A 68,059-nucleotide genomic window follows, 5' to 3' on the forward strand; every position below is an offset into this window, starting at 1 on the left:
TAGTAGAGAGAATACTACAGACACAGTGGAATCATTGAACAAAATCTGAAATGTATTGATGCAATACAATCAAATCACACCATAGGTTTCTTTGAATCCATGCAAAAATAATTAGCTACAAAAACGAACAAAACTACAGTAAAATGTCAACTGCAGTGTTCCTCACCTGGCTTAGTGTAAAAAGCAAAACAAAGGATTGATTACTGTACTTCTAAATTTCCATCAGCCCTGTGTTCAGGTTCAGGTTCTCACAACCATTTTTCACAAGAGGCATCTTGAAACTGAACATACCTGAACATACTCAGTCATCAGCTGCTTCACTCTGTCTGCATTTCTTTCAAAAGGCACACTATACTCTGTGCTACACATTGGTATGCAGTATACAGTCATTTGACAATTGAGAGTAGCCTAATGTTTAGTGCATGCTGAAGACTTGCCGCTTCTCAGTACGGACATTTCTGATGATTGAGGCCACAGTTGATCCTGAGTTGATTCTGAGGTTTGATTGAATCATTGTAGCTGCCTCAGTCATGGTCATGCCATGATTTACAACATGTTCTACAACTATTTCTCGGATTTCACTGGACACTATTTGCTGTTGCTGCCGCTGTCTGGTCCGTGGCCTTGTCCTCTACCACGTTCCCCCAACACCTCTCAAATGAGGCCCATGGCTGCCTCTCTGGTGAGGCCTAAGCCCTCCTCTATGACGAGGCCCACGACCACCTCTCAGAAGGGGTGCATGTCCCCTTCCATTCCTTTGACCACCACGTCTTCCTCCTCCCACTGCTTGACCTCTATTGTGACCTGGATGACCTGCCGGCTCCATGTTATCACTGTGTTGCTCGGGTGGATAGCACTCATTTCACTCGATACTCGTACCACAATGTGAAATCAATCATCAATAACCAGTTGGCAGTATTGGAATAGCAATTACAAGGGCCTGCATACATACAGTAATGTCAAATCTGATGTGGAAGAACAATCATCTTCAACCAGGTTGGAGCGTTAGTTGCAATGCCTTTAATACACGCAGCGTGGAGAGGAACAGTGACTCAAGAAGATCCCAAAGTCGCTCTGCCTTCATTTTAACAGTCAGAGCTTTTATACACAAAAATCAAAGAGCTGGTTATAATCAGAAAGTCATTACTATGTTATCTTAAAAGTTAGCTAAGCAGAATTTATATCATTATAGGACAGAGTTCATAGATCAACACATGGATTAGGGAGCAGGCACTTCAATCATACTGTTTGACATTGTCTCCAAGATTCTCATCGTAAATAACAAGCAGAAATCAAACTACCTTCTGGCTTGACCTTATCTTTCTTAAGTATACAAGAGAGAAAAACAGGTATTAGAGAAAGAATTTCTAACTTTCCTTCCACACTGAAAACATGGTGTGGAAAAGTGCTACATGATGATGAATGATGATGAAATATTACATCCATAGATAATGTAGTTCAACTGGCTCATGCTCCTCGGTTATTGGTGTCAATGGATCTCATTATCCTGAAACTTTCATGATCGAAACATGGAATACTGTTCGTCAGTTTCCATAAAACTATGAATTAAGAGTAATGCAACAGTCACTTATCATTTTGAGCAGCTGTATCAATTGATAGTTAGATCTTTGTAATGAAATGAATAGACAGTGATCTCAGATGTAATGTGTGAATTGCATTTTGAAATGGTAATACTTTGACGTTAAGTTGTATCATTTTAGTTCAATGAACAAATGATCTGAGGTTGATGTGTATTGTATCCAAGCAATTGAAAAATGTGCATTTTGATCATCGGGTGTGAGTTTAGTGTCTAGAGTTTTGAAAAATGACATCAAGGTTCTGAAATGAGTGCCAAAGTGATTGTAAAAAAGTGTAATATCAGGGGACAGTGGCTGTTACTGATCTGGCCTTCCGTGGCCTCTGTATTAATGTAACAGGTCACATTGTATGTGTACACTGATACTTGATAGTATAATATAGTACAAGTAAAAAACATACATAGGTATCATAGAAGTATTTTGCAGAAATGATTAAGGATACTTATCAAAATGGAGAGGAAATGCTAAATCCAGTCTCCCCAGGCTGAGCTTCTATTGCTACACCTGCTAAGTGGCTGCTGGCCCCACTATATGGATAGAGCCACACCAAGTACAAGAGTCTCCCCATTGCTATTTATATCTCCCTATCCAGTCTTCTATACGTGTCAGGTATACAAGTGTGTGTGTGTGTGTGTGTGTGTGTGTGTGTGTCTGTCTGTCTGTCTGTCTGTCTGTGAAAGTGTGTGTGTGTGTGTGTGTGTGTGTGAAAGTGTGTGTGAGTGTCTGTCTGTCTGTCTGTCATGTAACTTGCACATCTGTTAGGGCACCATTAATGCAGAGATGTACACATATTGTTTATTTTCCATATATATGTATGTATGTATGTATGTATGCATGTCCAATTGCTTTGACAATACAAATGCACTGAATTGAGACAGAGAGAGAGAGAGAGAGAGAGAGAGAGAGAGAGGTGCTAAGGCACATTTGTAACATAAATTAGGGAACATTTGAAACATGCTTAGGGAACATTCATAAGAACATAAGAACATAAGAAAGTTTACAAACGAGAGGAGGCCATTCGACCCATCATGCTCGTTTGGTGTCCATTAATATCTAAGTGATCCATGGATCCTATCCAGTCTATTTTTAAATGTTCCCAAACTTTCAGCTTCTACCACTTTCCATCTTGAATGCCTTGAAGCCCAATTTCCATTTGTTGTCCCCTGGTGCGTGTGTCCCTGCTGATCTGGAAAAGCTCCTCTGGTTTGAGGAACCTTTCATGATTTTGAAGACTTGGATCAAGTCCCCACGTAATCTCCTCTGTTCCAGGGTGAAAAGGTTCAGTTCCCTCAGTCTCTCCGAGTAGGACTTTCCCTTCAGACCTGGAATAAGTCTGGTTGCTCTCCTCTGAACTGTCTCTAAAGCAGCAATATCCTTCTTGAAGTGTGGTGCCCAGAACTGTACACAGTATTCCAGATGAGGTCTAGCGCATTGTACAGTCTTAACATTACTTAAATTCTACACTTTTGACGATATACCCTAGCATTCTGTATGCCTTTTGTATTGCTTCCCCACATTGTTTGGATGGAGAAAGTGAATCCACATAGATTCCTAGGTCTTTCTCATGCATTACTTCATCTAGATCTGTACCTCCCATAGTGTAATTATAGTGGACATTTTTGTTTTACTGCATGTATTACCTTGCACTTGTCCACATTGAATTTCATTTGCCAGGTGTCAGCCCACAACTGAATTTATCTAAGTTCCTCTGAATAGCATGTGCTGCCAAGATTGTATCTGCTAAGCCACCTATTTTAGTATCATCTGCAAATTTGACAAGGTTGCTAAGTATCCCAGAGTCCAGATCATTAATATAGATTAGAAAAAGCAAAGGCCCTAGTACTGATCCCTGTGGAACTCCACTAACAACCTCACTCCAGTTAGAAGTGACTCCTCTAATCTGTTTCCTATACATCAACCAGTTCATAATCCATCTACTTACATGACCCTGAATGCCTACAGCTTCCAATTTGAGGATCAGTCTTTGGTGTGGAACCTTATCAAAAGCTTTTTGGAAATCTAAGTATATCATATCATATGCTTTCACGTGATCTACAGCTGCAGTTGCATGTTCAAAAAAATGTATTAAGTTAGTAAGACATGATCTGCCTCGTCTAAACCCATGTTGACTATCTCCAAGAATATGGTTTTCATTGAGATGCTCCTCTATTTTCTGTCTAATCATTTTTTCCAACATTTTACAGGTGATGCAGGTGAGACTGATTGGTCTGTAATTTCCTGGCTCAGTTTTGTCCCCTTTCTTGTGGATTGGTATGAAATTTGCTGTCTTCCAGTCAGTGGGAACATCCCCTGTTCTAAGTGTCATTTGAAATAATCGAGTTAACGGCCTATACATAATTTCCCTCATTTCTTTAAGTACTGTTGGAAATATCCCATCTGGCCCAGGTGATTTGTTTGATTTTAATTCTGCTAGTCCCTTTAGTACCTCCTCCTCATTTATCCTGATCTCTCTTAGGGTTTGACTGGATTGATTGTCAACCTGTGGCATGTCATCTGTTTTTTCTTTTGTAAAAACCTCTGTGAAATACTCATTTAGAATATTTGCCACATCTTGTTCATTTTCCAAGATACCTCCATTTTTGCCCTTTATCTGTTTCACCTCCTCCTTAATTGACCGCTTGCTGTTGTAATTTTGAAAAAAGCTCATTGCATTGGTTGTAGCTCCAAGAGCTATGTTTCTTTCTATTTCCCTCTTTGCTTTCCTGATCCCTTTCTTAAGATCTCTTTGCAGCTCAACATATTCTATGTATTTTGTTTCATCACCATCCCTTTTGTATGTGCTATACAACATTTTCTTCCTCTTTATATTTTTTTGCATGCCTCTGGTTTGTATGTATGTATGTATGTATGTATGTATGTATGTATGTATGTGTGGAAGGAAAGTTAGAAATTCTTTTCTCACAACTGTTTTTCTCTCTTGTATACTTAAGAAAGATAAGGTCAAGCTAGAAGGTCAGGAGGCCATAAGGTAGTTTGATTTCTCTTTGTTATTTACAATGAGAACCTTGGAGACAATGTCAAACAGAATGACCTACGTGCCTGTTCACTAATACCATGTATAGACCTATGAACTCTGTTCGATAATGATATATGTTCTGCTTAGTTAGCCTTTAAGATAACATAGTAATGACTTTCTAGCATGTATGTATGCATGTATATATATATATATATATATATATATATATGTATGAATGTATGTATGTCCAATTGCTTTTGACAATACAAATGAATTGAGAGGGAGAGAGAGAGAGAGAGAGAGAGACAGACAGACAGACTGACAAACAGAAAAACAGACACACACACAAACACACACACACACAGAGCCAGCCAGCCCGCCAGCCAGCCAGCCAGCCAGCCAGCTCAGCGATGACATCACGAGCCTCTCTCAGCTGACTGCTATGACATCACAGAGCACGTACATTCCGTTGCTTGCCGTCTGTCAACCACTCAGTCACTGCCAGCCAGACTGGCTGGCTGGCTGGATGTGGGGGCTGCTTGCTGCTGCTGCGTACCTTAGCAAGCTTATTTGCTTGACCGGCCTTCCTACTCCTCTGCCCACATGCCCACCTATGCCTCTACTCCAAGATACTTATACAATAGAAAAACTATGGTAATAATAATATAGCCCAAGACAAAAAATATTAATCTTTCTAGACTGTATTAAAGTTCAGCACTTCGGAAAAATAGAATTATTTTGTATTTCAATAAAACAAAAATTATTACTGGTATCCACACACCCAACCAATGTAAATGTCACGGACGGTGTTAATTAGCTCCTTAATCACCATTACTTATTATATTTATATTTCACTTCACTTTATGCAATATGGCTTGTGTATTTTGTTTGGTTCTATATTGCCATTATTTTGTGTGTTGATTATCTTTCACTTTATTGTTTAATTTGTTATTCACTTAGTATTATTTTGATTGTTTGCACGCGTGCCTTATTATTTTTGTTTCTTCTTTCTTTCACAACTCACCTGGGTCCACCTGCACTCTTCACACGCGTCCCCACTTAATCACCCTGCCCTGGGAGAGGAGAGGATTATCTGCTGTAGTCCACTTTCCAATGTGGGAGGTCTCTGCGGCTCATATCTCATTCAATTATTTATTCATTTATCCTACATCAAGTTTATTTATTTTCCCACGTTTCATTCAATCACCATCAGAAGCTCTCTGTGCTAAAAGTGGCAGCACATTTGTCTCACACACATCAAACTCACCTTTTCCTGCTTCCCAAGCCTTATCAACTTACTCAGACCCTCGTCAACTTACTCAAACCCTCTTCAACTTTGGTTAACATTGCTCTGCATTCTAACAGCTATTCTTTCTCCTATTCTTAATTTCTTACAAGAAATGTATTCAGGTTTTTTTATCAATATGTTTTATTTATATTTATACAGATGTCACTCCATTATTCGTTTATTGAAGTCATATATGTACCTAACAAAATATTAGCCAATAGGCCATTGATCTCAATAATGATTCCCATAATCCTAGGACACCTTCTCTTTTACTCTTCCTTTCCATTCTTACTTTTCTCCTGTAAAGCATTTTATATTACTTGAGCTTACTTATTCTATAGTTGTAATCTTATACTTCTGCGGTATCTTACCCTTTTCCTACATCACTCATCTTAAAACCATGGTCTACTTTGACTTTCATTTCAGGTATTATATGCTAGGCACCAATAACCAAACATTTTCTGAAAGACTGTAACATGTCACCAGACTGTTTACATTCTCCTGCTTTCACAGGCTGTCAGGGCTGCACCAGGCTCTCTTCTAGCCTTTCGTTTCCTTGAATTTGACTTTTGACAGAGCTTGTCCATAACATGATGTTTAACAAACAAATTCTGGTTCTTCTTGTGGAGACACCATGACTATTTATGTATTACTATTATTATCCATCTGTTTATTCAATGTATATTTTGGATTACTTTTCTTATAATAGTCTTTCTTTCTGATTTCTGATGCTTGAGGCACTCTGTATAGAGCCAAAGATCCTCATGAATATGATAAATCTGTTGTTACATTTTTAAATATAATTCTAAAATGATTGCCAAAACATAGACATTTACCTTATATCACCTTCAAACTATACATATTCATAAACACACAAAGCACATACACATTGATATCTAAAGATAATTCAGATATCCGATCTGTGGCATGTTTTATTGACCCTGCAGTGTCTCAAACAGCCCTTATAACTTATTATTTAAGCTTATGATTATTTAGAATAAAATGTCAAATAATCCCACTCGATTATTTCATTATTTCACTATCTCAGTTTTCTTGATCCATTGTGAAAAAGTTCTGTTATTTCCTCCTCATCTGTAGAGGCTACATTAGCCCACTCCCCGGTCTGATATTCTCGTAGTAACTGTATCCAAATGTTGGGCGGACATTTAGCCTTCACAATGATGTGTACATCGTGCGGGTGAAGGAGGTGAATAACCATCTTTTCATCTAGAATATCCCAAAAAGTTGTGTTACCCTGGTTTGGTTTTAATTTTGGGAGGGACACCCATATCATTTCTTTTTCTCCTGGGGAGAAGGGGACATGGGTTTTAGTCGTATAGACTATTGATTGACCTTCCTCTTTACTCTGTCTAGTTTTGACTTGCATGGGTGCAGCTGGGACCGTTTTCAGAGCGGTCAGATCTGGATACAATGTATTATTATAACCAAAATCAGTGATTGATTTATATTCCGGATTATATGGGGGAGGAGCGCTAGCAAAACCTCCTTTTTCATATTCCCATGCTTTGCGATCTAAATCATCCCAATCGGGCCTGTCGTCCTCGGAGTGATCTGTGTCGCGACGCGCTGCTAACACGGCAGCACATCGCGCACCTACACCTTCACCTTTTCTGACCACTTTTCTTGCCCTTCTAATTTGCCTTGTAGTTCTATTAATTCTATCGTATTTTTCACAACTTCTTCTCTCAATTCACATTACTGTTTATGATGATCTTCCATTTCTGTTATTTTCTTTTCTTGATTCTCACCAACCTGACACAATATCACAATTCCTTTCTCTGTCTTATCTGGTTGTTGTTGCTTCCACCAGTCCCGGTGCTCCTTCGGAGACCAGTCTTTCTCCCAACTTCCTTCCAACATTTTCTTCTCTACATTCTGTTTTTTTATTTCTCAAAAAACCAATAATGCTGGTGTCACTCACTGTGACGATTTATCTGAAATATTACATTATTATATATTATTTTATGTATATATATTATAATAAAAACAAACACTCCAGTAAGGTACGGACACCCGTACATGACACTGGCTAAGGTAAGGGAACCCATAAACAACCATAAGCACCCCCGGACCTAGGACAGACTGTAACTTGCTAACTTGCTAACTTGCTAACTTGCTAACTGTTTTGTTTGCTTCACATCGTTTGCTGCTAGTTGCATGCCAAACGAGTTCGTTCTGTCCAAAATATAAGCTTTTTTCTTCTAATAAACTCAATAAAAATACAGTGCACTAGCAACTATTTCCCTTTCAAAAGTTGTAGTCCCGTTTCAGTTAAAACAAAATGTGTTCTTCAAACAAAGAAAATACTTGTGTTTCTTTTCCCTCTTTACCTGCTCTTATCACAAAGCTTCTCAACACAATCTCAGGTGCAGGTGCACTCTGCGCTATCCTTTGCCCGAGCTTTGTCCAGGAAAACTCACTGTAGCCATCTTAGTTCAACACGGGCTCTCCTTACCTGCGAGTCACACGGGTCCAGTTCACTTTGCAAGTGAACAGTCTCTTCTCAGAAACAATAAGGAAACTTGGAAAGAAACACAATCCCAGGTCGGTGTTAAAAAAAAGTTCTTTGTTTTCATATTAAAAGAAAACATTTGTATTTTCTCTGCACACTTCACAGCTCCAATTAGCACACTCAACTAATCCCTGCCCCCCTCAGAACCGTCACTAAAGAAAGGTACTCACAGTCATTTTAAATATGACATCCTGTAGTGTTTCATTTCAAAATATGATCTTATTATCACTTGAACCAAATAAATCCTTTGACCCACTAATACCAAATTACAGTTATGGGGGCCACAGATGTGATTTGAAAATACGATCTTCCATGTCTTTCTGTTGTGTTTTGACCTGGGGATCTGTAATTGTCCAAGTGGCTACTGCACATGTACTTATTTAATATTAAATGTGTTATTTAATTAGGCTTGGTTCTGGTGAGCATGTACAAGACGTCAGCTTTTTAAATAACTGTGTGTATTGGATCATACACATTTTAGAAATACTCTCTCAAACTTCCCGCATTGGTACCTCACCAGGGAGGTAGAAAACAGCAATAGCATTGAAAAAGTGTGATTGTAGTTCTGCTCTTCTGCAATATATTTCTACAATATCTTTAACATCTTCTTTAACATTGTTTTAAAGGCTGGGACCAATATGGTGGAATATCTCCAACACACGGACATTGAGAGACTCGACCCCTTTGTGCTGCTGCTCAGAGACCAACTCTCAGTTGTCTCTGAGTAGGCTATGGATCAACTTCCTTTCCTAATATGAAGGAGACCATGGATACAAAACCTATGAAAAACAGGTGATTATTGTTATTCTTCTCATTATAAACTACTTAATACATCTCTCCCATAAAGTACAACAGGATAGTGGTGACGTCATTCAGGATTGGATTGCCATTGGTCAAAAGCCCTCTGAGAGAAATTGTGTGGCGACACTCCACACTCTTAGAAGAAATTGTTCTGCACAGAACCATAAAGGGTTCCTCGAGTAATCGCTCTGGTGGATCCCTTTATGGTTCTATGTAGAACCCCTTCAAAGGGGTTACATGAAGAACCCCCAAACATAGCGTTCTACACAGAACCATTCGTTTTAAAATGTTATATATAGAACCCATTCAAAAGGGGGACACGTGCTATACCTGAATTTGTTTTCCAAATACAATCTTTAAAAAATGTATGAGTTCATATATACAAACACACATACACAACGTAGAAATCGCACTACTAGTGAAGTAACTTCATTTACATTATATGCCACAACTCCTCAATTTGGAACGCAAAAACAAGACATCTGATGTAAAAGTGTAAACTAATTACGAACAGCACTTTTGATTTTTATCTTCAATTCAGGGGCTACTTATTCGAACAGTAAACTGTATTCTCTCTTCAGAGTGACTGGAATGTTTTTGCCTACATTCAACTTAAATATGAAAGTTTCCAAAAACGGCATAGTTTTCTTTAAGGCTATTCAATGCCAAACACAAAATTCTCTCTGCTTTCAGTGCTTGTCCTTCAGCACAATTACACAGGTTCATGATGTTCTCATTTCAATACATTGTTTTCTTATTTAAACTATTTGACTTTGAGCTTACATTGAGAATAAAATCACTTTTGCAAGTAAAACCTGGCCAAGAAAGGAAGCAGCACTACAATAAAACAATACACAGAATACAAAGCAGTTCCTTCAAAAGTGAAAGTGATAAAGAGTGATGTCTGTCAGTAAATTACGTTGAGATACATATTGGTTATTTTGAATTAGGAGTCCAACTTCAATAACTTCTATTAACAAGCCAAAATACAGATCAGAATTACGGGTAATTGAAAATAATATGTAGCGCCTAGGTAAGCTTGGATGTGTTCAGAGAAACACTAAAAACGGACCTTCCTCACACCCGTCTTGTTGAGGTGGACGTGGTCATACAGGTGATGTGGCTGGATGTCTCAGTGGTGTGCCAGGTGGACGTTGGGGAGGAGGGCACATCTTCGGGACACTTCTGCGTTGATGGCCTGGATGATGTGCAGGGGCACGTCTGTGCGGGGCAGCAGTGTGGAGATGGAAATTTTGGCAGTTGGGAATTCCTCTGTGGCTTTCGTTGCTACCTGTCTCAGGGCTGAGGCCACATCGCCCCTGCGGGCACTCAGGTCGTTAGTGCCGGTGTGGATGAGGATGTGTTTGACTTGGCAAAGCCTCCTCTTGGAGAGCAGCTCCAGGGCTCTCTGTGCTGTGGAGCACCAAAGCTTTTTCACTTTTCGCCCAGGGAAGAGGCGCCTCTCAACCAGGAACTTCCCATTGGATTCGCTCAGAATGACCACCTCTGCGTTGACCTGCCACTCCGGGTTTGCGTCGGGAGTGGTGGGGGCAGCGGGTGTGTTTTGGGGGAGTGGCGTTTCAGGGGGTTGTGTATTAGTGGCAGGTCTGGTGATAGTGGGTGTGTCAGGAGTGGTGGGGAGTGTGGGTGGATCAGTGGGTGCGTCAGGGGTTGGAGGTGTTGTGGGGTCAGTGCAGTGCAGTCTCTGTGCTCCAGTGATGTGTAGCTCCTCTCTTAGCTCCTCCAGCTGGCTCTGCAGGCTCCTCAGCTAGCTGTGCTGGGGTGTCCAGGTCAGCTCCTCCCTCGCTCTGCGCAGCTCCGTCCTCAGGGTTTGGCTCTGCTCCTCCAGGTCTCTCACTGCTGCTCTCAGCTCATGGATCTCAGCCTTGTGCTGCATCTTTAGTCTGTGCATCTCATCCCGGAGCTGATCACACAAGGAGGTCTGGGCCAGGGTGCTCAAGGTCTGCTCCCTGAACTCCGCAAACTCCAGCTCCAGCACTGATAGGCATTCCTTTAGTGTTTTAATGTTGCTAGAGAGTTTTGGGGAGACAGGGGGGCAGTCTGTGGGAGATGGGGCACTGTCTGGCTCCGTGTGGCTGGGGGCAGACTGCAGGGTGGCCGGCTCTGGCTCTTGTTTCTCTACCTCAGTCTGCTGCTTTGAGGTGTGGAAGCCGAGAGCTAATTGGTCCAGGCTGCTCTCGCTGCCCTGCACCATGATGGTCCCGTTGTGGTATACATTAAAAGTGAGCATCACACTGTCTGTGTCTTTCTCTACCAGCACTGAGATCTGCCTGCCTCTGCTAATGCCCCTCTTGTTGTTATTGGGGTATGTCTGGCACAGGGTTTTGTGAAAGGCGGTGTAGAACAGTAGATTGTTCTTGACCCTGTTTTCTCCTTTACCGGTGTAGTCTAGGATGAGGGTCTCAGGAGATGCTCTCATCACAGCTTGTTTGTAGTCCTTCTTAGCCTGTGCAGAGCGAATGTCTTCAGGGTATCGGATTTCAAAAGGCAGCTCTGCAGTCAGACTGCTGTTCGATAGATTTCTATCAGTCTCAGTGGCAGTTGGGCTCTCTCCTACTGTCACTCTATTCAAATCGGAGCTCTGCATTTTCATTGGCTGAGTCAACTACTGAGAATGCTTATTTATTTTATTAATACATATTTTTTTGTTTAATTATTTGTCTCTTACCTCCAATTCTTGTCTTCAGCTTTTCTTTTCTGACTTTTCTTCCTGAACTGTCTCTCTGCTTTCTTCTTTTTGTGTTTCTCTTAAAATTATTATTTTTTGAATACTTTTTCTTCTGGATTTCTATTCCATGTCTTCTGTGTATGTTTATAGTGCTATATATTCATTTGTAAATCACAAATTAAATCCGCTTATGTATAAAAACAAATGTTTTTTAGGAGCTCATATTCCTCTCTCTCTCTCTCTCTCTCTCTCTCTCTCTCTCTCTCTCTCTCTCCCTCTCTCTCTCTCTCTCTCTCTCTCTCTCTCAATTCATTTCATTTGTATTGTCAAAGCAATTGGACATACATACACATACATACATATACACTCACCTAAAGGATTATTAGGAACACCTGTTCAATTTCTCATTAATGCAATTATCTAATCAACCAATCACATGGCAGTTGCTTCAATGCATTTAGGGGTGTGGTCCTGGTCAAGACAATCTCCTGAACTCCAAACTGAATGTCTGAATGGGAATGAAAGGTGATTTAAGCAATTTTGAGCTTGGCATGGTTGTTGGTGCCAGACGGGCCGGTCTGAGTATTTCACAATCTGCTCAGTTACTGGGATTTTCACGCACAACCATTTCTAGGGTTTACAAAGAATGGTGTGAAAAGGGAAAAACATCCAGTATGCGGCAGTCCTGTGGGCGAAAATGCCTTGTTGATGCAAGAGGTCAGAGGAGAATGGGCCGACTGATTCAAGCTGATAGAAGAGCAACTTTGACTGAAATAACCACTAGTTACAAACGAGGTATGCAGCAAAGCATTTGTGAAGCCACAACACGTACAACCTTGAGGCGGATGGGCTACAACAGCAGAAGACCCCACCGGGTACCACTCATCTCCACTACAAATAGGAAAAAGAGGTGAGACATTCAGATGGTAGAGTCAGAATTTGGCGTAAACAGAATGAGAACATGGATCCATCATGTCTTGTTACCACTGTGCAGGCTGGTGGTGGTGGTGTAATGGTGTGGGGGATGTCTTCTTGGCACACTTTAGGCCCCTTAGTACCAATTGGGCATCGTTTAAATGCTACGGCCTACCTGAGCATTGTTTCTGACCATGTCCATCCCTTTTTGACCACCATGTACCCATCCTCTGATGGCTACTTCCAGCAGGATAATGCACCATGTCACAAAGGTCGAATCATTTCAAATTGGTTTCTTGAACATGACAATGAGTTCACTGTACTAAACTGGCCCCCACAGTCACCAGATCTCAACCCAATGGAGCATCTTTGGGATGTGGTGGAACGGGAGCTTCGTGCCCTGGATGTGCATCCCACAAATCTCCATCAACTGCAAGATGCTATCCTATCAATATGGGCCAACATTTCTAAAGAATGCTTTCAGCACCTTGTTGAAGCAATGCCACGTAGAATTAAAGCAGTTCTGAAGGCGAAAGGGGGTCAAACACAGTATTAGTATGGTGTTCCTAATAATCCTTTAGGTGAGTTCATCGTAGCTCTTAATACTCTCTTTCTGTCTGGAGGAGATATAATTGAAGAATTGTACACGTACCCGGCTACTTTCAAAACCCATTACTGCACTGATATTTTTCCCTCCATTTTTCTTTTTCTTTTTTTTTTTTTTTTTTTTTTTGCTGGAAGTTCCGTCAATACCCGCCAGCCTTTAAGAGACATCATGCAGCCAGGCCTCTTGGCTTGCGGCCACATTGTCCTGAAAGCGCCCGATCTCGTCAGATCTCGGAAGCTAAACGGGGCAGGGCCTGATCAGTACTTGGATGGGAGACCTCCAGGAAATACCTGGTGCTGCAAGCTTTTAACGTCTCCTGGGAAACTTCATCGTAGCTCTTAATACTCTCTATCTGTCTGGAGGTGTTATAATTGAGGAATTGTACATGTACCCAGCTACTTTCAACAGCCTTTGCTGCACTGGTATTTTTCCCTCTATTTTTCTTTTTTTTTTTGCTGGCAGTTCCGTCAATACCCGCCAGCCTTTTAGAGACATCATGCAGCCAGGCGTCTCGGCTTGCGGCCACACCATCCTGAACGCGCCCGATCTCGTCAGATCTCAGAAGCTAAACGGGGCAGGACCTGGTCAGTACTTGAATGTGAGACCTCCTGGAAATACCTGGTGCTGCAAGCTTTTACAACTCCTGGGTAACTTCATCGTAGCTCTTAATACTCTCTATCTGTCTGGAAGAGATATAATTGAAGTATTGTACACGTACCCAGCTACTTTCAACACCCTTTGCTGCACTGGTATTTCTCCCTCCATTTCTCTTTTTTTTTTTTGCTGGCAGTTCCGTCAATACCCGCCAGCCTTTAAGAGACATCATGCAGCCAGGATCTCGGCTTGCGGCCACACCATCCTGAACGCGCCCGATCTCGTCAGATCTCGGAAACTGAATGGGGCAGGGCCTGGTCAGTACTTGGATGGGAGACCTCCTGGAAATACCTGGTGCTGCAAGCTTTTACGTCTCCTGGGTAACTTTATCGTAGCTCTTAATTCTCTCTTTCTGTCTGGAGGAGATATAATTGAAGAATTGTACACGTACCCGGCTACTTTCAACACCCTTTGCTGCACTGATATTTTTCCCTCCCTTTTTCTATTTTTTTATTTTTTTTTTTTGCTGGAAGTTCCGTCAATACTTGCCAGCCTTTAAGAGACATCATGCAGCCAGGCCTCTCGGCTTGCGGCCACACCGTCCTGAACGCGCCTGATCTTATCATATCTCGGAAGCTAAACGGGGCAGGGTCTGGTCAGTACTTGGTTGGGTGACCTCCTGGAAATACCAGGTGCTGCAAGCTTTTTACGTCTCCTGGGTAACTTCATCGTAGCTCTTAATACTCTCTTTCAGTCTGGAGGAGATATTATTGAAGAATTGTACACGTACCCGGCTACTTTCAACAGCCTTTGCTGCACTGATATTTTTCCCTCCATTTTTCTTTTTTTTTTTTGCTGGAAGTTCGTCAATATCCGCCAACCTTTAAGAGACATCATGCAGCCAGGCCTCTCGGCTTGTGGCCACACCGTCCTGAACGCGCCCGATCTCGTCAGATCTCGGAAGCTAAACGGGGCAGGACCTGTTCAGTACTTGAATGTGAGACCTCCTGGAAATACCTGGTGCTGCAAGCTTTTACGTCTCCTGGGTAACTTTATCGTAGCTCTTAATTCTCTCTTTCTGTCTGGAGGAGATATAATTGAAGAATTGTACACGTACCCGGCTACTTTCAACACCCTTTGCTGCACTGATATTTTTCCCTCCCTTTTTCTATTTTTTTTTTTTTTTTTTTTTGCTGGAAGTTCCGTCAATACCCGCCAACCTTTAAGAGACATCATGCAGCCCGGCCTCTTGGCTTGCAGCCACACCGTCCTGAACGCCCCCGATCTCATCAGATCTTGGAATTTAAACGGGGCAGGGCCTGGTCAGTACTTGGATGGGTGACCTCCTGGAAATGCCAGGTGCTGCAAGCTTTTTACGTCTCCTGGGTAACTTCATCGTAGCTCTTAATACTCTCTTTCTGTCTGGAGGAGATATAATTGAAGAATTGTACACGTACCCGGCTACTTTCAAAACCCATTACTGCACTGATATTTTTATCTCCATTTTTCTTTTTCTTTTTTTTTTTTTTTTTTTTTTTTTGCTGGAAGTTCCGTCAATACCCGCCAGCCATTAAGAGACATCATGCAGCCAGGCCTCTCGGCTTGCGGCCACACCATCCTGAATGCGCACGATCTCGTCAGATCTCGGAAGCTAAATGGGGCAGGGCCTGGTCAGTACTTGGATGGGTGACCTCCTGGAAATACCAGGTGCTGCAAGCTTTATACGTCTCCTGGGTAACATCATCGTAGCTCTTTATACTCTCTTTCTGTCTGGAGGAGATATAATTGAAGAATTGTACACGTACCCGGCTACTATCAAAACCCTTTGCTGCACTGATTTGTTTCTCTCCATTTTTCTTTTTTCTTATTTTTTTTGCTGGAAGTTCCATCAATACCCGCCAGCCTTTAAGAGACATCATGCAGCCAGGCCTCTTTGTTTGCGGCCACACCGTCCTGAACGTGCCCGATTTCGTCAGATCTCGGAAGCTGAACGGGGCAGGGCCTGATCAGTACTTGGATGGGAGACCTCCTGGAAATACCAGGTGCTGCAAGCTTCTTACGTCTCCTGGGTAACTTCATCATAGCTCTTAATACTCTCTTTCTGTCTGGAGGAGATATAATTGAAGAATTGTACACGTACCCGGCTACTTTCAACTCCCTTTGCTGCACTGATATTTTTCCCTCCATTTTTCTTTTTTCTTCTTTATTTTGCTGGAAGTTCTGTCAATATCCTCCAGCCTTTAAGAGACATCATGCAGCCAGGCATCTTGGCTTGTGGCCACACCATCCTGAATGCGCACGATCTCGTCAGATCTCGGAAGCTAAACGGGGCAGGGCCTGGTCAGTACTTAGATGGGAGACCTCCTGGAGATACCAGGTGCTGCAAGCTTTTTACATCACTTGGGTAACTTCATCGTAGCTCTTAATACTCGCTTTCTGTCTGGAGGAGATATAATTGAAGTATTGTACACGTACCCAGCTACATTTAACACCCTTTGCTGCACTGATATTTTTCCCTCCATTTTTCTTATTTCTTTTTTTTTTGCTGGAACTTCCGTCAATACCCGCCAGCCTTTAAGAGACTTCATACATCCAGGCCTCTTGGCTTGCGGCCACACCGTCCTGAACGCGCCCGATCTCGTCAGATCTCGGAAGCTGAACGGGGCAGGGCCTGGTCAGTATTTGGATGGGTGACCTCCTGGAAATACCAGGTGCTGCAAGCTTTTTTCGTTACTTGGGTAACTTCATCGTAGCTCTTAATACTCTCTTTCTGTCTGGAGGAGATATAATTGAAGTATTGTACACGTACCCGGCTACATTCAACACCCTTTCCTGCACTGATATTTTTCCCTCCATTTTTCTATTTTTTTTTTAAAAAAATTTCTTGGATGTTCCGTCAATACCCGCCAGCCTTTTAGAGACATCATGCAGCCAGGCCTCTAGGTTTGCAGCCACACCGTCCTGAACGCGCCCGATCTCATCAGATCTCGGAAGCTAAACGGGGCAAGACCTGGTCAGTACTTGGATGGGAGACCTTCTGGAAATACCTGGTGCTGCAAGCTTTTTAGTCTCCTGAGTAACTTCATTGTAGCTCTTAATACTCTCTTTCTGTCTGGAGGTGTTATAATTGAGGATTTGTACACGTACCCGGCTACTTTCAACACCATTTGCTGCACTGGTATTTTTCCCTCCATTTTTCTTTTTTTTGCTGGAAGTTCCGTCAATACCCGCCAGCCTTTAAGAGACATCATGCAGCCAGGCTTTTTGGCTTGCGGCCACACCGTCCTGAACGCGCCCGATCTTGTCAGATCTAGGAAGCAAAACGTGGCAGGACCTGGTCAGTATTTGGATTGGTGACCTCCTGGAAAAACTAGGTACTGCAAACTTTTTACGTCTCCTGGGTAACTTCATCGTAGCTCTTAATACTCTCTTTCTGTCAGGAGAAGATACAATTGAAGAAATGTACACGTACCCGGCAACTTTCAACACCCTTTGCTGCACTGATATTTTTCCCTCCATTTTTCTTTTTTCTTTTTTTTTTTGCTGGAAGGTCCGTCAAAACCCGCCCGCCTTTAAGAGACATCATGCTGCCAGGCGTCTCGGCTTGCGGCCACGCCGTCCTGAACGCGACTGATCTCATCAGATCTCGGAAGCTATACAGGGCAGGGCCTGGTCAGTACTTGGATGGGTGACCTCCTGGAAATACCAGGTGCTGCAAGCTTTATACGTCTCCTGGGTAACATCATCGTAGATCTTAATACTCTCTTTCTGTCTGGAGGAGATATAATTGAAGAAATGTACACGTACCCGGCTACTTTCAACACCCTTTGCTGAACTGATATTTTTCCCTCCATTTTTCTTTTTTTATTTGCTGGAAGTTCCGTCAACACCCGTCAGCCTTTAAGAGACATCATGCAGCCAGGCCTCTCGGCTTGCGGCTACACCGTCCTGGACGCACCCCGTCTCGTCAGATCTCGGAAGCTAAACGGGGCATGGCCTGGTCAGTACTTGGATGGGAGATCTCCTAGAAATACCAGGTGCTGCAAGCTTTTTACGTCTCCTGGGTAACTTCATCGTAGCTCTTAATACTCTCTTTCTGTCTGGAGGAGATATAATTGAAGAATTGTACACGTTCCCGGCTACTTTCAACACCCTTTCCTGCACTGTTATTTTTCCCTCCATTTTTTTATTTTTTTATTTTTTATTTTTTGCTGGAAATTCCGTCAACACCCGTCAGCCTTTAAGAGACATCATGCAGCCAGGCATTTCGGCTTGCGGCCACACCGTCCTGAACGTGCCCGGTCTCGTCAGACCTTGGAAACTAAACGGGCCAGGGCCTGGTTAGTACTTGGATGGGTGACCTCCAGGAAATACCAGGTGATGCAAGCTTTTTACGTCTCCTGGGTATCTTCATCGTAGCTCTTAATACTCTTTATCTGTCTGGAGGAGATATAATTGAAGTATTGTACACTTTGTCTTAGGGACAGTCTGGCTAGCAGTGACTGAGTGGTTGACAGACGACAAGCAACGGAATGTACGTGCTCTGTGATGTCATAGCAGTCAGCTGAGAGAGGCTCGTGATGTCATCGCTGAGCTGTCTGTCTGTCTGTCTGTCTCTCTCTCTCTCTCTTTCTCTCTCTCTCTCTCTCTCTCTCTTCCTCTCAATTCAATTCATTTGTATTGTCAAAGCAATTGGACATACATACATATATATATATATATATATATATACATACATACATACATCCATACATGCTAGAAAGTCATTACTATGTTATCTTAAAGGCTAACTAAGCAGAACATATATCATTATAGAACAGAGTTCATAGGTCAACACATGGTTTTATGGAACAGGCACGTAGGTCATACCGTTTGACAATGTCTCCAAGGTTCTCATCGTAAATAACAAACAGAAATCAAACTATCTTCTGGGCTGACCTTCTAGCTTGACCGTATCTTTCTTAAGTATACAAGAGAGAAAAACAGGTGTAAGAAAATAATTTCTAATTTTCCTTCTACACATATATACATACATACATACATATGTAGCGTTATGTTGGGTGTATTTGGATAAGAGCATTTGGGCTCTGAGCTGAAGCACTGATCTAAAGAAGACCTCTCCCCCCCCAAAGTTATCAGATTTCCTTAGCTCATCAGCTTGGAACTGGTTTGCATCAAAGTGACAGTTTTGGGGAGGATGGCACCGAGAAGAGGCCAAATAGTTTGGAATTCTGCTATGAGATGTCTGGAGAAAGGGGCCTGTAGGTGATAAAAACTCTTTGAAGTGGATGAGAGCCGAAATCCCGACATAGAGCTACGAACCCAGGCCAACCGGCATTTCCAAAAGATGGCATGGATTGACATCAGTCATAAATAAAGCCTCCCTCCAATAGGACACTGGGGGCTGAAACCGAAATCCAATCTCAAGAACTCAGGGACCAATCACCTACTGATCTGACAGACTATAAGGAACAGCGGACAGTCTTTCTCTCTCTCTCTCTCTCACCTGAACCAGAAACTCGCTGCCACAGCTCAACCTGTAGCTCTGTTGCCAGAACCGGAATCAGAAACCAACCAAGTCTTTGCCGGCAACAGAAGAGTTAAACTATGAGAAGGAGATTGAGCGAAGAATTATTTTAAAGGACTTTATTAAATAAATAACTTCACAGACCCACCTGATCAGTGGAGTTTTACAGCTGGACAATTGACTAAGTCGACTGAATACGAAAGTGTCAGTCACTTAAATAGCTATTTGAGTCTTAAGAAACTTGACCCTTGGAACAAACAGGGCCCTGCTTTCCTCAAAGACTTCGTCTTCAAGTAACTACGGTGGAACCATGCTTACAAAGAAGATTTTGTGCACAACCTTGGAGCCTTCAAACCAATGGAAAATCTGTTTGGAAACGACTCTACATTCCCGAAACCCCAACTTCCAGGTGCATCGACTGAGTGGAAGTTCTTGGACAAAGCCGAACCGGACTGCCTTTGTTCCAAACCACACGGACCTCGTGCCGTGTGCTGTTATCTGAGCCCGAAGCCAGAGAGGCCTCTCTGCGACGAAGTTCACATAAGTTTAACAGTTTGGAGTTTGTGATTCATGACATTTGAGAAATCAATTAGAAATGTTAATCTGTGATTCATAACTCTAGAATGTGTAATATCATTTAGTTTTCTTAAATATAAATGTGAGTTGCATTAAACTGTTTTGTTGATAATTTTAGAAATAAAATCTGTCAACGCCGAGAAATATCTTCTCATTCCTGTTTAACTGTTTAGTCTGAAATTGACACAAGTTAATAGACATTAGATTATTGGTGGCCCTGCCTATCCTTAATCATTGAATAATAATCAGTTAAGGGAAATTGTGGTAACAAATAGGATCTTTCTCGGCACCTAAACGTAAATGAGACTGATATATATATAACGAGAAGTTACCTGACATAAATACTAACCTGCGTAGTTATTTAATGTCTGACTAATAATACTAACGAGAGACTCACCTTCGTCTTACTAACCGGTATTGTAGTCAATGTGTTTATAACCTTTTTTGTTTAACGATTTGTTAAACGGAATGTACGTGCTCTGTGATGTCATAGCAGTAAGCTGAGAGAGGCTCGTCATGTCATCGCTGAGCTGGCTGGCTGGCTCTCTGTGTGTGTGTGTGTGTGTGTGTGTGTGTCTCTCTGTCTGTCTGTCTGTCTGTCTCTCTCTCTCTCTCTTACTCTCTCTCTCTCCCTCTCAATTCAATTCATTTGTATTGTCAAAGCAATTGGACATGCATACATACATACATATATATGGAAAATAAACAATATGTGTACATCTCTTTCTGCATTAGTGGTGCCCTCACAGATGTGCAAGTTACATGACAGACAGACAGACAGACACACACACACTTTCACACACAGACAGACAGACACAGACACACACAGAAACACACACACATACTTTGACAGACAGACAGACAGACACACGCATATTATGGGTCTTTGTTGGGTAGTGAAATGGGTAGCATCAGTCGCAGTGTGGGTAATGTCAGGGAGCCAATCATAGTCCCCGTTATTTGCATATTCTGGGAAAAGCAACTAAACACGTTTAGTCATGTATTTGTCCATAGTTTACACATGAGATGAAAGAGACAGTATGACGTATTGAGCACCTGGGATTCCTCATGTGTATGTGAGGGGCAGAGGAACCGGATCCCAAGTGTGCGTCCCAGGTGCTATAGGTTTCAAAGCATGCAGGGGAATAGGCACCCCACCCTGACACTTAAAGAAGACTGGATAGGGAGATATAAATAGCAATGGGGAGACTCTTGTACTTGGTGTGGCTCTATCCATATAGTGGGGCCAGCAGGTGCAGCAATAGAAGCTCAGCCTGGGGAGACTGGATTTAGCATTTCCTCTCCATTTTGATAACTATCCATAATCATTTCTGCAAAATACTTCTATGATACCTATGTATGTTTTTTACTTGTACTATATTATACTATCAAGTATCAGTGTACACATACAATGTGACCTGTTACATTAATACAGAGGCCACGGAAGGCCAGATCACTAATAGCCACTGTCCCCTGATATTACACTTTTTTACAATCACTTTGGCACTCATTTCAGAACCTTGATGTCATTTTTCAAAACTCTAGACACTAAACTCACACCCGATGATCAAAATGCACATTTTTCAAAACTCTAACACTTTTTTACAATTGCTTGGATACAATACACATCAACCTCAGATCATTTGTTCATTGAACTAAAATGACACAACTTAACATCAAAGTATTACCATTTCAAAATGCAATTCACACATTACATCTGAGATCACTGTCTATTCATTTCATTACAAAGATCTAACTATCAATTGATACAGCTGCTCAAAATGATAAGTGACTGTTGCATTACTCTTAATGCATAATTTTATGGAAACTGACAAACAATATTCCATGTTTCGATCATGAAAGTTTCAGGATAATGAGATCCATTGACATCAATAAACGAGGAGCATGAACCAGTTGGACTACATTATCTATGGATGTAATATTTCATCATCATTCATCATCATGTAGCACTTTTCCACACCATGTTTGCAGTGTGGAAGGAAAGTTAGAAATTCTTTCTCTAATACCTGTTTTTCACTCTTGTATACTTAAGAAAGATAAGGTCAAGCTAGAAGGTCAGGCCAGAAGGTAGTTTGATTTCTGTTTGTTATTTACGATGAGAATCTTGGAGACAATGTCAAACAGTATGATTGAAGTGCCTGCTCCCTAATCCATGTGTTGATCTATGAACTCTGTCCTATAATGATATAAATTCTGCTTAGCTAACTTTTAAGATAACATAGTAATGACTTTCTGATTATAACCAGCTCTTTGATTTTTGTGTATAAAAGCTCTGACTGTTAAAATGAAGGCAGAGCGACTTTGGGATCTACTTGAGTCACTGTTCCTCTCCACGCTGCGTGTATTAAAGGCATTGCAACTAACGCTCCAACCTGGTTGAAGATGATTGTTCTTCCACATCAGATTTGACATAACTGTATGTATGCAGGCCCTTGTAATTGCTTTTCCAATACTGCCAACTGGTTATTGATGATTGATTTCACATTGTGGTACGAGTATCGAGTGAATTGAGTGCTATCCACCCCAGCAACACAGTGATAACATGGAGCCGGCAAGTCATCCAGGTCACAATAGAGGTCAAGCAGTGGGAGGAGGAAGACGTGGTGGTCAAAGGAATGGAAGGGGACATGCACCCCTTCTGAGAGGTGGTCGTGGGCCTCGTCATAGAGGAGGGCTTAGGCCTCACCAGAGAGGCAGCCATGGGCCTCATTTGAGAGGTGTTGGGGGAACGTGGTAGAGGACAAGGCCACGGACCAGACAGCGGCAGCAACAGCAAATAGTGTCCAGTGAAATCCGAGAAATAGTTGTAGAGCATGTTGTAAATCATGGCATGACCATGACTGAGGCAGCTACAATGATTCAATCAAACCTCAGAATCAACTCAGGATCAACTGTGGCCTCAATCATCAGAAATTTCCGTACTGAGAAGCGGCAAGTCTTCAGCATGCACTAAACATTAGGCTACTCTCAATTGTCAAATGACTGTATACTGCATACCAATGTGTAGCACAGAGTATAGTGTGCCTTTTGAAAGAAATGCAGACAGAGTGAAGCAGCTGATGACTGAGTATGTTCAGGTATGTTCAGTTTCAAGATGCCTCTTGTGAAAAATGGTTGTGAGAACCTGAACCTGAACACAGGGCTGATGGAAATTCAGAAGTACAGTAATCAATCCTTTGTTTTACACTAAGCCAGGTGAGGAACACTGCAGTTGACATTTTACTGTAGTTTTGTTCTTTTTTGTAGCTAATTATTGTTGCATGGATTCAAAGAAACCTATGGTGTGATTTGATTGTATTGCATCAATACATTTCAGATTTTGTTCAATGATTCCACTGTGTCTGTAGTATTCTCTCTACTAGTCCTTTTACAGTGATGTATTTATGTGTAGTACCATAATGAAACATGTATCACATATTTTGTACTACAATATTTAATGATTGTACGAACAACTACACAGTGAAACTATCGGTATCTTCTGTGTGGGTGATCTAAATAAATGTTACTATGGTATTTCATGATAAATGAATTATTTGAACCAACAAGTCTGCAAGTGCAAGGTTTCTTTAAAGATATGAATGCACAATGCAATGTTTTGAACATTGGACAGCCTGTGTTACAAGTGATGACCGTTTTGAGTTTTGTGTCTAGAGTTTTGAAAAATGACATCAAGGTTCTGAAATTAGTGACAAAGTGATTGTAAAAAACTGTATATTCATCCTATTTAATGTGCTCTTTTAAAATGTACTTTTCTTTTTTATGTTGCCATTTCTGTTCTACCAATGTTTCAGTTGTTAGCCAAAGATTGACAGAGTACATCTCATACACACAGGCCAGACAGCAAGGATTTCTTTTTGAAATTCAATTACAAATGCTGCATGAACTCATCAATACGATTAGAGCTCCTGAAAGCAATATAACTAACTCACTCTACAGCATCTCATTAGCAGTGAAAAGAAACCAAGAAAGTTGGGACAGTCGACTGTTTACCACTATGTAACATCACCTTTTCTTTTAATAACACTTATTAAGCACTTGGGCACTGAAGACACCACTTGGTTAAGTTTAGCAAGTGGGATTTCCCCCCATTCATCCATTATGCATTTCCTCAGCTGCGCAACTGCACAGGGCCTTCGTTGTCTTAATTTGCACTTCATAGTGCGCCACACATTCTCAATTCGGAGACAGGTCAGGACTGCAGGCAGGCCATGCTAGCACCCGCACTCTCTGCCTACGCAACCATGCGCTTGTAATCTGGGCAGAATGTGGTTTGGCGTTATCCTGCTGAAAAATGCAGGGATGTCCCTGGAAAAGACGATGTCTGGATGGCAGCATATGTTGCTCCAAAATGTGTACATCTCTTTCTGCAAAAATGGTGCCCTCACAGATGTGCGAGTTACATGACAGACAGACACTCATACACACTGTCACACCCACACACACACACACACTTTCACAGACAGACACACGCACACACACTCACTTTCACACAGAGACAGACACACAAACACAGAGACAGACACACACACACTCACTTTCACACAGAGACACACAAACACATACACTTTCACACAGACACACACACACATACATACATACATACATACATATATAAGGAAAAGAAACAATACATTTAAAAATCACAAAAAGATGTAATAAAGTACAGAAAATCTAAATGTAATAAAATGTGATCTTTAACACACAAATATGTATGGCTGGTCGGATGCGTCTTGGACTCGGGTTCCTCTTCATTACGTATAATGCTTTTGCCTTTTGCTATAGCTTTCCGTGGAGGGGATCGTGGGTGAGTTTGTACCATTCTTGGGAGGCTCTGCCTTGTTGGGGCGGAGCTGTGATCCAGGTGAACAGCAGATCGGACATAGGTGGGCATGTGGGCGGAGGAGGAAGGCCGGTCAAGCAAATAAGCTTGCTAAGGTACGCAGCAGCAGCAAGCAGCCCCACCATCCAGTCAGCCAGCCAGTCTGGCTGGCAGTGACTGAGTGGTTGACAGACGGCAAGCAACGGAATGTACGTGCTCTGTGATGTCATAGGAGTCACCTGAGAGAGATGTTTGTGATGTCATCGCTGAGCTGGCTGGCTCTGTGTGTCTTGCTGGCTGTGTGTGTGTGTGTGAGAGAGAGAGAGACTTTTTGACTTTTATCAGACTTCATTGCCTGTTTGCAACACGCAATAATTCATACAAAAGAAAATAAATAAATAAATAAAAAATAGTGTTCCCCTTTGTTTGTCTCCCCCCAACAAGCATTAACTCCGCCACTGATCTGTACACTTTTAAAGAAAGCAACCCAATACACACAACAAAACAACCATCAAATACTAAACCCTATAAATGAATTACATAATAAAAACCAACTCCCCGTCATACAATTCACAAAGGGCATCATTAATACACCAGACCTGTTCAAAACTCTCCAAATCATTCATCAGCCTGTAATAGTTAAACTCTAGTCTGACTCTGCACTTGACCAGCATGGCAAACACTCTCACTGCATCCTCACTGCCCTCCCCACACACTCTGTTCTTCCTAGTCTTATAGACGGCCATTTTAGCCTGGCCCAGCAAGAAGTTTACCAGCTGGTCCACATGTTTGGTCTTTCTGGTGTATCGCGCCCCTAAAATAAAAACCTTTGTGTTAAAAATCAGGTTAAGATCAGTAAAAAGACGAGTTAAAAGACTAAAAATGGGTGACAACCGAGAGCAAGTGCTGAAACAGTGAAACACGGTCTCTCTCTGAGCACAGAATGGGCAGGCGTCGGACACAGCAGGGTTAAGAACAGTAATAAAAGAATTGACAGCAATAATGGTGTGTAACACCCTCCACTGCAGATTGCCAGCTCTCTTATTGAGGGGGGCTTGTACAGGCTTCTCCAGGCGGGCGCAGTGTCTTCCCCCAGCCCCAGCCTGTAAAGTAATTTTAGGAATCACAAAGAAACAGTTGAAAGTGCTAAATAAGTATTTTGATGCACCATATTAATTTAGGAAATTTACATGTTGTTTTTCATCAGCTTCTGTATCTGATGGCTCCACATCACTGGCTGGATTGACAGCAACGACACTCTAAAAAAAGAAGTGTTAAGTTTGAGCATTCAGGACTTGTTTTGAAGATCCTGAATATCACTGGTCCACAATTTATCTGTGAAACTATGGGTTAATCTCCATATACAAAATACTTTTCACACACACTTTAAATTTACAACTAAATTTACATGTTGATGTCTTTCGTCAGCTTCTGTATTTGATGGCTCAATATAACTGGTTGCATTAACAGCAACGGCACACTACAAGAAAATAACATTATATTTAAACATTCAGGACTGGTTTAGCATCACCTCGAATATCCCTAGCCCTTGAGGTCGATTGTTATTGTGGTCTTCAAGACCAGTGCTTCTCAACCTTAGTCCTGGAGGAGGCCCACTGTCTGCTGATTTTCATTACAACAACATTGTAGGTTATATCAGTGACTGTGGTCCTAAAGTACCCCTAAGCCTGCTGTTTTTTTTCCAGTTGAGCTCTTAATTACCTAATTGGCTTAACTGAAGCCATTTAACCCTTTTCCCAGGTCTTTGGTTGTTGATGAGTTACAAAGAGCTGGATTGTGGCCCGCCATGACTGGAAGTGAAGAACACTCACTCTAGGCCTTTAACTTAATGTTCATATGTAGGGGCCTATCCATCTGATTTGTTTTTGCACATTTATTAACAGAAAAATTGATGGTACGTGAAATCATCTGAGCTGAAAAACATAATGTTCCACCAATAATAAAATAAATGTATTAATTAAAATTATAGAGATAATAGAATGTTCACAGATTATTAGTTCAGAAAATAAAATATTTTTTTATATCTTAAATAGAATTAACACTCAAATCAGTTGTAGGGTAAACAAGGTCTATTTTTTGGATTGATTTTATAATTATACATGTATGGCTGCATGAAGCTTACCTGAGAATCTGATATTTTAGTAACTTTGTTGCTTCTTGTTGGGTAGTCCACGTTTGCCGCCGTTCTTTTTCTGTAAATGTAAATCAAAAGGCAATAATTACATACTGTAATTAAAATACAAAAAGTATAAACATTGTATTATTATTTTTGTATCCTGTTTCTCCATCTCGATGCTGATCTTTTTGGAATTGCATATCTAGGTTTACTTAAATACTGTTTATAAGATTGTAAACTCATCATCCAAATTTCTTCATTTGCCAAACTTTATGTAGTGCGCTTGCAGTTTCAGAAGAAGAAAAAAAACTGTAACAGATGGGATATGTAGTACTTTATACTCGAGTGGTCTATGCGATTACACCCTGTTGGTGTTATTAAGAACGCCGAGTACCAGAATGCAGAGCGGGACTGTTTTTTGTGCCGTGACTTGTCGGGGGAAAAACGGACGAGAAGGTGAAGGTAGTATGGCGGTGATGCACGCGTTGGTGAAGTGGGAAAGCGGGGTCGACAAAGACTCTTACAGCGTGATTCCCACTGCTTGCTTTCGCAATTTTGATTTATTCAGCATTGCTGATGATGACGAAGAGACGACTCGAAACTTCAGAGCAGAGTGGAGAGACACGAACAAACCTCCAAAAGGTGGATGGCCTGTCCATGAAGCGCAGATCATTATGACTGGTAACAATGTTTATTTAAAAAAAAAAACATTAAAGTCTTTACATGCTATTTGATATATACAATCACAGTATATTTGAAATGAATGTTTAAGTTATTAATGTGTTGTACGTCTAACATACTCTTATAACATGGTAGGTGGTGGTGAGGGCGCTAAAAACTCGTCATACTTGACTGGCATTTGTAAGAACGATTTATTGTGTGTTGTGCTTTACAATAAAATCCCCCAAATCACAAAATAAATTAAACCAGATATAATTTAACTTCAGTTTTGATTCAGTGTTGGCTGTTCATCTTAATTTGTATGGTCAAAGCACAGTATTTTTATGACAAATAAATATAATCCCCAAATATCTGTGGACATAATGCAGGGTTTTATTTATTTTATTTTTATTTTAGGAAAAGAAGGCGAACTAAGAAGAAAACTTAATGACCTAACAAAAATGCCCTGTCCTAAAATGAAGAGAGTACCTAAACCAAACAAAAAACTTCAAATTTCAGATGATAGTGACCTTGATGAACCACAGTTACCGGTGAGATAATTACTGCAAATATTAAATAAATGTATTGCAGGATTGTTTTTTTTTAATCATATTCATATATATATATATATATATATATATATTTTCATTTTAAACTCTTTTCCTCTCTGAATACAGCACAAAATAAGAAAGAAAACCGATGGAGCTTCAAGAATTAGATCCCGTCATATTCTACAGACATTTAAAGAGTCCAGTGAAGTTGAGCTACAGCAAAACGTTAAGCAGCTCGAAAAGGAAAACACAAGACTTAAAAATGAAAACCAATGTCTTCGAAACCGTATGGTTGATGGTAAGTTTTTTTATTTATAGCAAATAATTCCTTACCTTGATAAATGTTATTCTTCAGTAATTTAGATTCCAGAGTAATGTATTATAGTTGATCATACTGAAGTAATCTAGAACCACAATACAGACTCTTAATGTGCACTGTCTAATAGTTTAATAATACTGATTATTAAATAAAGTTTTTCAACATAACTTCATAATCCTACATTAATGACTATATGCATTACATTAGACCTGGAAATTCTTGTATTTTATCTTTTTTATTTTTTTCGTAGCTAATGTTAATGACCCACAAAAAGGTCAGTTTGCCAATAACATAGAGCAAGTCTCTCAAGTATAATTGCAGGCATTGATGGTTTTGTTTTCACTTTGCATTAAATATATTACTAGAAATGATTATCATTTAATACTAAGGTTTTTTTCTCCAGAGATTCCAGACCTTTTGGACAATCTGAAAAAAATTGTAACAAAAGCCACATTTATCAGCAATGAAGACAAAAGTGTGTCACCATCAAGTGGTTCTGACAGCCCCACAGCAAATTGTTCTGAATCTGACAAAGAATCACCAAAACAGGTATAACACTCTTGGTCTACAATATTACAAAGACAAGGTAAAAATATATATATTGAAAACAAATATTGGTTGTAAACAATCTAATGATGCTACATTATCAGTTATATTCATAGTTATAGTTGATAATAAGAATGTAATTGAATTATGGGTGTCACAGATTCACTGACTTTATTATGTCTGTAAATTAATAAACTTAGAATTGAGACATACTGTGGTCTTTAATAACACATTTCTGTAACAAAATCACAGCCTTACTGATAATGTATTCCACTTAACATAATATAAGAATAGTTTGGGGATAAACTTGTTTTTTATTTACCATTGTCTTTTAGGTGGAAATATTCCCAGGCACTGGAGTTTACATTGACAAACTGTCCTGGATCCTTGCAGAGAGGTGCAGCACGAATACGTCATATGCAAGAACCCTGACGGTTGCTGTCTTTGACTTTCCAACATTACTAAAGAGCAATCTTCGTGGTGGTGGCAGCAAGAGAGATCCAACTTCGGAGACATTAAGATCCTCATTGATGTTATTGAGGATCATATACAGCTGCCTTCGGAAGGACACGACGTGTTTCAGTTGCGGGGCTTTGCAGCCCAGCGGGACCCTCTTAATGCCGGACATCAGCTGCCCGAGCCGGTGCGGATGAACGGAGGGACGTTAGACAGCGTTACCTTCCGGGCAGGAGCAGCGAGCGGCAACACCGGGGTGAAAGTGTCGTCTAACACTGTGCCATTAGCCACTAGCTGATTGAGCAGATCAGTGGTTTTTAAGAAGATAACAATGGCAGCAGACTTGATATTTTCACACCCTGCTACCTCCCCAACCGCTAACACACACTGCTCTAGGGGGCAGAACTGCACCGGAGCGATCTTGACTCCATGGCGTCGGGTCAGTTTTTCAAAAGACGCATTCAGGGGGTCCGACCCCCCGACCCGGGAAGAACTACCGGTACTCCCCCCTCCCCTCCCCTGTTCCCCCACAATAAGAAAAGCACTGAAAACAGAAGACAAAATAAACAAACTGAAAAAAGTAAAGCAACAAAAAAACGCAGCCAAAGGACAGAGCTCTCAGCAGCACTCCCGCTCACTGCAGACCCCTCCCACACACTCCCAGCTGAGAGAGAGAGAGAGAGAGAGAGAGAGAGAGAGAGAGAGAGAGAGTGTTAGTGTCTGTCTGTCTCTCTCTCTCTGTAGATGCATCATAGGGAACATATGTAACAATCTCTCTTTTTGTTTACCAAAAATGAGAATGAACGTATTTCAAGTGGGTGTTGCCTTGGTTGGAAACGTTTTAAGATTATTTATGAAGTGTAAAGTGGATTTGTCTCAGTTCTCCGTAGTTTTCAATGTATGTGCCATTCAGTAGCGTTCATGTTACAGATGTGCCCTATGCAGTGGTAGGGTCAATAAAATGTCAGTAAAACTTTATTTTAGCAATTATGGAGGGGAAGAACTGCAAATAGAGGGTCCCCACTAATTATCTAACTTACCAACAACGTTTCAAATTAGGTCTTGCGAAGCTGCCAAATAATGCTGTATAATCGTATGTGTCTTCATACACCGGCTGCTATAGTCTGATAGCTTTGATTATATATATATATTTTCTCGTGAACCACAAATGCTATTTGCTTGATTTTTACAGAGTATGTTATAAATACCATTCTTATGAAGCCTGACAAATTGTATGCTGTAATTATGAATATTTTCAAATCATTTGTTTGTTTTTCCTAACATGTTACAAATGTTCCCTATGTGAAAGATGCATTATATCTTAATAACGTCTAAACAATTAAAGATATACAGATTATTATTTTCGGTAAAGTTATAACACATTGCTATTAACTATGTGTGTCAGTAAAAGTTTAAAAAATCCTAACAATTTTTTATTGATCCTGCAAAATAAGTGTTTAGGGAACATTTGTAACATAGTTAGGGTTAGCCACTGGGTAAGGGTTACATCTTCAGCAGTAAGTTTATTCATGTTAATTATTCTCATCAATGTTAAAGAACAATAAGTTATATCATGTGTGTCGATAAAATGCTGATATTCCATAACGTTTGCTTGTGTATTCTGCAAAACACATATTTAGGGAACATTTGTAACATTAGGGTTACGATTTGCCATAGACGCGGAATGAGTTTGATTGTGATGTTAAATGGGGTTTAAAGACGCAGTCGCCTCGGTGCTGATTACTATTGCTGTGTTTCTCCACTTCTACTCCATGCTTGGGAACGCCCACATCCAGTGACGTCAAAACCGGTGGAAAAGCGGGCCGGTTCAAAAAAGATCAGCTGGATCCCAGGCCGAGCAGCAGCTCCGGCTCCAGCACCGGCACCATGTCGCTGGAAAAGCGCTAAGTGAGCTCACAGTGAGCTCAGTGTAATGTCTGCTCTGGTGAGCTCACAGTGTGACCTAGTCGTGAGTTCACGTCTTCACTGGGTAGTCCATGACAACTTAATTGACTCAATTCTTGGGCTTAATTGGTCAAAATGACCATTGGTTGAAGGTACTCAGGGACTGATGTGTAGAGAGACTTATTAAACCTGCAGGATTGTGGTTTTCCCAGAACAGAATTAACCAGTGTAGCGTTATGTTGGGTGTATTCTGATAAGAGCATTTTAGCTCTGAGCTGAAGCACTGATCTAAAGAAGACCTCTCCCCCCCAAATTTATCAGATTTCCTTAACTCATCAGCATGTGAACTGGTTTACATCAAAGTGACAGTCTTGGGAGGATGGCACCGAGAATGGGCCAAATAGCTTGGAATCCCTGCTGTGAGATGTCTGGGGAAGGGGGCCTGTGAGGAAATAAAAACTCTTTGAAATGGACGAGAGCCGAAATCCCGACACAGAGCTACGAACCCGTGCCAACCGGCATTTCCAAAAGATGGCATGGATTGACATCAGTCATACATCAAGCCCCCCTCCAATAGGACACTGGGGGCTGAAGCCGAAATCCAATCTCACAAACTAAAGAACCAATCACCTATTGATCTGACAGGCGTATAAAGGGTAACGCACGGCATCTCTCTCTCTCTCTCACCTAAACCAGTAACTCGCTGCCACAGCTCAACTTGTATCTCTGTTGCCAGAACCGGAACCAGAAACCAACTAAGTCTTTACCAGCAACAGAAGGGTTAAACTGGGAGAAGGAGATTGAGCCGTACGAAGAATTCTTTTAAAGGACTTTATTAAATAAAGAACTTTACAGACTGCGCTGCCCGCCTGTGCCCAGCCATCCAGCTGGACAATTGACTAAGTCGACTGAATACGAAAGTCATTTAAATAGCTATTTGAGTCTTAAGAAACTTGACCCTTGGAACGAACAGGGCCCTGCTTTCCTCAAAGACTTTGTCTTCAAGTAACTACGGTGGAACCCTGCTTACAAAGAAGATTTTGTGCACAACCTTGGAGCCTTCAAACCAGTGGAAAATCTGTTTGGAAAAGACTCTACATTCGCGAAACCCCAACTTCCAGGTGCATCGACTGAGTGGAAGTTCTTGGACAAAGCCGAACCGGACTGCCTTTGTTCCAAACCACACGGACCTCGTGCCGTGTGCTGTTATCTGAGCCCGAAGCCAGAGAGGCCTCTCTGCGACGAAGTTCACATAAGTTTAACAGTTTGGAGTTTGTGATTCATGACATTTGAGAAATCAATTAGAAATGTTAATCTGTGATTCATAACTCTAGAATGTGTAATATCATTTAGTTTTCTTAAATATAAATGTGTGTTGCATTCAACTGTTTTGTTGATAATTTTAGAAATAAAATCTGTCAACGCCGAGAAATATCTTCTCATTCCTGTTTAACTGTTTAGTCTGAAATTGACACAAGTGAATAGACACCAGATTATAGGTGGCCCTGCCTATCCTTAATCATTGAATAATAATCAGTTAAGGGAAATTGTGGTAACAAGTAATGATAGGGTCTTTCTCTCCACCTAAACGTTAATGAGACTGATATATATATAACGAGAAGTTACCTGACATAAATACTAACCTGCATAGTTATTGAATGTCTGACTAACAATACTAATGAGAGACTCACCTTCGTCTTACTAACCGGTATTGTAGTCAATGTGTTTATAACCTTTTTTGTTTAATGATTTGTGTGTTATCATATGCGATCCCATGGTCTTTGATTTGGTCACGGAAGTGATTTGTCTTTGATTTGTTGATCTAGAGTTGAATTTTAATTAGTTTTTCCCTTTTGTATAATTAGTGTAGTGCTACATTTAGTCTTTGTTTTTGAATAAATTTGACAATTTATATCTTTGGAATTGGTGTCTGCGTCCAATTATTACAGAAATTGAGTTCTACAAGATTCCAGGATTCGTGATAAGGTGATACTATAAATTCACTTCTTTAATTGAATTTTATAAGTGTACCTTACGCTACACCTTTGACCACCACGTCTTCCTCCTCCCACTGCTTGACCTCTATTGTGACCTGGATCACCTGCCGGCTCCATGTTATCGCTGTGTTGTTGAGGTGGATAGCACTCATTTCACTCGATACTCGTACCACAATGTGAAATCAATCATCAATAACCAGTTGGCAGTATTGGAAAAGCAATTACAAGGGCCTGCATACATACAGTAATGTCAAATCTGATGTGGAAGAACAATTCCTTTATCCCTCTGTTCTCCACCAGGGTTGTGCTGTTCGCCTCGATTGGCAAGTTTGCAGTGTGAGGAGTGGATCCATGTCGTCGTTCCTAGGCACTTCACAGCTGTGTGGGTGGTCAGGAGCACCTGGTAGGGCCCTGTCCACCTGGGCTGTTGGGAGGACTTTCTCTTGTGTGCTTTGATATACACAGTCATCTTGCTGGAAGGGGTGGTAAACCTGCTGGGATGGTTCAGTCTGGGCGGCTTTCATCTGTGAATGGACAGCTTCGAAAGCACGTGTTAGTCCCATACAAAAAGACAACATAGCATCATCCATCAAGTGGATGTCCATTTCCCTTACAGACAATGGAGGAGTGATGGAGAGTCTCATAAGTCATCCCATAATAATCTCACACAGAGAAAGACCTGTTTTTCTCAATTTGCTGACGATTTCATTGTCATTAGGACTATAGGAAGGGGATCTGGACGTTTGAGTCCTGTTTGTTTGCATATATTAGACAGCTTATTCTTTAATATCCCATTTTGTTTCTCCACTGCTCCAGCTGACTGAGCCTGATGGGGCAGTGAAAATGTTGTTTACCTCGCAGGGCTTTGCATAGTTCCTGCACTATTGTCCCAGTGAAGTGAGTGTTCCTATCACTGGAAATTTCCCTGGAATGCGAAATCTACATATAACATCCCTTAACTGTATTTTTGCTACTTTTACTACTTCAGCCTTCCTACGGGATAGGCTTCAACCCATTTAGAACACCTATATATTATTACAAGTATATATTCATATCCACAACATTTAAGCTTTTGAACACAATCTATTTGCATATTGCAGGATTATGAGCTTGACAAATGTGGCAAGTTCTACAATATTGCTAAGCTGTTACTATAAAACCTGGGGCAAACCAATTTAAAAGACTGATGCACACATCCCCCCTTTGCCCGTGTGGCCAACACCATGCGCCACATGGGCAAACCAGGGAAAGAGTGCCTGTGAGGCAACCAATGCATTAGCAAATGTTTGAGCTCTCTTATGGAAGGTGCAGTGGCCAGTTGCAATTTCCTGGAGCTTTTACAGTGCATCTCAAATTAAATTTCATCCAGCCCCAGGTCATAAAAGTCAAACCCTAGTTACGACATACATAACACATACATTTTGTTGCTTCAAAGAGAATACAAAAGTCAGCAAAACATTCTTTTTTACAAATTCAGTTTGTAAACTGTATTGTACATATATTTGTTGCGTTTTGATTTATAAACATTATACATTGTACAAATCTTAAGTGAAGGGCAATGGACTGATTCTGACTTCATGGCTGTCATTCTATTCATTTGAATAATGTGACATCTCCACTAATAGTACATTATAAATTAAACTATCAATAGAAGAATATGTGCTACTGCGGACGTCATCTGAGCAGTTTCACAATATATTGTAGATTCCTATAATCTGGAAAACCTTTAATTATAGTATTTTAACTTATTTCTCCACTGAGTCAAGCATCACTTCAGCGTAGTGGACCTCAGCATTGGTCTGTTCAAGTTGCTGTGAGGCTGTCTTTAAAGCCGCGCCCTCGGCCTACTGTGTCTCAACAAGAACACCAGCATCTTCTCCATATGGGTCAGACATCGGTTCCTTCAGGACACGATTCATAATATGCATATCTGCCATGTGGAATAAATCAGTCTGAAGACACAATGTGTGGTTCACACAACATCAGAGATCGTCCTTATAAAAGGCATCTCTATCACATTAGTTGACATTCGCACAATCTATAAGGTTTCTAGTAAAGGGACAATTCAAAATAATAATAATCTTGATTCCAATTTATCTCATTTATCAAATTATTTCAGTACAGCACTCAGCTGTCGTCAGCAGCATCATATCTCCTGTGTTTATTGAATCAGCTTTACTTCCTAGTGTAGATACTCTTTTTGTGTGGAGTTGTCAAAGTTTCAAAACAATGTGCTTATCTTTGTCCTTTTATCTAACTTAAATACCTGAGAACATTACAATAACTATTACAGCAGCTCCTTCAACACCATAGTTAATAGTAGTTGGGTAAATGATGGCAGTTATTAATCTTTGTTTCTCAATTCATTTTTTACCAATAAACCATAATTTGAAATTATTTCCATACTCCTATTATTCCTATTTTCATTATTATTAGTTTTATGCGGTTGTCATCTAGTATGTGATGTATTCGTCTGTATCAACATCAATATTATTATCATTATTAATACAAGCAGTGTAAATTACCATTCATTACACTCTTGCTCTGTTTGTAATAAGTTATGAACCCTTACACGTACTTACAGTCTCTGCCTTGTCTCTGACTTCTCTCTCTCTCTCTCTCTCTCTCTCTCTCTCTCTCTCTCTCTCATCTCAGGCTGCTTGTCTGCTCAGGCGAACAGGGGGAGCAGAGGAGCACATACGGCCCTTGCCCCCTGCCCCCCTCTTCCTAATTGATAGGGTATTTCTGTTTGTGAAAGGACTATTTCCAAACAGTTTTATAACTTGCCATGACTATGTTTCATTAAATTAGTTATGTTACACCTTTAGTTATACCTGTAGTAACTTCATTATTTTCCCTCATATTCCAGTCAATCACCATCAGAGTCTCTCGTGGCAGTACATTTGTCTCACACAGAACAAACTCTCCTTTCTCAACCGCTTTCAATTTTGGATAACATCGCACTGCATCCCAACAGCTGTTCTTTCTCCTATTCCTAATTTCTTACAAGAAAATGCAAGTTATATTTGATCGATTTGTATTATTACTATTTATATACATTTCACTACATTATTGTAGTTAATGAATGTATTTAATCTTTGGAAAATAAGCCTTTTCATTGATCTCAATAATGATGTCCAGGTACTTCAGGAAAGCACATTTTCAAAAAATGTGTCCAGTCAATGATTTCCCCAACTAAGAACCTGCGTGGGCACTAAGACTGTCCTCCTGCGCGGCTCATGTCTTTATTGTGTCACTTCCTCCTATTGAAGTCCAATCTACACCAGTACAGGTTCAGAAGAACTGTTCCCGAATCCAGATTGAACTGATCAATAGTTAATTTCTTACCTACACATTGTATTTAGGGATCTATTTCTAGGGATTTAAAAACTCTTCATTGTGGAACTCATAGCTTCCAAATGAGCACATCGTTAATTTCCTGGAGTATCTGGTTATCTATTTATCAATATGTAAGAAACCTTCACCGAATGTTTGTGGTTGCCTCGGATTCCTATTTCTAAATTTGGCTCTAATTCCATTTCTAACATGTTACTTTTAACTTCTGTATTCGTAAGACCTATTTAAATAACTTAATTTTGTATTATTATTTCTGTTTGCAATAGCATTCTGTGTACAGTTAAATGCTGACTTTCTTGTAGGTCTGTTATTACAACATATTTAACTGGCGTTTTTTAGCTATCATTCTGTAACTATTTGTGACTTATGACTCTCTTAGTCATATTCTGGACTATACAGTACATGAAAAAGTCAAAATATGGACATTTACCTTGCGCAAACTGAAAACGTACAAACATACAAAGAGACACATATTAATTTATATCCATAGTAAATTCAGATACCATGGTTTTGGTTGGCATGTTATATTGACCTGCAGTGTCTCAAACTACCCTTATTTATTACTTATCTAGTAATTTTCCTTCAGTATCTTGAGGACTGTCATTTATACTGAAAAACATATATATATATTTTTAATTTGTCTTCGGGGCATTCAGATTGAATTATGCCTGTTGTCTTTTCTTTCTTTTCTCTAACAAATGTTTTAAGATAGCTAGCTTTGGTTTCTCATTTCTTAATGCTTTGTATTCCTATTTTGCAAAACCGTTTTTAGGTGCTCAAGTCTATCTGAATCAAAAGTCCCATCTTCTGGAAACCTTAATTTTCTGTCACCTATTGTCCAGTCAAACGCACCGCTTCACTCCATAGTTATCATACATGTACCTTACATGTGTACCTTTAAGTGGCGGGTCGCCCGTCTTACTAGAGCTGTTCCCACACAGTAACACGTTTTCCCATTTTCTATGTATCGTTTTGTACACAACAACCAAGGCGTGCAAGCCCGCAAAATAACAATAAACGACAGGGGAGAAAACATAGCAAAAAACAAGAAAACACAAATAATACTAAATCCTATATAGGAATAACAACAAACATGCTTTTCAATGTTTGCATTTATAGAACTTGTATATAACTTAATGACTTTTCTTCATTTACCATAAACACTATAAACTTCTATAAACTATAAACACGTTATTTTATATTATCACCGGCGTATCAGATATTGAACAATTAATTAGCGCTCCTTTTTTTTTTTTTTTCTAATAGTAGGTCAAACCTACGCTGCAGTTTACAAACACACTTAAGCCTGCGGGAACCCAGACAGGAAAACACAGTCCTGTTCCTTCACAAACAAGAAGACACAGTCAAGTCTATGGTAACCCTAAGAAACCATGCTCCTCGGTTATTGGTGTCAATGGATCTCATTATCCTGAAACTTTCATGATCGAAACATGGAATACTGTTTGTCAGTTTCCATAAAACTATGCATTAAGAGTAATGCAACAGTCACTTATCATTTTGAGCAGCTGTATCAATTGATAGTTAGATCTTTGTAATGAAATGAATAGACAGTGATCTCAGATGTAATGTGTGAATTGCATTTTGAAATGGTAATACTTTGATGTTAAGTTGTGTCATTTTAGTTCAATGAACAAATGATCTGAGGTTGATGTGTATTGTATCCAAGCAATTGTAAAAAAGTGTTAGAGTTTTGAAAAATGTGCATTTTGATCATCGGGTGTGAGTTTAGTGTCTAGAGTTTTGAAAAATGACATCAAGGTTCTGAAATGAGTGCCAAAGTGATTGTAAAAAAGTGTAATATCAGGGGACAGTGGCTATTAGTGATCTGGCCTTCCGTGGCCTCTGTATTAATGTAACAGGTCACATTGTATGTGTACACTGATACTTGATAGTATAATATAGTACAAGTAAAAAACATACATAGGTATCATAGAAGTATTTTGCAGAAATGATTATGGATAGTTATCAAAATGGAGAGGAAATGCTAAATCCAGTCTCCCCAGGCTGAGCTTCTATTGCTACACCTGCTAAGTGGCTGCTGGCCCCACTATATGGATAGAGCCACACCAAGTAAAAGAGTCTCCCCATTGCTATTTATATCTCCCTATCCAGTCTTCTATAGGTGTCAGGGTGGGGTGCCTATTCCCCTGCATGCTTTGAAACCTATAGCACCTGGGACGCACACTTGGGATCCGGTTCCTCTGCCCCTCACATACACATGAGGAATCCCAGGTGCTCAATACGTCATACTGTCTCTTTCATCTCATGTGTAAACTATGGACAAATACATGACTAAGTGACTGAGTTGCTTTTCCCAGAATGCTTTGCGCCACGATATGCAAATAACGGGGACTATGATTGGCTCCCTGACATTACCCACACTGCGACTGATGCTACCCATTTCACTACCCAACAAAGACCCATAATATGCGTGTGTGTGTCTGTCTGTCTGTCTGTCAAAGTATGTGTGTCTGTGTCTGTTTGTGTGTGTTTGTGTGTCTGTCTCTGTGTGAAAATGTGCCTGTCTCTGTGTGAAAGTGAGTGTGTCTGTGTCTGTGTCTGTCTGTCTGTGAAAGTGAGTGTGTGAAAGTGTGTGTGAGTGTCTGTCTGTCTGTCTGTCTTTGAAAGTGTGTGTGAGTGTCTGTCTGTCATGTAACTTGCACATCTGTTAGGGCACCATATGCAGAGATGTACACATATTGTTCCTTTTCCATATACACTCACCTAAAGGATTATTAGGAACACCATACTAATACTGTGTTTGACCCCCTTTCGCCTTCAGAACTGCCTTAATTCTACGTGGCATTGATTCAACAAGGTGCTGAAAGCATTCTTTAGAAATGTTGGCCCATATTGATAGGATAGCATCTTGCAGTTGATGGAGATTTGTGGGATGCACATCCAGGGCACGAAGCTCCCGTTCCACCTGTAGCGTAAGGTACACTTATAAATTTCAATTAAAGAAGTGAATTTATAGTATCACCTTATCACGAATCCTGGAATCTTGTAGAACTCAATTTCTGTAATAATTGGACGCAGACACCAATTCCAAAGATATAAATTGTCAAATTTATTCAAAACAAAGACTAAATGTAGCACTACACTAATTATACAAAAGGGAAAAACTAATTAAAATTCAACTCTAGATCAACAAATCAAAGACAAATCACTTCCGTGACCAAATCAAAGACCATGGGATCGCATATGATAACACAAATCGTTAAACAAAAGAGGTTATAAACACATTGACTACAATACCAGTTAGTAAGATGAAGGTGAGTCTCTTGTTAGTATTATTAGTCAGACATTAAATAACTACGCAGGTTAGTATTTATGTCAGGTAACTTCTCGTTATATATATATCAGTCTCATTAACGTTTAGGTGGAGAGAAAGATCCTATCATTACTTGTTACCACAATTTCCCTTAACTGATTATTATTCAATGATTAAGGATAGGCAGGGCCACCTATAATCTGGTGTCTATTAACTTGTGTCAATTTCAGACTAAACAGTTAAACAGGAATGAGAAGATATTTCTCGGCGTTGACAGATTTTATTTCTAAAATTATCAACAAAACAGTTTAATGCAACACACATTTATATTTAAGAAAACTAAATGATATTACACATTCTAGAGTTATGAATCACAGATTAACATTTCTAATTGATTTCTCAAATGTCATGAATCATGAACTCCAAACTGTTAAACTTATCTGAACTTCGTCGCAGAGAGGCCTCTCTGCCTTCGGGCTCAGATAACAGCACACGGCACGAGGTCCGTGTGGTTTGGAACAAAGGCAGTCCGGTTCGGCTTTGTCCAAGAACTTCCACTCAGTCGATGCACCTGGAAGTTGGGGTTTCGCGAAAGTAGAGTCGTTTCCAAACAGATTTTCCACTGGTTTGAAGGCTCCAAGGTTGTGCACAAAATCTTCTTTGTAAGCAGGTTTCCACCGTAGTTACTTGAAGACAAAGTCTTTGAGGAAAGCAGGGCCCTGTTTGTTCCAAGGGTCAAGTTTCTTAAAACTCAAATAGCTATTTAAATGACTGACACTTTCGTATTCAGTCGACTTAGTCATTTGTCCAGCTGTAAAACTCCACTGATCAGGTGGGCACAGGCGGGCAGCGCAGTCTGTAAAGTTCTTTATTTAATAAAGTCCTTTAAAAGAATTCTTTGTACGGCTCAATCTCCTTCTCCCAGTTTAACTCTTCTGTTGCCGGCAAAGACTTGGTTGGTTTCTGGTTCCGGTTCGGGCAACAGAGCTACAGGTTGAGCTGTGGCAGCGAGTTACTGGTTCAGGTGAGAGAGAGAGAGAAAGAAAGGCCGTGTTTGTCCTTTATAGTCTGTCAGATCAATAGGTGATTGGTTCCTGAGTTCTTGAGATTGGATTTCGGTTTCAGCCCCCAGTGTCCTATTGGAGGGGGGCTTGATTTATGACTGATGTCAATCCATGCCATCTTTTGGAAATGCCGGTTGGCCTGGGTTCGTAGCTCTATGTCGGGATTTCGGCTCTCATCCACTTCAAAGAGTTTTTATCACCTACAGGCCCCTTTCTCCAGACATCTCATAGCAGAATAACAAACTATTTGGCCTCTTCTCGGTGCCATCCTCCCCAAAACTGTCACTTTGATGCAAACCAGTTCCAAGCTGATGAGCTAAGGAAATCTGATAACTTTGGGGGGGAGAGGTCTTCTTTAGATCCGTGCTTCAGCTCAGAGCCCAAATACTCTTATCCAAATACACCCAACATAACGCTACATACCCCCTTTCTTGAATGGGACTGAGGTCGACTAGGACGTTATCCCCTTCAAGACAAAATAAGACGTTAAGCATTTATCTCAAAGTTATGTAACAGAATTCAACAGTGGACTTCACCATTCATGACCCCGAGAAATCAAAGAAAACAAACTAATAGTTCATTATTTAAGCAGAATGTATTCCAATCAAATTGACAATCCTATACTAGCACATATACAGGTTACATATTATAACACTAGTACATTAAAACAAAAAAACAATTGGTATTACTCAGTATTGAGTATGGTTACTGACGGTAACCAATAGGTGGAAGTTGATTAACAGAGGGAGGTGACTGGGAATTCAGGTGTTATTCAGGCACCTGACCTTCACTATGTCTATAATAGTTGGTAGGGACCTGGGTTCGAATGGTTGGCTTACATGGTAAGCCGGTGCCCCCTTTAGGGACATGCACAAAAAATGGTCTCATTGGGAAGTTGTACCTTGGTGGCTGTATCATATCTGTCATTCAATTCCACCGGCTTTGGTGATTCAACTTGAGCCCACAACCTGTTCAATAGATCCTGACCAATGATCAACTTCAACTCAACTCAACTCAACTCAAATTTGGAAATATAAACTGGATGAACCAACTTAATCTTCCCAAAGGTGAACTCTAACAATGCCTTTTGAGTGAGCTGTGCCTTAGTCTCTGTGTAACTTGTAATGTTCACACTACAAGCTTCCACTTTCAGTCGTTGGTCTGAGGTTTCCATAATTTGTTTCAGGTTGCCCATTGTGGTGGCAGACATTAAACAAATTTCAGCCCCAGTGTCCAACAAGGCTCCTCACTCCCACACATTCTCAATGGTCACTTCTATGTAAACTTGCTTGGCTCTGCCTCTCTGTGTCAGATCACCCAGTAACATCACCAAAGGTTCAGCTTGCCTGCAGGCAACTTCCCCCACTGGGAGGTCCCAGTGGGCTGATGTGTCAGAGAAACCCCCCTGCTGTTCCTCACATCCAATCAAAAACACAGAGGCGGGGACAGGGGGTGGTTCCAGAGCTAGTCATTCCTTAGGTGGCGAGTCCGGCCCTTTACCCTGGCTACTAACTTCCAGTTTGGGAAGAGGGGGCAAAGGGAGCAGAGCTAAGCGTAGCAGTAGCTCAGAAACTGCAACATTGCTCAGAGACTGAGTTAACCCACCTAGGCTAGGAGCAGATTTCTTTTTTTTATTGTAAGCCTGGGTGTCTTGGATTCCATCCTTGGGAGGTTCTTTCCTTCTTTGAATCTCTGTCCCCTCTAACTCCAGTGGAGAAATAGGGCTCTCAGAGCGCCTTGCCAGTACTTGGGTGCTTGAATCTTTACGATCAGAAGTGCTATTGTACTTGCTTTCACAAGCTTTCTGTGCCATTTTTTCGAATTTCAGCTATGTTCATATACATTGCGTCTGCATGTAATATGATCATTTCCTTAATCGCTGGGAACAAATTAGCAACAAACAACCCTTTAAAGCTCACCTCTTCCTCGGCCCCGGGTCGATCTTGACCCGCAAAATAGGTTTTCCTAAGCTTTTCATAGTAATCACGGGGGGACTCATGCTTACCCTGTTTGATCTGCTGTGCGGCAGTCACTGCTGCCACTGGATCAATGAACCTGGAATAGTCCCTAACTAATGCTCTGCACAAGCGTTGAAACCTATCGCAGACCATGGACCCTTGCCTCTCCATCCAAGAATGGACTTGGCGAGAGGTAGTTTTGCGGATTAGGAGAACCTTTTCCTTCTCCGTAGCCTCAGGATAGAAACTCAAAGCATACTTAATGTCCTTAATATACGCTTCCACATTTCCTTCCTTGTCTGCTGGGTTAAAGGTTTCACAATCTTTAGCCAGTTCTCTCAACTGGCGCATGTTAACCTTTCGGTCTGGACTCTCGGGAGAGGAAGTTCGTCTGTGCGACGAGCTTCTTACCCTGGGTGGAGAAAGACTACAGGGAGGGGTACGATCAGGACGAGGCAACCCGGGGCCTAAATGTGGAGACGGTGTGCGACTCCGTGCATTGGCCGGTTCCGGCTGTTCCTTTATGCTGTCAGGTGTCAGCTTTGCAGCCCACCAAGAGGCAGCTTTCAGGGCCCCTATTTGTTGCTTGAGACGCTCATTTTCAACTTCAGTTGATTTGAGTTCTCCCCTAAGCACCTGATTTACTCTCCTCATTTCTTCACTGTCCCTTTTTAAATGTATGACCTCGCCTTCGAGTATCTCCATTTTTACAGTGCCCAAATCTTTCTCCCTGACTGTTTTGCAAAGACGCATTTCCAAAACATCCCGGTCCTTCAAAACTATCCTTTCATTTTCAACCGCTTTACATCTGTCATTTTGCAGACCTTTTACTTGGATCAGAGTTGTTTCCAATTCAACTTGACATTGTCTTAAATCATTTCCTAATTGCTCTCTCTGTTCAATTAAGTCCTCTTTTTCAGCATTCAACACAATGACTTGTTTTCCACAAGTATCTAGCTTTCCTTCAAATTCTAAAACCATTCCATGCCGTTTGGCTCTTTCTTCTTTCGCTTTAGCATACTTTTCTCCTAGCTTTTTCAGTTTTTCAAACTTGCTTATGATCCAGTTCACTACCCTTGAGCTCGCAAGTGCTAAGCTAGCCATAACTTTCATCACCTCTATCGACTCTTTTTCGAGTTGCGTCGTAGTGTCGTTTGCCAACTGAGTTCGACGCAACTCTACTTCAAAGTCCAAACTGCCTAGGCGTCCAAGGAATTCAGGAATCTCTGTTCCTGGTACCTTAACAATCAATGCTTCACATGGGGACATTTGGGTAATCATTGTTTTGGCTATTCAGTAACAACCCAACAGAACAGTACTCGATTAATCACCTAATGACTCTAATGCCAACGCTTAGGATATCAACAATTTATCACAAGTAACTAAAACAGACTTAATCTTTTGTGACTTTGGATTTATGACTGATGTCAATCCATGCCATCTTTTGGAAATGCCGGTTGGCCTGGGTTCGTAGCTCTATGTCGGGATTTCGGCTCTCATCCACTTCAAAGAGTTTTTATCACCCACAGGCCCCTTTCTCCAGACATCTCATAGCAGAATAACAAACTATTTGGCCTCTTCTCGGTGCCATCCTCCCCAAAACTGTCACTTTGATGCAAACCAGTTCCAAGCTGATGAGCTAAGGAAATCTGATAACTTTGGGGGGGAGAGGTCTTCTTTAGATCCGTGCTTCAGCTCAGAGCCCAAATACTCTTATCCAAATACACCCAACATAATGTTACACACCACATCCCAAAGATGCTCTATTGGGTTGAGATCTGGTGACTGTGGGGGCCAGTTTAGTACAGTGAACTCATTGTCATGTTCAAGAAACCAATTTGAAATGATTCGACCTTTGTGACATGGTGCATTATCCTGCTGGAAGTAGCCATCAGAGGATGGGTACATGGTGGTCATAAAGGGATGGACATGGTCAGAAACAACGGGCCGTGGCATTTAAACGATGCCCAATTGGCACTAAGGGGCCTAAAGTGTGCCAAGAAAACATCCCCCACACCGGTGGCTAACCCACCTCTATGTTACAAATGTTCCCTAAACACTTATTTTGCAAGATCAATAAAAATCCTTTAGGAAATTTAAACTTTTACTGACACACATAGTTAATAGCAATGTATTATAACTTTACCAAAAATAATAATCTGTATATCTTTAATTGTTTAGACGTCATTAAGATATAATGCATCTTTCACATAGGGAACATTTGTAACATGTTAGGAAAAACAAACAAATGATTTGAAAATATTCATAATTACAGCATACAATTTGTCAGGCTTCATAAGAATGGTATTTATAACATACTCTGTAAAAATCAAGCAAATAGCATTTGTGGTTCACGAGAAAATATATATATATAATCAAAGCTATCAGACTATAGCAGCCGGTGTATGAAGACACATACGATTATACAGCATTATTTGGCAGCTTCGCAAGACCTAATTTTAAACGTTGTTGGTAAGTTAGATAATTAGTGGGGACCCGCTATTTGCAGTTCTTCCCCTCCATAATTGCTAAAATAAAGTTTTACTGACATTTTATTGACCCTACCACTGCATAGGGCACATCTGTAACATGAACGCTACTGAATGGCACATACATTGAAAACTACGGAGAACTGAGACAAATCCACTTTACACTTCATAAATAATCTTAAAACGTTTCCAACCAAGGCAACACCCACTTGAAATACGTTCATTCTCATTTTTGGTAAACAAAAAGAGAGATTGTTACATATGTTCCCTATGATGCATCTACAGAGAGAGAGAGAGAGAGACAGACAGACACTAACTCTCTCTCTCTCTCTCTCTCTCTCTCTCTCTCTCTCTCTCTCTCTCTCTCAGCTGGGAGTGTGTGGGAGGGGTCTGCAGTGAGCGGGAGTGCTGCTGAGAGCTCTGTCCTTTGGCTGCGTTTTTTTGTTGCTTTACTTTTTTCAGTTTGTTTATTTTGTCTTCTGTTTTCAGTGCTTTTCTTATTGTGGGGGAACAGGGGAGGGGAGGGGGGAGTACCGGTAGTTCTTCCCGGGTCGGGGGGTTGGACCCCCTGAATGCGTCTTTTGAAAAACTGACCCGACGCCATGGAGTCAAGATCGCTCCGGTGCAGTTCTGCCCCCTAGAGCAGTGTGTGTTAGCGGTTGGGGAGGTAGCAGGGTGTGAAAATATCAAGTCTGCTGCCATTGTTATCTTCTTAAAAACCACTGATCTGCTCAATCAGCTAGTGGCTAATGGCACAGTGTTAGACGACACTTTCACCCCGGTGTTGCCGCTCGCTGCTCCTGCCCGGAAGGTAACGCTGTCTAACGTCCCTCCGTTCATCCGCACCGGCTCGGGCAGCTGATGTCCGGCATTAAGAGGGTCCCGCTGGGCTGCAAAGCCCCGCAACTGAAACACGTCATGTCCTTCCGAAGGCAGCTGTATATGATCCTCAATAACATCAATGAGGATCTTAATGTCATTTTTAAATTTAAGATCGACAATACCGACTACGTCGTGTTCGCTACTTCGGAGTCCATGAAGTGTTTCAGGTGTGGGAGCGAGGGGCATGTCGTGAGGAACTGTCCCGAGCAGGACAGGGAGCGGGAGGAGGAGCGGGGCGACGCGGGGAGGAATAGAGACACCGGCCCGCAGCCACAGATGCAGCGGGCAGACAGAGATCGAGCCCCGGCGGAGGAGACAGTCGCCGGTCGGACCGATGGTACCACTGATGCCGTGACGGGGGAAGAGCTGCCCGGAGGCGATGACGCACAGCTGGGGGACGGGGTCGAGGCAGCGCGGGATAGTGACGACCGAGACGCCGGGGGGAGATGGTGTTGAGGCGGTGCACGGGGCGCTGGTTAGTGACGAGGAACAACCTCAGCAGCCAGCAGACGGGCGGACAGACACACAGGGTGTAGCCGAGGAGGAGGCAGGGCCAGGCTCGGCGGTACAAGCCGAGGCGCCGGGTGGAAAAAACGCACTAAGAAGGTGCTGGGAGGGAGCACGGACGGTGTTGGTAAATAGTGGCAGTAAAAGAAGTGGTGGCACAGTAGTGAAGCTGGGGTAGCGAGCGGCTTGGTGGGGAAAGGTCCGGCTACACGCTGGAGCATCGCGGCTCGGAGTGACAGTGAGGGCGGCTTCACGGATTCCTCTCTCGCCTCCTCGTCCTCGGTGAGTCAGAGCTGCAGTGAAGGATATCAGGAGGTTTTTAGAGAAAACGAAGGGAAAGAGGTCTGTTGTAGTGGAGCAGTTTTTCCCAGATCGTGCACGCCTGCTGGCCTCTATTAAGTTTTTACAGAAACCCTGACCTATCAATTTGTACAACACTCACTGAAAACCATGGTTGGGGTCAATTCCTGTTTTTCAATTCCAATTCCTCCTACAAATCAATTCAAAATTGCAATTACTTTTTGCATTCACAGAATATTCTTTATTGGAATTGAATTGAAAAGGGAATTAAAAATTGAATTGGAATTGACCCCAACCCTGTTGAAAACAAAACAAAAAATACAGATCTGGTTCTTCAAATCTTCACTCTGGTTTCATTCTGTGTCGTAGTTCATTTATCTTGCTGTTAATTGCACCACCAATTACACTCTTTGGGGTACTGGGCAATTTTTTCAAGGTAGCCCCTAAAAAACATGTATCACATAGATTTAATGACTTGCACATAGATATATAAAAATCTTTTAATAAACATACCACATATCTTTGAGAAGGGTTCATTAGTTACATATTGCCACAGTAAATCAACATTTTTGTGTGTGGGTGTATTTAAACGTTTTGGTGTATGCTCTTAAACTTGTCTTACACTAGTTCATAGTAAAATCTGTACTTGGCGAAGCAGCTATGCAAAGGCAGTCTTTTCTCCATTAATACCTTGCTTAAGCATTACATTGATGTGGCACAACTGGACTGAAATGTGAAGTATTTGCTCAAGAGTCAAATTTAAATGAGACATGAAAGTTTATATTGTCAAGGATCCCATGGCACTATTCATTATTATTATGTATTAATATGTCTGAAGCATTAATCCAAGGTGATTTACAAGGTGTTGTTGAAAGAGTGACGTGGCTGAATTCTAAGTCAGGCTTCCCTCAATCAGGTCTAACAAATTTGTTATGACTCCACCTTTACTGCTGTGTAGTAATCTGCTGGTACAAAATGGCTGCACCCCAGAGGGTGGTGGGTGAAGTGAGTCTGTAGAGCACTTTGGGATCTTTCCAGCTGCTACATGTAAGGTATTATTATTTATTAATAAATTAACTCTAGTCTCTGAAACTAAAACAAAGGCCAAAGGAACATTTCAAATGCTAACCCTTTGTGTTCTATACAGTTAAAAAGGAGAGTTAGAAATTTTGTACAACAGCATTTACATACCATATATGGCTTCCACCTTTAAGCGATCCAGAGGTGTCTTTTTCTCCGAAGTTGGATCTCTCTTGCTGCCACCACCACGAAGATTGCTCTTTAATAATGTTGGAAAGTCAAAGACAGCAACCGTCAGGGTTCTTGCATATGACGTATTCGTGCTCCACCTCTCTGCAAGGATCCAGGACAGTTTGTCAATGTAAACTCCAGTGCCTGGGAATATTTCCACCTAAAAGACAATGGTAAATAAAAAACAAGTTTATCCCCAAACTATTCTTATATTATGTTAAGTGGAATACATTATCAGTAAGGCTGTGATTTTGTTACAGAAATGTGTTATTAAAGACCACAGTATGTCTCAATTCTAAGTTTATTAATTTACACACATAATAAAGTCAGTGAATCTGTGACACCCATAATTCAATTACATTCTTATTATCAACTATAACTATGAATATAACTGATAATGTAGCATCATTAGATTGTTTACAACCAATATTTGTTTTCAATATATATATTTTTACCTTGTCTTTGTAATATTGTAGACCAAGAGTGTTATACCTGTTTTGGTGATTCTTTGTCAGATTCAGAACAATTTGCTGTGGGGCTGTCAGAACCACTTGATGGTGACACACTTTTGTCTTCATTGCTGATAAATGTGGCTTTTGTTACAATTTTTTTCAGATTGTCCAAAAGGTCTGGAATCTCTGGAGAAAAAAACCTTAGTATTAAATGATAATCATTTCTAGTAATATATTTAATAAAAAGTGAAAACAAAACCATCAATGCCTGCAATTATACTTGAGAGACTTGCTCTATGTTATTGGCAAACTGACCTTTTTGTGGGTCATTAACATTAGCTACGAAAAACATAAAAGAGATAAAATACAAGAATTACCAGGTCTAATGTAATGCATATAGTCATTAATGTAGGATTATGAAGTTATGTTGAAAAACTTTATTTAATAATCAGTATTATTAAATTATTAGACAGTGCACATTAAGAGTCTGTATTGTGGTTCTAGATTACTTCAGTATGATCAACTATAATACATTACTCTGGAATCTAAATTACTGAAGAATAACATTTATCAAGGTAAGGAATTATTTGCTATAAATAAAAAAACTTACCATCAACCATACGGTTTCGAAGACATTGGTTTTCATTTTTAAGTCTTGTGTTTTCCTTTTCGAGCTGCTTAACGTTTTGCTGTAGCTCAACTTCACTGGACTCTTTAAATGTCTGTAGAATATGACGGGATCTAATTCTTGAAGCTCCATCGGTTTTCTTTCTTATTTTGTGCTGTATTCAGAGAGGAAAAGAGTTTAAAATGAATATATATATATATATATATATGAAAATGATTTAAAAAAAAACAATCCTGCAATACATTTATTTAATATTTGCAGTAATTATCTCACCGGTAACTGTGGTTCATCAAGGTCACTATCATCTGAAATTTGAAGTTTTTTGTTTGGTTTAGGTACTCTCTTCATTTTAGGACAGGGCATTTTTGTTAGGTCATTAAGTTTTCTTCTTAGTTCGCCTTCTTTTCCTAAAATAAAAATAAAATAAATAAAACCCTGCATTATGTCCACAGATATTTGGGGATTATATTTATTTGTCATAAAAATACTGTGCTTTGACCATACAAATTAAGATGAACAGCCAACACTGAATCAAAACTGAAGTTAAATTATATCTGGTTTAATTTATTTTGTGATTTGGGGGATTTTATTGTAAAGCACAACACACAATAAATCGTTCTTACAAATGCCAGTCAAGTATGACGAGTTTTAGCGCCCTCACCACCATCTACCATGTTATAAGAGTATGTTAGAAGTACAACACATTAATAACTTAAACATTCATTTCAAATATACTGTGATTGTATATATCAAATAGCATGTAAAGACTTTAATGTTTTTTTTTTTTTAAATAAACATTGTTACCAGTCATAATGATCTGCGCTTCATGGACAGGCCATCCACCTTTTGGAGGTTTGTTCGTGTCTCTCCACTCTGCTCTGAAGTTTCGAGTCGTCTCTTCGTCATCATCAGCAATGCTGAATAAATCAAAATTGCGAAAGCAAGCAGTGGGAATCACGCTGTAAGAGTCTTTGTCGACCCCGCTTTCCCACTTCACCAACGCGTGCATCACCGCCATACTACCTTCACCTTCTCGTCCGTTTTTTCTGCGCCTTTTTCCCCCAACAAGTCACGGCACAAAAAACAGTCCCGCTCTGCATTCTGGTACTTGGCGTTCTTAATAACACCAACAGGATGTAATCGCATAGACCACTCGAGTATAAAGTACTACATATCCCATCAGTTACAGTTTTTTTTCATCTTCTGAAACTGCAATTTAGCACTTTCAACTGTTTCTTAGTGATTCCTAGAATTACTAACCGGTATTGTAGTCAATGTGTTTATAACCTTTTTTGTTTAACGATTTGTGTGTTATCCTATGGGATCCCATGGTCTTTGATTTGGTCACGGAAGTGATTTGTCTTTGATTTGTTGATCTAGAGTTGAATTTTAATTAGTTTTTCCCTTTTGTATAATTAGTGTAGTGCTACATTTAGTCTTTGTTTTTAAATAAATTTGACAATTTATATCTTTGGAATTGGTGTCTGCGTCCAATTATTACAGAAATTGAGTTCTACAAGACTCCAGGATTCGTGATAAGGTGATACTATGAATTCACTTCTTTAATTGAAATGTATAAGTGTACCTTACGCTACATATATGTATGTATGTATGTATGTATGTCCAATTGCTTTGACAATACAAATGAATTGAATTGAGAGGGAGAGAGAGAGAGAGAGAGAGAGAGAGAGAGAGACAGACAGACAGACAGACTGACAAACAGAAAAACAGACAGACACAGACACACACACACACAGAGCCAGCCAGCCAGCCAGCTCAGCGATGACATCACGAGCCTCTCTCAGCTGACTGCTATGACATCACAGAGCACGTACATTCCGTTGCTTGCCGTCTGTCAACCACTCAGTCACTGCCAGCCAGACTGGCTGGCTGGCTGGATGGGGGGGCTGCTTGCTGCTGCTGCGTACCTTAGCAAGCTTATTTGCTTGACCGGCCTTCCTACTCCTCTGCCCACATGCCCACCTATGCCCGATCTGCTGTTCACCTGGATCACAGCTCTGCCCCAACAAGGCAGATCCTCCCAAAAATGGTACAAACTCACCCACGATCCCCTCCACGGAAAGCTTTAGCAAAAGGCAAAAGCGTTATACGTAATGAAGAGGAACCCGAGTCCAAGACGCATCCGACCAGCCATACATATTTGTGTGTATTAAAGATCACATTTTCTTACATTTAGTTTTTCTGTACTTTATTACATCTTATTGTGATTTATAAAAGTATTGTTTCTTTTCCATATGTATGTATGTATGTGTGTGTGTGTGTGTGTGTGTGTGTGTCTGTCTCTGTGTGAAAGTTAGTGTGTGTGTCTGTACGTGTGTGTGCCTGTCTCTGTGTGAAAGTGTGTGTGTGTGTGTGTGTATATGTCTCTCTGTGAAAGTGTGTGTGTGGGTGTGACAGTGTGTGTGAGTGTCTGTCTGTCTGTCTGTCTGTCTGTCATGTAATTCGCACATCTGTGAGGGCACCATTTTTGCAGAAGAGATGTACACATTTTGGAGCAACATATGCTGCCATCCAGACATCATCTTTTCCAGTGACGTCCCTGCATTTTCAAACAGATCACATTTTATTACACTTTGTTTATCTGTACTTTATTACATCTTATTGTGATTTATACTTGTAATGTTTCTTTTCCATATATATGTATGTACAGTGGGGGAAAAAAGTAATTGATCCCCTGCTGATTTTGTACGTTTGCCCACTGACAAAGAAATGATCAGTCTATAATTTTAATGGTAGGTGTATTTTAGCAGTGAGAGACAGAATAACAACAAGAAAATCCAGAAAAATGCATTTCAAAAAAGTTATAAATTGATTTGCATGTTAATGAGGGAAATAAGTATTTGACCCATTTTCAATGCCCTGGCTTAGGGAAGGAGGTTCTCACCCATGATTTGACGGTACATGGCCCCGTCCATCGTCCCTTTGATGCGGTGCAGTTGTCCTGTCCCCTTAGCAGAAAAACAGCCCCAAAGCATAATGTTTCCACCTCCATGTTTGATGGTGGGAATGGTGTTCTTGGGGTCATTCCTCCTCCTCCAAACACGGCGAGTTGAGTTGATGGCAAAGAGCTTGATTTTGGTCTCATCTGAGACCACTTTCACCCAGTTCTCCTCTGAATCATTCAGATGTTCATTGGCAAACTTCAGACGGGTCTGTACATGTGCTTTCTTGAGCAGGGGGACCTTGCGGGCGCTGCAGGATTTCAGTCCTTCACGGCATAGTGTGTTACCAATTGTTTTCTTGGTGACTATGGTCCCAGCTACCTTGAGATCATTAACAAGATCCTCCCATGTAGTTCTGGGCTGATTCCTCACCGTTCTCATGATCATTGAAACTCCACGAGGTGAGATCTTGCATGGAGCCCCAGACTGAGGGAGACTGACAGTTATTTTGTGTTTCTTCCATTTGCGAATAATCGCACCAACTGTTGTCACCTTCTCACCAAGCTGCTTGGTGATGGTCTTGTAGCCCATTCCAGCCTTGTGTAGGTCTACAATCTTGTCCCTGACATCCTTGGACAGCTCTTTGGCCATGGTGGAGAGTTTGGAATCTGATTGATTGATTGCTTCTGTGGACAAGTGTCTTTTATACAGGTAACGAGCTGAGATTAGGAGCACTCCCTTTAAGAGAGTGCTCCTAATCTCAGCTCGTTACCTGTATGAAAGACACCTGGGAGCCAGAAATCTTGCTGATTGATAGGGGATCAAATACTTATTTCCCTCATTAACATGCAAATCAATTTATAACTTTTTTGAAATGCGTTTTTCTGGATTTTCTTGTTGTTATTCTGTCTCTCACTGCTAAAATACACCTACCATTAAAATTATAGACTGATCATTTCTTTGTCAGTGGGCAAACGTACAAAATCAGCAGGGGATCAAATACTTTTTCCCTCACTGTATGTATGTATGTATGTATGTAAGTGTGTGTGTGTCTGTCTCTGTGTGAAAGTGTGTGTGTGTGTCTGTCTGTGAAAGTGATTGTGTGTGAAAGTGTGTGTGTCTGTCTGTCTGTCTGTGAAAGTGTGTGTGTGTGTATGGGTGTGACAGTGTGTATGAGTGTCTGTCATGTAACTCGCACATCTGTGAGGGCACCATTTTTGCAGAAAGAGATGTACACATTTTGGAGCAACATATGCTGCCATCCAGACATCGTCTTTTCCAGGGACGTACCTGCATTTTTCAGCAGGATAACGCCAAACCACATTCTGCCCAGATTTCAAGCGCATGGTTGCATAGGCAGAGAGTGCGGGTGCTAGCATGGCCTGCCTGCAGTCCTGACCTGTCTCCGAATTGAGAATGTGTGGCGCACTATGAAGTGCAAATTAAGACAACGAAGGCCCTGTGCAGTTGCGCAGCTGAGGAAATGCATAATGGATGAATGGGGGAAAATCCCGCTTGCTAAACTTAACCAAGTGGTGTCTTCAGTGCCCAAGTGCTTAATAAGTGTTATTAAAAGAAAAGGTGATGTTACATAGTGGTAAACAGTCGACTGTCCCAACTTTCTTGGTTTCTTTTCACTGCTAATGAGATGCTGTAGAGTGAGTTAGTTATATTGCTTTCAGGAGCTCTAATCGTATTGATGAGTTCATGCAGCATTTGTAATTGAATTTCAAAAAGAAATCTTTGCTGTCTGGCCTGTGTGTATGAGATGTACTCTGTCAATCTTTGGCTAACAACTGAAACATTGGTAGAACAGAAATGGCAACATAAAAAAGAAAAGTACATTTTAAAAGAGCACATTAAATAGGATGAATATACAGTTTTTTACAATCACTTTGTCACTAATTTCAGAACCTTGATGTCATTTTTCAAAACTCTAGACACAAAACTCAAAACGGTCATCACTTGTAACACAGGCTGTCCAATGTTCAAAACATTGCATTGTGCATTCATATCTTTAAAGAAACCTAGCACTTGCAGACTTGTTGGTTCAAATAACTCATTTATCATGAAATACCATAGTAACATAGTAACACAGAAGATACCGATAGTTTCACTGTGTAGTTGTTCGTACAATCATTAAATATTGTAGTACAAAATATGTGATACATGTTTCATTATGGTACTACACATAAATACATCACTGTAAAAGGACTAGTAGAGAGAATACTACAGACACAGTGGAATCATTGAACAAAATCTGAAATGTATTGATGCAATACAATCAAATCACACCATAGGTTTCTTTGAATCCATGCAAAAATAATTAGCTACAAAAACGAACAAAACTACAGTAAAATGTCAACTGCAGTGTTCCTCACCTGGCTTAGTGTAAAAAGCAAAACAAAGGATTGATTACTGTACTTCTAAATTTCCATCAGCCCTGTGTTCAGGTTCAGGTTCTCACAACCATTTTTCACAAGAGGCATCTTGAAACTGAACATACCTGAACATACTCAGTCATCAGCTGCTTCACTCTGTCTGCATTTCTTTCAAAAGGCACACTATACTCTGTGCTACACATTGGTATGCAGTATACAGTCATTTGACAATTGAGAGTAGCCTAATGTTTAGTGCATGCTGAAGACTTGCCGCTTCTCAGTACGGACATTTCTGATGATTGAGGCCACAGTTGATCCTGAGTTGATTCTGAGGTTTGATTGAATCATTGTAGCTGCCTCAGTCATGGTCATGCCATGATTTACAACATGTTCTACAACTATTTCTCGGATTTCACTGGACACTATTTGCTGTTGCTGCCGCTGTCTGGTCCGTGGCCTTGTCCTCTACCACGTTCCCCCAACACCTCTCAAATGAGGCCCATGGCTGCCTCTCTGGTGAGGCCTAAGCCCTCCTCTATGACGAGGCCCACGACCACCTCTCAGAAGGGGTGCATGTCCCCTTCCATTCCTTTGACCACCACGTCTTCCTCCTCCCACTGCTTGACCTCTATTGTGACCTGGATGACCTGCCGGCTCCATGTTATCACTGTGTTGCTCGGGTGGATAGCACTCATTTCACTCGATACTCGTACCACAATGTGAAATCAATCATCAATAACCAGTTGGCAGTATTGGAAAAGCAATTACAAGGGCCTGCATACATACAGTAATGTCAAATCTGATGTGGAAGAACAATCATCTTCAACCAGGTTGGAGCGTTAGTTGCAATGCCTTTAATACACGCAGCGTGGAGAGGAACAGTGACTCAAGAAGATCCCAAAGTCGCTCTGCCTTCATTTTAACAGTCAGAGCTTTTATACACAAAAATCAAAGAGCTGGTTATAATCAGAAAGTCATTACTATGTTATCTTAAAAGTTAGCTAAGCAGAATTTATATCATTATAGGACAGAGTTCATAGATCAACACATGGATTAGGGAGCAGGCACTTCAATCATACTGTTTGACATTGTCTCCAAGATTCTCATCGTAAATAACAAGCAGAAATCAAACTACCTTCTGGCCTGACCTTCTAGCTTGACCTTATCTTTCTTAAGTATACAAGAGAGAAAAACAGGTATTAGAGAAAGAATTTCTAACTTTCCTTCCACACTGAAAACATGGTGTGGAAAAGTGCTACATGATGATGAATGATGATGAAATATTACATCCATAGATAATGTAGTCCAACTGGTTCATGCTCCTCGGTTATTGGTGTCAATGGATCTCATTATCCTGAAACTTTCATGATCGAAACATGGAATACTGTTCGTCAGTTTCCATAAAACTATGAATTAAGAGTAATGCAACAGTCACTTATCATTTTGAGCAGCTGTATCAATTGATAGTTAGATCTTTGTAATGAAATGAATAGACAGTGATCTCAGATGTAATGTGTGAATTGCATTTTGAAATGGTAATACTTTGACGTTAAGTTGTATCATTTTAGTTCAATGAACAAATGATCTGAGGTTGATGTGTATTGTATCCAAGCAATTGAAAAATGTGCATTTTGATCATCGGGTGTGAGTTTAGTGTCTAGAGTTTTGAAAAATGACATCAAGGTTCTGAAATGAGTGCCAAAGTGATTGTAAAAAAGTGTAATATCAGGGGACAGTGGCTATTAGTGATCTGGCCATCCGTGGCCTCTGTATTAATGTAACAGGTCACATTGCATGTGTACACTGATACTTGATAGTATAATATAGTACAAGTAAAAAACATACATAGGTATCATAGAAGTATTTTGCAGAAATGATTAAGGATACTTATCAAAATGGAGAGGAAATGCTAAATCCAGTCTCCCCAGGCTGAGCTTCTATTGCTACACCTGCTAAGTGGCTGCTGGCCCCACTATATGGATAGAGCCACACCAAGTACAAGAGTCTCCCCATTGCTATTTATATCTCCCTATCCAGTCTTCTATACGTGTCAGGTATACAAGTGTGTGTGTGTGTGTGTGTGTGTGTGTCTGTCTGTCTGTCTGTCTGTGAAAGTGTGTGTGTGTGTGTGTGTGTGTGAAAGTGTGTGTGAGTGTCTGTCTGTCTGTCTGTCATGTAACTTGCACATCTGTTAGGGCACCATTAATGCAGAGATGTACACATATTGTTTATTTTCCATATATATGTATGTATGTATGTATGCATGTCCAATTGCTTTGACAATACAAATGCACTGAATTGAGACAGAGAGAGAGAGAGAGAGAGAGAGAGAGGTGCTAAGGCACATTTGTAACATAAATTAGGGAACATTTGAAACATGCTTAGGGAACATTCATAAGAACATAAGAACATAAGAAAGTTTACAAACGAGAGGAGGCCATTCGACCCATCATGCTCGTTTGGTGTCCATTAATATCTAAGTGATCCATGGATCCTATCCAGTCTATTTTTAAATGTTCCCAAACTTTCAGCTTCTACCACTTTCCATCTTGAATGCCTTGAAGCCCAATTTCCATTTGTTGTCCCCTGGTGCGTGTGTCCCTGCTGATCTGGAAAAGCTCCTCTGGTTTGAGGAACCTTTCATGATTTTGAAGACTTGGATCAAGTCCCCACGTAATCTCCTCTGTTCCAGGGTGAAAAGGTTCAGTTCCCTCAGTCTCTCCGAGTAGGACTTTCCCTTCAGACCTGGAATAAGTCTGGTTGCTCTCCTCTGAACTGTCTCTAAAGCAGCAATATCCTTCTTGAAGTGTGGTGCCCAGAACTGTACACAGTATTCCAGATGAGGTCTAGCGCATTGTACAGTCTTAACATTACTTAAATTCTACACTTTTGACGATATACCCTAGCATTCTGTATGCCTTTTGTATTGCTTCCCCACATTGTTTGGATGGAGAAAGTGAATCCACATAGATTCCTAGGTCTTTCTCATGCATTACTTCATCTAGATCTGTACCTCCCATAGTGTAATTATAGTGGACATTTTTGTTTTACTGCATGTATTACCTTGCACTTGTCCACATTGAATTTCATTTGCCAGGTGTCAGCCCACAACTGAATTTATCTAAGTTCCTCTGAATAGCATGTGCTGCCAAGATTGTATCTGCTAAGCCACCTATTTTAGTATCATCTGCAAATTTGACAAGGTTGCTAAGTATCCCAGAGTCCAGATCATTAATATAGATTAGAAAAAGCAAAGGCCCTAGTACTGATCCCTGTGGAACTCCACTAACAACCTCACTCCAGTTAGAAGTGACTCCTCTAATCTGTTTCCTATACATCAACCAGTTCATAATCCATCTACTTACATTACCCTGAATGCCTACAGCTTCCAATTTGAGGATCAGTCTTTGGTGTGGAACCTTATCAAAAGCTTTTTGGAAATCTAAGTATATCATATCATATGCTTTCACGTGATCTACAGCTGCAGTTGCATGTTCAAAAAAATGTATTAAGTTAGTAAGACATGATCTGCCTCGTCTAAACCCATGTTGACTATCTCCAAGAATATGGTTTTCATTGAGATGCTCCTCTATTTTCTGTCTAATCATTTTTTCCAACATTTTACAGGTGATGCAGGTGAGACTGATTGGTCTGTAATTTCCTGGCTCAGTTTTGTCCCCTTTCTTGTGGATTGGTATGAAATTTGCTGTCTTCCAGTCAGTGGGAACATCCCCTGTTCTAAGTGTCATTTGAAATAATCGAGTTAACGGCCTATACATAATTTCCCTCATTTCTTTAAGTACTGTTGGAAATATCCCATCTGGCCCAGGTGATTTGTTTGATTTTAATTCTGCTAGTCCCTTTAGTACCTCCTCCTCATTTATCCTGATCTCTCTTAGGGTTTGACTGGATTGATTGTCAACCTGTGGCATGTCATCTGTTTTTTCTTTTGTAAAAACCTCTGTGAAATACTCATTTAGAATATTTGCCACATCTTGTTCGTTTTCCAAGATACCTCCATTTTTGCCCTTTATCTGTTTCACCTCCTCCTTAATTGACCGCTTGCTGTTGTAATTTTGAAAAAAGCTCATTGCATTGGTTGTAGCTCCAAGAGCTATGTTTCTTTCTATTTCCCTCTTTGCTTTCCTGATCCCTTTCTTAAGATCTCTTTGCAGCTCAACATATTCTATGTATTTTGTTTCATCACCATCCCTTTTGTATGTGCTATACAACATTTTCTTCCTCTTTATATTTTTTTGCATGCCTCTGGTTTGTATGTATGTATGTATGTATGTATGTATGTATGTGTGGAAGGAAAGTTAGAAATTCTTTTCTCACAACTGTTTTTCTCTCTTGTATACTTAAGAAAGATAAGGTCAAGCTAGAAGGTCAGGAGGCCATAAGGTAGTTTGATTTCTCTTTGTTATTTACAATGAGAACCTTGGAGACAATGTCAAACAGAATGACCTACGAGCCTGTTCCCTAATACCATGTATAGACCTATGAACTCTGTTCGATAATGATATATGTTCTGCTTAGTTAGCCTTTAAGATAACATAGTAATGACTTTCTAGCATGTATGTATGTATGTATATATATATATATATATATATATATATATGTATGAATGTATGTATGTCCAATTGCTTTTGACAATACAAATGAATTGAGAGGGAGAGAGAGAGAGAGAGAGACAGACAGACAGACAGACTGACAAACAGAAAAACAGACACACACACAAACACACACACACACAGAGCCAGCCAGCCCGCCAGCCAGCCAGCCAGCCAGCCAGCTCAGCGATGACATCACGAGCCTCTCTCAGCTGACTGCTATGACATCACAGAGCACGTACATTCCGTTGCTTGCCGTCTGTCAACCACTCAGTCACTGCCAGCCAGACTGGCTGGCTGGCTGGATGTGGGGGCTGCTTGCTGCTGCTGCGTACCTTAGCAAGCTTATTTGCTTGACCGGCCTTCCTACTCCTCTGCCCACATGCCCACCTATGCCTCTACTCCAAGATACTTATACAATAGAAAAACTATGGTAATAATAATATAGCCCAAGACAAAAAATATTAATCTTTCTAGACTGTATTAAAGTTCAGCACTTCGGAAAAATAGAATTATTTTGTATTTCAATAAAACAAAAATTATTACTGGTATCCACACACCCAACCAATGTAAATGTCACGGACGGTGTTAATTAGCTCCTTAATCACCATTACTTATTATATTTATATTTCACTTCACTTTATGCAATATGGCTTGTGTATTTTGTTTGGTTCTATATTGCCATTATTTTGTGTGTTGATTATCTTTCACTTTATTGTTTAATTTGTTATTCACTTAGTATTATTTTGATTGTTTGCACGCGTGCCTTATTATTTTTGTTTCTTCTTTCTTTCACAACTCACCTGGGTCCACCTGCACTCTTCACACGCGTCCCCACTTAATCACCCTGCCCTGGGAGAGGAGAGGATTATCTGCTGTAGTCCACTTTCCAATGTGGGAGGTCTCTGCGGCTCATATCTCATTCAATTATTTATTCATTTATCCTACATCAAGTTTATTTATTTTCCCACGTTTCATTCAATCACCATCAGAAGCTCTCTGTGCTAAAAGTGGCAGCACATTTGTCTCACACACATCAAACTCACCTTTTCCTGCTTCCCAAGCCTTATCAACTTACTCAGACCCTCGTCAACTTACTCAAACCCTCTTCAACTTTGGTTAACATTGCTCTGCATTCTAACAGCTATTCTTTCTCCTATTCTTAATTTCTTACAAGAAATGTATTCAGGTTTTTTTATCAATATGTTCTATTTATATTTATACAGATGTCACTCCATTATTCGTTTATTGAAGTCATATATGTACCTAACAAAATATTAGCCAATAGGCCATTGATCTCAATAATGATTCCCATAATCCTAGGACACCTTCTCTTTTACTCTTCCTTTCCATTCTTACTTTTCTCCTGTAAAGCATTTTATATTACTTGAGCTTACTTATTCTATAGTTGTAATCTTATACTTCTGCGGTATCTTACCCTTTTCCTACATCACTCATCTTAAAACCATGGTCTACTTTGACTTTCATTTCAGGTATTATATGCTAGGCACCAATAACCAAACATTTTCTGAAAGACTGTAACATGTCACCAGACTGTTTACATTCTCCTGCTTTCACAGGCTGTCAGGGCTGCACCAGGCTCTCTTCTAGCCTTTCGTTTCCTTGAATTTGACTTTTGACAGAGCTTGTCCATAACATGATGTTTAACAAACAAATTCTGGTTCTTCTTGTGGAGACACCATGACTATTTATGTATTACTATTATTATCCATCTGTTTATTCAATGTATATTTTGGATTACTTTTCTTATAATAGTCTTTCTTTCTGATTTCTGATGTTTGAGGCACTCTGTATAGAGCCAAAGATCCTCATGAATATGATAAATCTGTTGTTACATTTTTAAATATAATTCTAAAATGATTGCCAAAACATAGACATTTACCTTATATCACCTTCAAACTATACATATTCATAAACACACAAAGCACATACACATTGATATCTAAAGATAATTCAGATATCCGATCTGTGGCATGTTTTATTGACCCTGCAGTGTCTCAAACAGCCCTTATAACTTATTATTTAAGCTTATGATTATTTAGAATAAAATGTCAAATAATCCCACTCGATTATTTCATTATTTCACTATCTCAGTTTTCTTGATCCATTGTGAAAAAGTTCTGTTATTTCCTCCTCATCTGTAGAGGCTACATTAGCCCACTCCCCGGTCTGATATTCTCGTAGTAACTGTATCCAAATGTTGGGCGGACATTTAGCCTTCACGATGATGTGTACATCGTGCGGGTGAAGGAGGTGAATAACCATCTTTTCATCTAGAATATCCCAAAAAGTTGTGTTACCCTGGTTTGGTTTTAATTTTGGGAGGGACGCCCATATCATTTCTTTTTCTCCTGGGGAGAAGGGGACATGGGTTTTAGTCGTATAGACTATTGATTGACCTTCCTCTTTACTCTGTCTAGTTTTGACTTGCATGGGTGCAGCTGGGACCGTTTTCAGAGCGGTCAGATCTGGATACAATGTATTATTATAACCAAAATCAGTGATTGATTTATATTCCGGATTATATGGGGGAGGAGCGCTAGCAAAACCTCCTTTTTCATATTCCCATGCTTTGCGATCTAAATCATCCCAATCGGGCCTGTCGTCCTCGGAGTGATCTGTGTCGCGACGCGCTCCTAACACGGCAGCACATCGCGCACCTACACCTTCACCTTTTCTGACCACTTTTCTTGCCCTTCTAATTTGCCTTGTAGTTCTATTAATTCTATCGTATTTTTCACAACTTCTTCTCTCAATTCACATTACTGTTTATGATGATCTTCCATTTCTGTTATTTTCTTTTCTTGATTCTCACCAACCTGACACAATATCACAATTCCTTTCTCTGTCTTATCTGGTTGTTGTTGCTTCCACCAGTCCCGGTGCTCCTTCGGAGACCAGTCTTTCTCCCAACTTCCTTCCAACATTTTCTTCTCTACATTCTGTTTTTTTATTTCTCAAAAAACCAATAATGCTGGTGTCACTCACTGTGACGATTTATCTGAAATATTACATTATTATATATTATATTATGTATATATATTATAATAAAAACAAACACTCCAGTAAGGTACGGACACCCGTACATGACACTGGCTAAGGTAAGGGAACCCATAAACAACCATAAGCACCCCCGGACCTAGGACAGCCTGTAACTTGCTAACTTGCTAACTGTTTTGTTTGCTTCTCATCGTTTGCTGCTAGTTGCATGCCAAACGAGTTCGTTCTGTCCAAAATATAAGCTTTTTTTCTTCTAATAAACTCAATAAAAATACAGTGCACTAGCAACTATTTCCCTTTCAAAAGTTGTAGTCCCGTTTCAGTTAAAACAAAATGTGTTCTTCAAACAAAGAAAATACTTGTGTTTCTTTTCCCTCTTTACCTGCTCTTATCACAAAGCTTCTCAACACAATCTCAGGTGCAGGTGCACTCTGCGCTATCCTTTGCCCGAGCTTTGTCCAGGAAAACTCACTGTAGCCATCTTAGTTCAACACGGGCTCTCCTTACCTGCGAGTCACACGGGTCCAGTTCACTTTGCAAGTGAACAGTCTCTTCTCAGAAACAATAAGGAAACTTGGAAAGAAACACAATCCCAGGTCGGTGTTAAAAAAAAGTTCTTTGTTTTCATATTAAAAGAAAACATTTGTATTTTCTCTGCACACTTCACAGCTCCAATTAGCACACTCAACTAATCCCTGCCCCCCTCAGAACCGTCACTAAAGAAAGGTACTCACAGTCATTTTAAATATGACATCCTGTAGTGCTTGTTTTCAAAATATGATCTTATTATCACTTGAACCAAATAAATCCTTTGACCCACTAATACCAAATTACAGTTAGGGGGGCCACAGATGTGATTTGAAAATACGATCTTCCATGTCTTTCTGTTGTGTTTTGACCTGGGGATCTGTAATTGTCCAAGTGGCTACTGCACATGTACTTATTTAATATTAAATGTGTTATTTAATTAGGCTTGGTTCTGGTGAGCATGTACAAGACGTCAGCTTTTTAAATAACTGTGTGTATTGGATCATACACATTTTAGAAATACTCTCTCAAACTTCCCGCATTGGTACCTCACCAGGGAGGTAGAAAACAGCAATAGCATTGAAAAAGTGTGATTGTAGTTCTGCTCTTCTGCAATATATTTCTACAATATCTTTAACATCTTCTTTAACATTGTTTTAAAGGCTGGGACCAATATGGTGGAATATCTCCAACACACGGACATTGAGAGACTCGACCCCTTTGTGCTGCTGCTCAGAGACCAACTCTCAGTTGTCTCTGAGTAGGCTATGGATCAACTTCCTTTCCTAATATGAAGGAGACCATGGATACAAAACCTATGAAAAACAGGTGATTATTGTTATTCTTCTCATTATAAACTACTTAATACATCTCTCCCATAAAGTACAACAGGATAGTGGTGACGTCATTCAGGATTGGATTGCCATTGGTCAAAAGCCCTCTGAGAGAAATTGTGTGGCGACACTCCACACTCTTAGAAGAAATTGTTCTGCACAGAACCATAAAGGGTTCCTCGAGTAATCGCTCTGGTGGATCCCTTTATGGTTCTATGTAGAACCCCTTCAAAGGGGTTACATGAAGAACCCCCAAACATAGCGTTCTACACAGAACCATTCGTTTTAAAATGTTATATATAGAACCCATTCAAAAGGGGGACACGTGCTATACCTGAATTTGTTTTCCAAATACAATCTTTAAAAAATGTATGAGTTCATATATACAAACACACATACACAACGTAGAAATCGCACTACTAGTGAAGTAACTTCATTTACATTATATGCCACAACTCCTCAATTTGGAACGCAAAAACAAGACATCTGATGTAAAAGTGTAAACTAATTACGAACAGCACTTTTGATTTTTATCTTCAATTCAGGGGCTACTTATTCGAACAGTAAACTGTATTCTCTCTTCAGAGTGACTGGAATGTTTTTGCCTACATTCAACTTAAATATGAAAGTTTCCAAAAACGGCATAGTTTTCTTTAAGGCTATTCAATGCCAAACACAAAATTCTCTCTGCTTTCAGTGCTTGTCCTTCAGCACAATTACACAGGTTCATGATGTTCTCATTTCAATACATTGTTTTCTTATTTAAACTATTTGACTTTGAGCTTACATTGAGAATAAAATCACTTTTGCAAGTAAAACCTGGCCAAGAAAGGAAGCAGCACTACAATAAAACAATACACAGAATACAAAGCAGTTCCTTCAAAAGTGAAAGTGATAAAGAGTGATGTCTGTCAGTAAATTATGTTGAGATACATATTGGTTATTTTGAATTAGGAGTCCAACTTCAATAACTTCTATTAACAAGCCAAAATACAGATCAGAATTACGGGTAATTGAAAATAATATGTAGCGCCTAGGTAAGCTTGGATGTGTTCAGAGAAACACTAAAAACGGACCTTCCTCAAACCCGTCTTGTTGAGGTGGACGTGGTCATACAGGTGATGTGGCTGGATGTCTCAGTGGTGTGCCAGGTGGACGTTGGGGAGGAGGGCACATCTTCGGGATACTTCTGCGTTGATGGCCTGGATGATGTGCAGGGGCACGTCTGTGCGGGGCAGCAGTGTGGAGATGGTGATTTTGGCAGTTTGGAATTCCTCTGTGGCTTTCTTTGCCACCTGTCTCAGGGCTGAGGCCACATCGCCCCTGCGGGCACTCAGGTCGTTAGTGCCGGTGTGGATGAGGATGTGTTTGACCTGACACAGCCTCCTCTTGGAGAGCAGCTCCAGGGCTCTCTGTGCTGTCGGGCACCAAAGCTTTTTCACTTTTCGCCCAGGGAAGAGGCGCCTCTCATCCAGGAACTTCCCATTGGAGTCGCTCAGAATGACCACCTCTGTGTTGACCTGCCACTCCGGGTTTTGCGTCGGGAGTGGTGGGGGCAGCGGGTGTGTTTTAGGGGAGTGGCGTTTCAGGGGTTTGTGTATTAGTGGCAGGTCTGGTGATAGTGGGGGTGTCAGGAGTGGTGGGGAGTGTGGGTGGATCAGTGGGTGCGTCAGTGGGTGCGTCAGGGGTTGTAGGTGTTGTGGGGTCAGTGCAGTGCAGTCTCTGTGCTCCTCTCTTAGCTTCTCCAGCTGGCTCTGCAGGCTCCTCAGCTGGCTGTGCTGGGGTGTCCTGGTCAGCTCCTCCCTCGCTCTGTGCAGCTCCGTCCTCAGGGTTTGTCTCTGCTCCTCCTGGTCTCTCACTGCTGCTCTCAGCTCATGGATCTCAGCCTTGTGGTGCATCTTTAGTCCCTGAACTCCGCAAACTTCAGCTCCAGCACTGATAGGCATTCCTTTAGTGTTTTAATGTTGCTGGAGAGTTTTGGGGAGACAGGGGGGCAGTCTGTGGGAGATGGGGCACTGTCTGGCTCCGTGTGGCTGGGGGCAGACTGCAGGGTGGCCGGCTCTGGCTCGTGTTTCTCTACCTCAGTCTCCTGCTTTGAGGTGTGGAAGCCGAGAGCTAATTGGTCCAGGCTGCTCTCGCTGTCCTGCACCATGATGGTCCCGTTGTGGTATACATTAAAAGTGAGCATCACACTGTCTGTGTCTTTCTCTACCAGCACTGAGATCTGCCTGCCTCTGCTAATGCCCCTCTTGTTGTTATTGGCGTATGTCTGGCACAGGGTTTTGTGAAAGGCGGTGTAGAACAGTAGATTGTTCTTGACCCTGTTTTCTCCTTTACCGGTGTAGTCTAGGATGAGGGTCTCAGGAGATGCTCTCATCACAGCTTGTTTGTAGTCCTTCTTAGCCTGTGCAGAGCGAATGTCTTCAGGGTATCGGATTTCAAAAGGCAGCTCTGCAGTCAGACTGCTGTTCGATAGATTTCTATCAGTCTCAGTGGCAGTTGGGCTCTCTCCTACTGTCACTCTATTCAAATCGGAGCTCTGCATTTTCATTGGCCGAGTCAACTACTGAGAATGCTTATTTATTTTATTAATACATATTTTTTTGTTTAATTATTTGTCTCTATAGGTGAAAGGTCTTACCTCCAATTCTTGTCTTCAGCTTTTCTTTTCTGACTTTTCTTCCTGAACTGTCTCTCTGCTTTCTTCTTTTTGTGTTTCTCTTAAAATTATTATTTTTTGAATACTTTTTCTTCTGAATTTCTATTCCATGTCTTCTGTGTATGTTTATAGTGCTATATATTCATTTGTAAATGACAAATTAAATCCGCTTATGTATAAAAACAAATGTTTTTTAGGAGCTCATATTCCTCTCTCTCTCTCTCTCTCTCTCTCTCTCTCTCTCTCTCTTTCTCTCTCTCCCTCTCAATTCAATTCATTTGTATTGTCAAAGCAATTGGACATACATACATATACATACATACATACATACATACATACATACATACATCTACACGGAAAATAAATAATAGAATTATGAATCACAATAAGATGTAATGAAGTACAGAAAATGAAAATGTAAAAAAATGTGATCTTTAATACATACAAATAAAGAAAATAGGTTTACTATTTCCAGATTCCTTTTTTGAAATACAATGACATGCATAACAAACAAGTATTTACATTATATTTACAGCCGGTGCTCGTGTGTCACTGTGTCCCTCAGGCTGTGGTAGGCGCTGACATATTGGGCAGCCAGGGTGGCTGTGTGTCCCTCCCCCAGGAGGACTGGCGTTTTTCTTTTTTCTCAGTTTTGTCACAGGTTGGGTGGGCATCCATTATGTTGTTACAGAATTTGTCCCTTATTTTGGGCTAAAGCTTTCCGTGGAGGGGAAATGGATCAGTTTGTACCATTTTTGGGAGAATCTGCCTTGTTGGGGCGGAGCTGTGACCAGGTGAACAGCAGATCGGGCATAGGTGGGCATGTGGGCAGAGGAGTTGGAAGGCCGGTCAAGCAAATAAGCTTGCTAAGGTACGCAGCAGCAGCAAGCATCCCCCACATCCAGCCAGCCAGCCAGTCTGGCTGGCAGTGACTGAGTGGTTGTCAGACGGCAAGCAACGGAATGTACGTGCTCTGTGATGTCATAGCAGTCAGCTGAGAGAGGCTCGTGATGTCATCGCTGAGCTGGCTGGCTGGCTGGCTCTGTGTGTGTGTGTGTATGTCTGTGTGTGTGTGTGTGTGTCTGTTTGTCTGTTTTTCAGTCTGTCTGTCTCTCTCTCTCTCTCTCTCTCTCTCTCTCTCTCTCTCATTCTCAATTCAATTCATTTGTATTGTCAAAGCAATTGGACATACATACATGCATACATGCTAGAAAGTCATTACTATGTTATCTTAAAGGCTAACTAAGCAGAACATATATCATTATAGAACAGAGTCCATAGGTCTACACATGGTTTTAGGGAACAGGCACGTAGGTCATACCGTTTGACATTGTTTCCAAGGTTCTCATCGTAAATAACAAACAGAAATCAAACTAGCTTCTGGCCTGACCTTCTAGCTTGACTCTATCTTTCCGCCTTATA

The 68,059-nt window shown here is 40.7% G+C and overlaps 5 non-coding genes and 12 pseudogenes across 5 annotated transcripts; 16 read left to right on the forward strand and 1 right to left on the reverse strand.

The window, feature by feature from the left end:
* Positions 1-13,594: 13,594 nt before the first annotated feature.
* Positions 13,595-13,713, forward strand: LOC136745747 (5S ribosomal RNA). Its single transcript, XR_010816179.1, has one exon. It is a non-coding gene; the product is annotated as a 5S ribosomal RNA (ribosomal RNA).
* A 209-nt stretch (positions 13,714-13,922) lies between these two features.
* On the forward strand, positions 13,923-14,041 carry LOC136745827 (uncharacterized; annotated as a pseudogene).
* Positions 14,042-14,249: 208 nt separating this feature from the next.
* On the forward strand, positions 14,250-14,368 carry LOC136745802 (uncharacterized; annotated as a pseudogene).
* Positions 14,369-14,587: 219 nt separating this feature from the next.
* Positions 14,588-14,706, forward strand: LOC136745838 (uncharacterized; annotated as a pseudogene).
* A 209-nt stretch (positions 14,707-14,915) lies between these two features.
* On the forward strand, positions 14,916-15,034 carry LOC136745826 (uncharacterized; annotated as a pseudogene).
* A 220-nt stretch (positions 15,035-15,254) lies between these two features.
* LOC136745762 (uncharacterized) lies at positions 15,255-15,373 on the forward strand (annotated as a pseudogene).
* Positions 15,374-15,602: 229 nt separating this feature from the next.
* Positions 15,603-15,721, forward strand: LOC136745935 (5S ribosomal RNA). Its single transcript, XR_010816228.1, has one exon. It is a non-coding gene; the product is annotated as a 5S ribosomal RNA (ribosomal RNA).
* A 216-nt stretch (positions 15,722-15,937) lies between these two features.
* Positions 15,938-16,056, forward strand: LOC136745808 (uncharacterized; annotated as a pseudogene).
* A 216-nt stretch (positions 16,057-16,272) lies between these two features.
* Positions 16,273-16,391, forward strand: LOC136745790 (uncharacterized; annotated as a pseudogene).
* Positions 16,392-16,606: 215 nt separating this feature from the next.
* LOC136745751 (5S ribosomal RNA) lies at positions 16,607-16,725 on the forward strand. Its single transcript, XR_010816183.1, has one exon. It is a non-coding gene; the product is annotated as a 5S ribosomal RNA (ribosomal RNA).
* Positions 16,726-16,945: 220 nt separating this feature from the next.
* Positions 16,946-17,064, forward strand: LOC136745755 (uncharacterized; annotated as a pseudogene).
* A 205-nt stretch (positions 17,065-17,269) lies between these two features.
* Positions 17,270-17,388, forward strand: LOC136745903 (uncharacterized; annotated as a pseudogene).
* Positions 17,389-17,604: 216 nt separating this feature from the next.
* On the forward strand, positions 17,605-17,723 carry LOC136745789 (uncharacterized; annotated as a pseudogene).
* A 209-nt stretch (positions 17,724-17,932) lies between these two features.
* Positions 17,933-18,051, forward strand: LOC136745876 (uncharacterized; annotated as a pseudogene).
* Positions 18,052-18,272: 221 nt separating this feature from the next.
* Positions 18,273-18,391, forward strand: LOC136745831 (uncharacterized; annotated as a pseudogene).
* A 6,467-nt stretch (positions 18,392-24,858) lies between these two features.
* Positions 24,859-24,973, forward strand: LOC136745909 (U5 spliceosomal RNA). Its single transcript, XR_010816203.1, has one exon. It is a non-coding gene; the product is annotated as a U5 spliceosomal RNA (small nuclear RNA).
* Positions 24,974-51,718: 26,745 nt separating this feature from the next.
* Positions 51,719-51,833, reverse strand: LOC136745907 (U5 spliceosomal RNA). Its single transcript, XR_010816201.1, has one exon. It is a non-coding gene; the product is annotated as a U5 spliceosomal RNA (small nuclear RNA).
* Positions 51,834-68,059: the final 16,226 nt, after the last annotated feature.

This window comes from Amia ocellicauda, unplaced genomic scaffold (assembly GCF_036373705.1).
Source record: "Amia ocellicauda isolate fAmiCal2 unplaced genomic scaffold, fAmiCal2.hap1 HAP1_SCAFFOLD_93, whole genome shotgun sequence".
NCBI lineage: Eukaryota > Metazoa > Chordata > Actinopteri > Amiiformes > Amiidae > Amia > Amia ocellicauda.